Consider the following 69409-nt stretch of genomic DNA (forward strand, 5'->3'; position numbering starts at 1 on the left):
GAGCCACTAACACCTGGCTTAATTTTTTTTTTAATTGGTGGCGGTAACACGCCTGTAATCTCAGTACTCAGGTGTCTGGAACAGGAGGATCTTCAGTTCAAAGTTAGGCTGGGCTATATAGTAACTTCAAAGCTAGTTTTAGCTATCTAAAAGACTTGTCCTAATTTTGTAAGTTTATTCAAACATTTTTACTTTCAAATGCTTCAGCATGTATTATTCTTTGTTATTCACAACTGGAGTTTGAACTCAGTACCTCAAGTTTGCACTCTAGCCCTAAGATATCTGTGTGTGTGTGTATGTTGAGACTTGAACTTAGGGCCTGGGTGCTATCCTGAGCTTTTTTGCTCAAGGCTAACACTCTACCATTTGAGCCACACCTCCACTTTGGGCTGGTTTTGGTGGCTAACTGGGGATAAGAACCTAATGATCCTTCTTGCCAGAGCTGACTTTGAGCTGCAGTTCTTAGAACTCAGCCTCTTGAGTATCTAGGATTACAGGTTTCAGATAGCATGTGGAGAAATTGATACACCCATATCTTGTGAGAATATAAACCCATAAGACTTTTTGGGAGGGCAATATGGAGAAAGTACCAAAGTATTTAATATTCTTACCCTATAATTCAACTTACTTCACTCTTAGGAATCTATGTGATATGATAGAAAAACTTGCAGTAATACAAAAGATAAAGTTACTTACACAGAGAATCATTATTTATTGTATAAAAACAATTAGTAACAACTGTCCACAGCAAGGGGTATGGTTTGAATTACCTATGTTATTTTCCCATGATGGAATTCCATGTCATTTTTTTAATGTAAGGAGGTAGCTTCATATTTACTGGCATTTAAAGTTCTCTAGGATATGTTGCTAAGTATAAATGCAAGTTGCAGGGGTCGGGGTGTGGCTCAAGTGGTAGGGCCTGTATGAAAGAGGCCCTGGGTTCCATCCCCAACACACACACACACACACACACACACACACAAACACACACACACACACACACACAGCAAGCTGCAGAAGCTAGCTGAGCATGATCTTCTGTTTCTAAAACCTATATATGTATAAAAACATCTGAGAGCCGGGCGCTGGTGGCTCACGCCTGTAATCCTAGCTACTCAGGAGGCTGAGATCTGAGGATCGCGGTTCAAAGCCAGCCCGGGCAGGAGAGACCGTGAGACTCCTATCTCCAATAAACCACCAGAAAACCGGAAGTGGCGCTGTAGCTCAAGTGGTAGAGCGCTCGCCTTGAGCTGAAGAGCTGAGGGACAGCGCCCAGGCCCAGAGTTCAAGCCCCACGACCAACAAAAAAAAAAAAAAAAAAAAAAAAAAAAAAACATCTGAGAAAAATATCTGATTATATCTGTAATCCTAGCTACTCAAGAGGCTGAGACCTGGTTTGAAGCTAGCAAGGCAGGAAAGTCTGTGAGACTCTGCAATTAACCAGCAAAAAGTCAGAAATGGAGGTGTAGCTCAACTGGTAGAGTGTCAGCATTGAGCAAAAATGTTAAGGGAACCGGGCACTGGTGGCTCACGCCTGTCATCCTAGCTACTGAAGAGGCTGAGATCTGAGAATCTTTGATCTGAGGATCAAAGTCAGCCTGGGAAGAAAGCCTGTGAAACTCTTTCTTTCCTTCTTTCTTTCTTTCTTTCTTTTTTTCTTTCTTTCTTTCTCTTTTTGTTGGTCTTGGGGCCTGAACTCTGGGCCTGGGCACTGTCCCTCAGCTCTTCAGCTCAAGGCTAGCACTCTATTATTTGAACCACAGTGCCACTTCCAGCTTTTTCTACATACATGGTACTGAGGAATCAAACCTGGAGCCTCGTGCATGCAAGGCCAAGCACTCTACCAGTGAGCAACCTTCCCAGCCCGTGAGACTCTTATCTCCAAGAAAGCACCAGAAAATAGGAAGTGGGGCTGTGGCTCAAGTGGTAAAGCACTATCCTTGAGCTGAAGAGCTGAGGGACAGCACCCAGGCCCAGAGTTCAAGTCCTACAACTGCAACAACAACAACAAAAAAAAATTAAGGGAAATTTAAAAAAAAAAAAAAAAGCTGAGCTGGGCACTGGTAGCTCATGCCTATAATCCTAGCTACTTAGGAGACAGAGAGCTGAGGATTGTGGATTGAAGCCAGCTCAGAAAAGTCTATGAGACATTTATCTCCAATTAACCACCAGAAAACTAAAAGTGGCACTGTGGCTCAAAGTGGTAGAGTAGGCTAGTCTTGAGTGGAAAAAAAAAAAAGTGAAAAAAAAAACCACCCTCAGGGACAGTGCCCAGGTCCTGAGTTCAAACCCTACATATAACAACAACAATAAAAATTAAGAAAATCACTGCCTCAGTTGTTAGTGAGATTCTCTGAGCATTAGGATAAAAGGTAAAAGGCCCTCTCCCCTTCTTTTCTGATTGTGTGAGTCAAGAACCCAAACAAATCAAAGGCACTCAGAAAAGTAAATCACACCTCTCCTGCCCCCATGCTGGAGAAAAAGCTCAGTTTACTTTGTAGATGTTTATAATGTTAACATTTTTTTATTTTATTGGTTTATTTTTTTTTTACCAGTCCTGAAGCTTGAACTCAGGCCCTAGGTACTGTCCCTGAGCTTCTTTTGCTCAAAGCTAGTGCTCTACCACTTGAGCCATAGCACCACTTCTGGCTTTTTCTGTGTATGTAGTACTGAGGAATCGAACCTAGGGCTTCATGCATGCTAGGCAAGCACTCTACCACTAAGCCACATTCCCAGCCCTAGTTTTAATTGTATCATTATCTTGTGTGCTGAGGATTGATCTCAGGGCCTCTCACTCTCACTTGGCTTTTTCAATCAAAGCTGATGCTCTACCAGTTGAACCAGACCTCTACTACCAAATTTCATTTCTGAGATGGTTCTTACTATGCTGCCTAGCCTTCCAGCACAAAGAACAAAAACAGAGCTGGCTATCAGTGGCTCACACCTGAAATCCTAGCTGCACAGGAAGCAAAAATCTGAGGATCTCAGTTCAAAGCCAGCCCAGGCAAATAAATACAAGCGATTATTATCTCCAATAAACTAGCAAAAAGCCAGAAGTGGAACTGTGGTTCAAGTGATAGAGTGCCAACCTTGTGTGGAAAAGCTAATCAAGAGCACAAGGTTGAGTTCAAGCCCCAGTATGAACACATCCACAAAAAGGTAGAATGGGCTGGGTGTTGGTGGCTCATGCCTATAATCCTAGCTACCCAGGAGGCTAAGTTCAGAGGATCGAAGTTTGGAGCCAGCCCGGGCAATAAAGTTTGTGAGACTCTTAGCTCCAATTAACCACCAGAAAACTGGAAGTGGCACTATGGTCCGAAGTGGTAGAGAGCTAGCCTTGAGCAAAAGAGCTTGGGAAAGCACCCAGTCCCTGAGTTCAAGCCCCATGGCCTACCAAAAAAAAAAAATAGTAGAACAAAAGAATGAGGGGGAAAAAAAGGAGGGGGAAAAGAAGTAAAGGGAAAGAGAGAAGATGGAAGAGAAAGGAAAGGAATGATAAAGAAAAGAATAAAACTGGGAAAGTGGCTCAGTGGTAGAGCGCTTGCATTCCATGCCTGAGGCCCTAGGTTTGATTCCTCAGTACCACATAAGCAAAAAGAAAACAGCCAGAAGTGGCGCTGTGGCTCAAGTGGTAGAGTGCTAGCCTTGAGCTGAAGAGCTGAGGGACAGCGCCCAGGCCCAGAGTTCAGGCCCCACAACTGGACTTCTTCCCCCCCCAAAAAAAAACTGTACTATATTCCCTATTTTATAATTTACTTTTTACATACACAGCATAGCATAAACATTCTCCCATATTTTAAAATTTTTTTGCACAACATGATTTTTTTGTCAGTCACGAGGCTTGAATTTAGGGCCAGAGCCCTGTCTTTGAACTTTTGTGTTTAAGGCTAGCACTCTGTCACTTTGAGCCATAGCTCCACTTCCAGTTTTTGGGTAGTGAACTGGAGATAAGTCTCTCACAGACTTTCCTGCCAGGGCTGGCTTTGAAGCATGATCCTCATATCTTAGCCTCCTGAGTAGTTAGGATTATGGGCATAAGTCACTAGCGCCTGGTATATGATATCTTCCCCCCCCCCCCCACTGGTTATATAGTAACTTAGTCTAAGAAATATTTGCTTAAAAATTAGGTTGTTTCCCATTTCAGAAAAATGTTTTGCAAATGAAGAAGGGTAGTATCCTTTGGGGCAGGATCCAGGAAAATAGAGGAAAAGTCCCTAGAGCCATCTGTCTTCCATGCCTGACCCCATCCTGCAGGGTCTCTACCCAGGCCTTCCAGGCAGATTTACTCCCAAAGCACTGCCAAGGCCCAGAGCCAGTTGGATTCCAACCCTGACCTCTTTCAGAGCAGAGGCTCTGATATGTCTGCCCTGGCCACAGGACCATTTTCTAGCACAAAGCACAATCAGTTCTGGTGTTCCCCTGCCCACCCTACCCATCCTCTTCCCACTCCCCAAATTCAAGGCCCTCAGGCCTGTGGTGGCCCAGACATGTGTACAACATTCTCATACACAGGCTCTTCCTGCCTTTTCTCTTCAGCTTGCTTCTGGGGATCTTGTATTGGGGGAAAGCTTCCTGAGGCTACCTCCTGGACTCTCCCTGCACTCTTAGTGCCGTCCCTCAGCTCCCTGGACACTTCCTCAGGCCTAGTCCCCAAGCTGATATTGGGGGCTGAGCCAGGGTTCTGACTGGTAGAGCCAGAGGCCAGCCCTGGGCCACCCTTGTTTTGACCCAGGGCTCGGCGTATGGGTTTAGGGATGGCACTCTTGACCTTGGATTCTGCTTGGCCTTTCTGGAAGTTACCAAGACGATGAAAGACAGACCGGCTAGGACCCTCAGATTTCTGTGGTGTCCCTGCTAGCATGTAGATGGTGGCTACAGAGCTAGAATTGTCCTGAGCACTGCCATTGACGATTTCCACACACTCAGCTGCATCTCCTGGACTGGCAGCTTCCGGAGGCTCCTCCTCCGTTTTTGCTTGCTCTGGGCTTGTGGACTCCTCAGCTTCCTGGCCCTCAGGACGTGGCTGGGAGCCCCTGGAAAGCCTCTTGGGCTTTCTGATTGGGCTGGAGAGCTCCCCTGAACTTCGGCGACTCTGTGGTGCAAACTTGGTGCCTTCAGCGAAGGAAACGGATGGCCGCTTGGCCCTGGCCAGGCTGGAGGTACGTGGGATCGGAAATGGTGTGGAGGCATCCTCGGGGGGCGGGAAGGGGCCTCCAGCCAGGCTGGCCTCTGGAGACTCTGCTTCAGCCACAGGGATCATCCCTGGCAGAGGAAACAGAAGAGCTAGGCTGCAGCTGTGCTGGCCACCCCAGTTCATCCTACCTGCAGCATCTTCCTCTTGCAAAGAGTGAAGTGCAGAACAACAGGGGAAAGGCCAGATCTGTAGCCCTGGCTCCTTGACTCTTTTCTCCCTACCCCTCCCTGCTTTGAACCACTGTCAAGCTAAAAGTTTCGAAGCCATGGAGTCATGTGAACCATGTGAATGCTGATGCCTCTACCTGAAATGCCAGCTACCTCCCCCATGGAAATATATATCAAGCCAGCTATTGGTGGCTCACATCTGTAATCCTAGCTACTCAGGAGGTTGAGATCTGAGGATGGTAGTTCGAAGCCAGCCCAGGCAGCTGACTCTGTGAAACTCTTATCTCCAATGAAGTACTGGAAGTGGAGTTGTGACTCACATGGTAGAGTGCTAGTTAGCCTTGAGCAAAGAAGCTCAGGGACAGTGCTAAAGCCATGAGTTCAAGCTCCAGACACACACACATACACACACACACACACACAAACATGTATCACACTGTCCTGTTTTCCTAATGATGTATCTGATTGATATCTATCAGACTACAAGTTTAATGAGGACAGGACTCTCTCTTATTTTTCACTGGGTCCACATTAGCTGAAGGAATATAGAAGAGATTGAGGTGGGCAGGCTGCTCGGGGACTGAATGAGCTGTTGGGGGAGGCCTACCTTCTCGGGGTGGCACGGAGTAGGTATGACCCTCATCCTCTGCTCCAGACTCAGGATCAGAAGAGAAGGAGTCATCAGAGGCCCAGCCAGCAGAAGGTGGCTCGATGAAGCTGTGGTTGAACGGGACCTCCGGGTCATGGTGAGAGACTGTAGGGACTTCAAGTCAGGTGCACAGCCTTCTGGGAAGACTTGCTCCATCTCAGCTGCTGGCCCCTGGTGCCCACTTACCTGTCACCCAGGGAAGCTTGTAGTTGCTGAGGGAGCCACAGGACAGCGCAGAGCCCAGCCTGGTCAGTGCCCCCCAGACCTGCTGCTTCATCCTGGATAAGGCAGCTCCGTCTCTTGCTGGCCTGAAAAAGGGGGGTGGTTAAATGTGACCCACAATGACCTCTGCATAGTGTGACAAAATGATCACATGTACTTCAATGGCTGTTTTGCTTTGGTTCGTTAGATACAGGGTCTCACATAGCACAAATCTGTGACCTTCCTTCTTTAGCTTCCCAAGTGCTGGGACTACAGGCTAAATGGTTTCATATTGATGGTAGAATAAAACCTAAACTATTGAGCCCAAGATCTGAGTAACAGAATGCAAGGTGGCCCTAGTGTCAAACAGACCTAGGTAAGAGTTTTGTCACCTCTCTGGGCTCTAGTTTCCTAATCTGTAAAATGAGGACAGAGTCCAGAAAGCTGGGCAGGAGCTCTGTGGAAGCTTTGACTAGCTGGGTCAGCTTCAGCCTTGCTGTCTTCTGTGAACTGAGGACAAAAACTTCTTCCCACCCCCACATTTCCTGTCTCAAAGGAGCGAAGAGGTATCAAGAGGTTTTATAAAGAACAAAACATGAGCCACATCTGTCTGGCAGCCTCACCAGCCCAGTGGTCTATCCCTCAGAAAACCACCTTCTCTGCCAAACTCTGCACGGAGTTTCAAGTCACTCTCATTTCTTAGAGGAGTGAGTTCTGGTCTCTTCCTCTCTTGGCCCACAGCTGGGCCTCTGCTTCTGTGTTTCCTGCCTTCTTCAAGGCCCTGGTCAATTGAGTCCAGCTTCCTGCCATAGGTTGTATTTGGACAGCTTGGTGCCTAGTGCCCCTCACTCATGCCTACATGACCTGGGACTTTCCCTATTAAAGGTTTCCAAGAAAGGCAGGTGACTGACCTGGAGTCTCACCACTGCCAACTACCTCTATTACATACAACCTAAATGTGTATAAAGGCCAGCCCCTCCCCAGCCCTGAAAGGAAACCAAACGGTACCAGCCAGTGTTCACCTGTCTTTGGGATCCAACCGGGTAGCCCAGCGGCAGTAGACACAGCAGGCCATGCTCAGGAGAAGCAACAGCAGAGGCACAAGAATGCCAGCAATGAGGGCGTTCTTCCCATGACGGCCTAGGGGAGATGGTTCAATATTCAGGACATTATGTTTCCTCTTTAGTTCTAAGTTGCCCTTTGCACAGTCTTTTACCTGTGGCTCCCCCACCCTCTGCAGCCAGGGGCAGGGAGGGAGGGGGAGGGCAGTGCACAGGGCTAAAACTCTGTCACATCTTCAGGGGGATCCAGAGTACTCAAACAGATTTCAGACATGCCGAGGATCACTCACGTGGCCCAGGCTCCCCAGCAAATAGGGCCCAGCCCATGAAAGAGCCAGACTTACCCTGGTTACCATGCTCTAGGCCTCCCCCTCCACCTTACCCAGCTGGCAGGCCCCAGAGACAGGGTGGCAGAGTCCCTCTGAGCATTGGCAGGAGAGAGAGCAGTTGCTTCCATGGAAGCCAGATGGGCAGGAACTGTTGCAGCTAGGTGTAACAAGAAAAGGCAGATTGAGCCGGGAGCTGGTGGCTCATGCTTATAATCCCAGCTATTCAGAAGGGTGAGATTTGAGGATGGTGGTTCAGAGCCAGCCCAGGCAAGAAAGTCAATGAAACACTTATCTCCAATTAAACACACACACACACACACACACACACACACACACACACACACACACACACACACACACACACACACACACACACACACACACACACACACACACACACACACACACACACACACACACACACACACACACACACACACACACACACAGAGCCAGAAGTGGAACTGTGACTCAAGTGGTAGAGCAACAGTCTTGAGTGAAAAAGGTCAAGGACAGCACTCAGGCCCTGAGTTCAGGACTGACGAGAGATGGGGGAGGGGGGGAGGAACTAACATTATCCAAAAAGAAATACACTCATTATTGGACTTATGTAGCTGTAACCTCTTTTCCTGTACATCATCTTTATAATATCATAAAAAAAACTTTAAAAAGGAAGGAAAGAAAGAAAGGAAAGGAAGGAAGGGCAGGCTGCAGGCTGGATAAGAGGGGAAGGGAGTGGGCAGGGAGAGGCCAACATAGATTCCTGGGCACCATTCCCACTACCCTGCCAGGTAGATTTTTCTGGATGATGCCCAAACAGACCCCTCTGCATGGCCCTGGTGGCATGTGGAAGAATGCTTCCTCCCAGAAGATGCCTAGCCATTCCCAGGACAGTGTGTAGACCTCTGTATGTAGATCTTTTTTTGGGGGGGGGGTCCGGTTGTGGGGCCTGAACTCTGGGCTTGGGTGCTATCCTTCAGCTCTTCAGCTCAAGGCTAGCGCTCTACCACTTGAGCCATAGCATCACTTCCGGCTTTTTTCTTTTTTTCTTTTTTTTTTTTTTTGGTCCGGTCGTGGGGCCTGAACTCTGGGCCTGGGCGCTGTCCCTCAGCTCTTCAGCTCAAGGCTAGCGCTCTACCACTTGAGCCACAGCACCACTTCCGGCTTTTTTCTTTTTGCTTATGTGGTGCTGAGGAATCGAACCCAGGGCCTCAGGCATGCAAGGCAAGCGCTCTACCACTGAGCCAACTTCCCAGCCCTGTATATAGATCTTTGTACTCACTCACTCTGCTGGCCACCCAGCACTTGTATGAGATCAGCCACATAAAGTGCATCCAGGGAGATACCTCTCAGGTCTGGAGGTCTGAGCTGACCCAACTGCCTGAGCCTCAGCCCTCTTCTCTGTAAAATGAAATCTTTTCCATCTGACAGTATACACACTCACCTGAAGACTTCGGGAATGTCTGGAGCCAACTCCCATCTAGTTAGGGAGCCAGCCCTTATTTCTTCTTCTTCTTTTGTATTATTTAATTAATTAATTTTTACCACAACCAGGATTTAAACTCAGGGCATTGTCCTTGCTCAGCTTGCTTGCTTGCTTGATGAGTGCTCTATAGCATTAGCCATGCTTTTGTACTGGTTATTTTGGAGCTGGACTTTTCTGCCTAGATTGGCCCCAAACTTGATACTTACTTACTTATTTATTTATTGTCCTTCTAGATTAGGCATCAGCAGACTTTCCTTTGAAAATACATCAGGACTACCTTCTTAGGGGAAGATGGGTGGTGTCTGGGAGGTGGAGAGACCCAGGAAGGGAGGCCTCATCACCAGCCTTTCTCTCCCATCCCCAGGGTCCAGTCCTCACCTGGTTCCCCAGTAGCCAGCGTTACAGACACATTCCCCTGTCACCACATCGCAGACCCCCTGGACACAGGGGGGGCAGGTAGAACTACAGCCCTCCCCAAAAGTGCCAGTTGGGCAGGGGTCTTCACACCTGGGGGAAATAGAAGATTCAGTCAGGGACTGGGAGGCTAGTGGTTAGCCTACAGTCTCCCCACACACTCCTGGACTTGGGGACCCAAAGGACCACTCCTTAGCAGTGAGGTTCAGGTGCACACGAGACTTTGAAGCTGGAACCAAACCCAGTAGGTAACAGACTATGGATCCTCAGGGGAAGAAGAGGGAAGGCAGTCTGAGTGGTGGGGAAAGTAGAAGAGCACTGTGCACGGGGCCCCTCTCTCCCTCAGTGTTTCTAGGAGGTAGCACAAGAGCTCTCTGTGTGTGTGTGTGTGTGTGTGTGTGTGTGTGTGTGTGTGTGTGTGTGTGTGTGTGTGTGTGTGTGTGTGTGTGTGTGTGTGTGTGTGTGTGTGTGTGTGTGTGTGTGTGTGTGTGTGTGTGTGTGTGTGTGTGTGTGTGTGTGTGTGTGTGTGTGTGTGTGTGTGTGTACTAGAAGATTGGCTTTCACAGAGAGAGCAAGGGAGATGATCCTAGGGGAAAAGGGCACCTGTCCTGAGCAGGATGGCTGACTCACCTGGGCCCCAGCCAGCCAGGCTCACAGCGCTGACAGTGCCCAGTGTCTGCCTGACAGGGCTCCCCAAGCTTGCAGTGGGGGCACTGCTGGCTGCAGCTGTTGCCAAAGGTACCAGGTGGGCATCGTTGCTTGCACTGGGTTCCATTCCAGCCGGGCTTGCAGGAGTCACAGCTGCCCGTGATGGGCGAGCATGTGGCATTGGGCTTGCAGTGGCCACATCTGGGAAGAGAAGAGGTACACGGGAGCACTGAGGGTAGATAGCGTGCCGCCCCCTCCAACCCCTCCCTGCCCGCTCAGGCAGCCCTCCAGGGACACTGGAGCGTGTTCAGGCCCCAGCTGGGTCAACTCGGACAGGTTTGAGCCTCAGCTTCTCCACGCTATGCAATGAAGAGGCTAGATAGATGGCCTCTGAGCATGCTCATAGGATTCTGTCTCCCATCTCTCTACTTGTGTGTGTGTGTGTGTGTGTGTGTGTGTGTGTGTGTGTGTGTGTATACACTCACACTACTGGATATTGAACTCCGGGCCTCAGTTTGTGAGGCAGTGTGTAACCACTTGCCATCTCTTGTCACCTGATCCCTCACTCTGTGACTCACCCTTCTCTAGGTCCCAGGGCCTCTCTGACCCAGCCCAAGTAGGGCATCGAAGTTCACACCCTGTCTTCTACTTCTCTCCTCTCAACTCTGCCTTCCTCCTCTTTTCCCTATTTCCTTTCCCATAGCACACCATCCCTGAAAACAGGACTCAGTGGTTTATCTTTTTCTCTATAACTTGAAAATACATAAAAATAGAATACAACTGGATACACTTGTGGCTCACACCTGTAATTCTAGCTACTCAGGAAGCTGAGATCTGGAAAATCCCAGTTCAAAGCCAGCCCAGGCAGACAAATCTGAGAGATTCTTGTCTGCAATTAACCACAAAAAAGCCAGAAGTGGTACTGTGGTAGACCCTTACCTTTGAGCACAAAAGCTCAGGGACAGTGCCCAGGCCTGAATTCAAGCCCCAAGAATAGCAAATAAAATAAATAAATAAATAAATAACCCTAAACTAAGAGCTGGGAACAAGTGGCTCATGCCTATAATCCTAGCTACTGAAGATGCTGAGATCTGAGGATTGCAGTTCAAAACCAGCTCAGGCAGGAAAAAGTCTGTGAGACTTTTTCTCCAATTAACGACTAAAAAAAAAAAAAATTGGAAATAGAGCTGTGGCTTAAGTGGTAGAGCACTAGCCTTGAGCAAAAAAAAACTCAGGGACAATACTTAGGACCTGAACTCAAACCCAAAGACAAAAACAAACAAAACAAAAAAAAGTAAAACTGGACTGGGAATGTGGCTTAGTGGTAGAATGCTTGGTTAGCATGAATGAAGCCCTGGGTTTGATTCCTTAGTACCACATACACAGAAAAAGCCAGAAGTGGTGCTATGGCTCAAGTGGTAGAGTGCTAGCCTTGAGCAAAAGAAACTCAGGGACAGTGCCCAGGCCCTGAGTTCAAGTCCCAGGACTGCAAAAAAAAAAAAGCAAAAATAACAACAACAAAAAAACTAAATAAACTATCAATTCCTGTTTTCTTCACCACTATCCTTTCAAGTTTGTCTTAATTTCCCATTGATGCTAACTGTATCTCAAGTTTTTTTCTCCAGATGCTTGGTTATCGGGATCAAAGGCTTGGGTCAGATCCATTCCAGGGCTAAGGTAAAGGAGGAGTTTATAAAATTGATTTAGGCCAGGCGCTGGTAGCTCACATCTGTAATCCTAGCTACTTGAGAGGCTGAGATCTGAGAGTCGAGGTTCAAAGCCAGCCAGGGCAGGAAAGGCCATGAGACTCTTATCTCCAATTTACCACCAGAAAACTGGAAGAGGCTCAAGTGGTAGAGGGCTAGCCTTGTGCTGAAGAGCTCAGGGATAGCGCCCAGGCTCAGAGATCAAGCCCCCACCACCAACAATAACAATAACAAAGATTTAGGTGATTATGGTTAGGATTGAGAAAAAAAGAAGAAATTATTGCTGTGGTTTTTTTGTATATGTATGTGTGTGTTCGTCGTGGGGTTTGAACTCAGGACTTGGGGGTTATCCCTGAGCTCTTTTGCTCAAGGCTAGCATTCTACCACTTTGATAATTGGAGATAAGAGTCTCACAGCTTTTCCTGCCTAGGCTGGATTCAAACCATTATCCTTAGATCTCAGCCTTCTGAGTAGCTAGGATTACAGGTGTAAGCTACCAACACGCAGATATTTTTTTTCCTCTACTACTTTAGTCATAGCGCTATTTCCAGCTTTTTCAGTAGTTAACTGGAGAGAAGAGTCTCATGAGCTTTCCTGCCCCAGCTGGCTTTGAACCAAGATAGGCAGATCTCAGTCTACTGAACAGTTAGGATTACAGGTGTGAACCACTAGTGCTCAGCTTCATATATTCTTAGGTAAGTATAATGAAAGTTAAGTATGTGTTAAACTTTTACTTTAGTTATATCAAATATGTGTTACATATATTGGGCGGGACAGGGAGGAGTAATTTTCTCTTGCTTAGCTTTTTTTTTCTGCTCAATGATAGCACTCTGCCACTTTAGCCACACCTTCACTTCTACCTTTTTGCTGTTTAATTGGAAATAAGAGTGTCTCAGATTTGTCTGCCCAGGCTGATTTTGAGCCACAATCTCAGATCTGTCTTTTGAGTAGCTAAGATTACAGAGGTGAGCCTCTGACTATAATTTCTTACTGTTTGGGAAATTGGTCAATGTCTGAAAACCACTGAATCCTAAAGGGACCTTATCATTATTTTGTAGCAGGAGTCTTTCTAATACTAGGCCTTTTTCTTTTCTTTCTTTCTTTCTTTTTTTTTTTGGTCCGTCATGGGGCCTGAACTCTAGGTCTGGGCGCTGTCCCTCAGCTCTTCAGCTCTAGTGCTCTACCACTTGAACCATAGCTTCACTTCCAGCTTTTTCTGTTTATGTGGTGCTGAGAAATCAAACCCAGGGCCTCATGCATGCAAGGCAAGCACTCTATCACTGAGCCACCTCCCCAGCCCCCTTAGGCCTTTTTTCTTTAGAGTTATAAAATATTTATTTGGGGGGACTTCATATATGACAAATTCAGAACATGTTTAAAGGCATTTCATAAAAGCAACAAAGATATCATGGCACTTGTTTGTTTGTTTTGCCAGTCATGGGGCCTGAACTCTGGGCCTGGGCACTGTCACTCAGCTCTTTAGCTCAAGGCTAGCACTCTACCACTTGAGCCACAGCGCCACTTCCAGCTATTTCTGCTTATGTTGGTGCTCAGGAATCAAACCCAGGGCCTCATGCATGCAAGGCAAGCACTCTACCAGAGCCACCTTCCCAGCCCCAAGAGACAAAGTCTTTTATATAGCCTAATCTGGCCTCAAACTCAAGATCTACCTGTCTCAGTCTCCTGAGTGCTGGGATTGCAGGTTGTACCATCACTTGAGCTGGGCTCCCCACTTGCTAGACAGGTTCTCTACTGTTTAGCCATGCCTTGGTCTTGTACTTTTTTTTTGCCAGTCCTGAGGCTTGAACTCAGTGCCTGAGCACTGTCCTTGAACTGCTTTTGCTCAAGATTAGCACTCTACCACTTGAGCCACAGTACCACTTCTGGCCTTTTCTGTTTATGTAGTACTGAGGAATCGAACCCAGGGTTTCATGCATGCTAGGCAAGCACTCTACCATTAAGCCGCATTCTCTGCCCAAGGTCCTATACTTTTTAATAATCATTGGATGAAAAGAGTAGGTATAAGCAGCACCAGTGGCTCATGCCTACAATCTTAGCTACAATCTCAGGTGGCTGAGATCTAAGGATCACAGTTTGAAGCCAGCCCAGGCAGAAAAGTCTGTGAGACTCTTATCTCCAATACACTACTTTAAAAAAAGCTAGAAGTGGCACTGTGGCTCAAGTGGTAGTGTGTTAGCCTTGAGCACAAAGAGGCTCAGGGATGGTGCCCAGGACCGGAGTTCAAGCCCCAGGAGTGGATATAGGTGGAACTAGAGAAATCAAGGCTATGTCATCCTTGCTTTGTGTATATTTTGGGGATAGCACTGGAACATCTTACCCTTTCTCCCACCCTTCTCCATACATGTCCACCTATTCCCATGCTCCCCTAACCCTTCTTTACCTCCCCTTACCCTGGCCCTCCTTTGTCTTCCCCCATGGCTCACCTTTCACTGCACTGATCTCCATAGCGGCCAGGGTCACAGGGCAGTTCACAGTGCTTGCCATGGAAGCCGGGTGGGCAGGTGCACTGGCCAGAGACCACGTTGCACTGGCCACGGACACACTCACACCGCCTTCGACACTCGGGGCCCCACCAGCCCGGCAGGCAGGTGCAGCGGCCGTTATCCTGCAGGCATGGTGAGGTGTGGCAGGTGCAATGGAAGTTGCAGCGGCGACCCCAAAAGCCAAGCGGGCACAGGCAGGCACCAGTGACTGGGTCACAGTGCGCCCTTGGGTTGCACTGGCATGTGCGTTGGCATGTGGGCGACCACCAACCTGGGTCACAATGACATGTGCCCGTAGCGGGGTCGCAACGTGCATGGGAGCTGCAGGAGCATGAAAACTCACAGAGGCTGCCCCAGCGGCCGGCTTGGCACTGGCACACACCTGTGGCCGGCTCGCAATGGCCATGAGGGTGGCAGGGACAGGTCTCACGGCAGTCAGGGCCCCAGTATTGGCCTGGGCAGCCTGCAGGATTCAGAGATAGAATAGGGGGATGAGAGCTCAGAGTCAGGGACAAATCACCACCCTGGCCTTTCCCCAAGGCCGAAGGGGACCAGACCAATCCCCCAAGAGCCAGAGGCAGTCCCCCCAGTACATCTAGCAGCTTATCATTCTAGGTTACAGCTCATTTCCTGCCCCAGACTGAATCAGAAAAACCTTAGCCTAAGCTCCGCCTCCCACTACACATTCCAGAACACATTTAGAGATGCTGAGAGGGAGAGGGTGTGTCCAGAGACACCCACTCAGAGGTGGGTGAGGTGTCACCCACCTCTTCCTGATACATTCCCCCCTACCTCTGATGTGAGCTGGGAGCTTAACACTCACCCTGATCTCAGGTGGATGCTGCCCACCAGGACGGCAGGAAAAGCTGCATTTCTCCGTCTCCTCCCAGACCAGACTCCTAGCGTCTTTCCACTGGCTATGTGCCATCCCCCCACTTTTCCCATCCCCCTCTTCCTGGCAGAGAGGGCAAACAGCTCAGCCCCTGGCCTCCTTCCACTGATGTATAAGGTAGATGTGGGGGGAGACTGAGAATGTGTTCATTTTGCAGTTAATAGGTTTCCTATCTATGGAAAGTTGGAAAGAAAAATGAAGGTGCCAGGTCTACAGGACTTCGTGGGTCTTGGTAAAAACCAGATCATTTAGGGCATTTCCCAGGAAGATACCACTTCCAGTTTCTAGGCCTCAGTTTCCTCCGTGTGGCTTCTAGGGCTCTGGCCCTGCTGTTCTAAGTTTACATTTCTTTTCTTTTTCTTTTTTTTTTTGTGCCAGTATTGGGGCTTGAGCTCAGAGTCTAGAGTTCTTCTATGCTTTTTTCACTGAAGGCTACCACTTTGAGCCACAGCATCACTTCCAGTTTTGTGGTGGTTAGTTGGAGATAAGAGTCTTACAGACTTTCCTGCCTGGGTTAGCTTCGAACTGTAGTCCTCAGATCTCAGCCTCTTGAGTAGCTAGGAGTAAAGGTGTGAGCCACCAACACCTGGCCTAAGGCTACATTTCTACCTTCTGTGCCACCCCTGCCCCATACCCAATTTTTCCCAAACTCACGTGAACTACACTGCGCCCCGAAGAATCCAGGTTTGCATCGACAGAGGCCTGGCTTCACACATATCTCGTCTTTCCTGCAGGCATCCTGCCCTTCGCAGATGGCTGAAAAACACCCCACCCAGGTGAGAAGGCAAGAAGGCATGACTAGCAGATACCCCTGCCCTTTCACCCTTTCTTGGGGGCTCTGCTTCTTCAAAGACATTCTCTTAGTCGCACGGGGCGGGGGGGGGGGTTTCTAGGGCTCAGGAGGGGAAAGAGATAGGAAGGACAGCCAATGGGCTGCGTGTGTCCCCCTTTTTAGGTGGGGGTCCGTCCTGGCTACTCACGGATGGTGCATTCTTGATCTTTCTGCCTCCAGCCTGGGCAGCACTGGAGGTCCGCAGAGGGGCTGTGGGGGCATAAAGGGGTCATCTGGGACAGCCGGTTAACAGGGTTGATCGCAGACTCTGGCTGAGGTGTGGGAGCCAGCCTCAGCCCTACCAGGGAGATCTGCTCTGTAATCACAGTCCCTGAGAATCACAGCCCCCATGTCCGCAAGCTCTCTCTTCCTCTTCCCTTGCCTTCCCAGCCAGGCTGTCCCTCAAGTTTCCCCTCCCTTCGCTCCCACATGCCCCAACATGATTTGGTAGTTCAGCCACCATCTCATCAGACTCCCACAAACCCACCTGCTGCCGGGGCAGACGTGCTGCCCCTTTGGGTTTAGCGTGGACTCCTGGGTCCCCCTTGTCCAGAGCAGCAGCAGTGGGAGCAGCAGCCCCAGTCTCATGGCGCCCAGAGCAGTGGGAGGGTCAGGGTTAATAGGCCCCCACAAGCTCCCAACCCCCTCCCTGCTTCCTCCCAAGGCTTTTCCTGAGGAAACCAGGCCCGAGGGGCGGGTTGTCCTGAAGCACCTCCCTGAGAGGGCGGAGGATGCTAGGAAGGCCAGAGACCCAGAAATAAAAAACGAAAGGAAGGTTAACAGTAAGGCCAGCGTGGGCCACGTATGGAGCTCAGAAGCCATAGGTCCTGGGTACTGGGGATAGGCAAAGGGATGGAGTGATAGTGGGAGCTGTGGCTTTTCATTAAGCCACACTCTCAACAAGAGGCTAAAGCTGGGAGAAGCTGCCACCCAGTGACTGGCCAAGAGGAACCTGGGAGGGAGAAGAGCTAGGCACTGACAGACATAAAACAGTTTTAGGAGCTGGGCGCTGGTGGCTCATGCCTGTAAATCTAGCTACTCAGGAGGCTGAGATCTGAGGATTGAGGTTCAAAGCCAGCCCAGGCAGGAAAGTCCATGAAACTCTTACCTCCAATAAACCACTAGAAAACCGGAAATGGCGCTGTGGCTCAAGCAGTAGAGCACTTGCCTTGAGCTGAAGAGCACAGAAACTGCACCTAAGCCCATAGTTCAAGCCCCATGACCAACAAAACAAAAAACAAACAAACAAACAAAAAACAACACAGTTTTAGGGTCTTATGGACAGATCCTTTATTATATTAGCTGAGGCTTGTACAAAACTCCTGGGAGGGAGGTAGTCAGTTCTTTCTCCTAGATGGGGAAACTGGACCTGATACAAGCCACCTTTACATCTGACCCCCAGGTGGGGTACACAAATATACTGGGGAGTGAGGCAGCCTAAAATCCCCAATGCAACAGCCATAACTGACTACAGATGAGCCCTGGGGACAGGTGTGAAGGGGGTCCCCTCTCTTCATTTGAAGTCACACATCCACTTCCAGCCAAACCCTGAAGTCAGGCATCTTGGGCAGCTGGGCCCTCAGACCAACATGTTCATCATGAGCTGCGAAGGACAGTCAGGAGGTGGGGGCTGGAGGAGCGCCCACAGGCTCCAGGAGAGGTTGCTGGGGGGCTTCCTCTTCCTCTCTTAGCTTGCTGCTGGTCTCAGCGTCAGGGGCCTCTGCTTGACCCCGATACCACAAGCTAAAGCTGGAGGGAGAGGCAAGAGGTACTTGGAGCCAGGAAGCCAAGAAAATGGGCTAAGGGCAGGGAAACAGAGGAAAGAAAGTGTGTCAGGAGATCAAAGGGAACTAAAGGGGCCTAGGACAGAGAAGCAGGAGGAAAGTTAGTGCTTAGGACAGCTGGGTGAGAGGAAGTAGAACAGGAAAAGGGCACAGAAAAATAGGTGGGCTGCTCCTTCACTCCCTCCTCTGCCTTTTCCCTTCCCCCAACATACAAACTCTGTATTCTGGACTCGGTGGGTGGAGGGTGATCTTCCTTATCCATGGAGAGCAGGAGCCATGAGCCATCTTCATCGTCACTAAGACAGAGGGAGGAGGCAAATGGCTCCAGGAACAACAGGAGCCCAGCTCTTGTTGAGCCTTCTTCACTGCTCCCAGGAGCATCAGGGGAGGACCGCATGACTGTAGGGAGCTCGGGGCTGGAGAGAAGATGACACTGGGGACATGTAGGACATCTTCATGTTTTCACTTTATAGCCTGGCAGTCAGCAGGTCCCCTATGGCTGCAGCCACAGCTTCACACCTCTAATCCAGCCAAGGCAGGAAAATGAAGGCTGAGTGTGAAGATGTTTTTAGCAAATTTCCTTTCCCTCCTTCTTCATTCTTTTTCTTTCTTTCTTTGTTTTTTCTGTCACTTTCTTTATGGTCTTTCCTCTGTGTGTGTGTGTGTGTGAGAGAGAGAGAGAGAGAGAGAGAGAGAGAGAGAGAGAGAGAGGAGAAGGAGAAGAGGAGGCGGAGGAAGAGAGAGAGAGAGAAAGGATGAATGTGCTGGTACTAAGGCTTCAATTCAGAGCCAGAGTGTTCTCCCTTAGCTTTTTTGCTCAAGGCTGGCACTCTACTACTTGAGTCATACTTCTATTTCCAGATTTTTTTTGGGGGGGGTCCAGTCATGGGGCCTGAACTCTGGGCCTGGACACTGTCCCTCAGCTCTTCAGCTCAAGGCTAGCACTCTACCACTTGAGCCATAGCGACACTTTCGGCTTTTTTCTTTTTTGCTTATGTGGTGCTGAGGAATCGAACCCAGGGACTAGTGCATGCAAGGCAAGCGCTCTACCACTGAGCCACCTGCCCAGCCCCAGATTTTTTTTTTTTTTTTTTTTTGGTGGTTAATTGGAGATAAGAAGCTCACAGAGCCAGGCACTGGTGGCTCACACCTGTAATCCTATTTACTAAGGAGGCTGAGGATTGTGATTCAAAGCCAGCCTGGGCAAGAAAGTCCATGAGACGCTTATCTCCAATTAACCACTAGAAAACTGGAAATGGCACTGTGGCTCAAATGGTAGAGCGTTTGCCTTGAGCTGAAGAGCTGAGGGACAGCACGTGGGCAGAGTTTAAGCCCCATGACCAACAAAAAAAAGTCTCACAGATTTTTCTGTTCCACCTGAGTTTTGAATAGCTAGGATTACAGGTGTAAGCCATTGGCGCCCAGCTCTTAGTAGATTTTTGTTGGTTGGTTGGTTGTGGGGCCTGAAGTCTGGGCCTGGGTACTGTCCCTGAGCTCTTCAGCTAAAGGCTAGCGCTCTACCACTTGAGCCACAGCACCAGTTCCAGCTTTTTCTGCTTATGTGGTGCTGAGGAATCGAACCCAGGGCCTCATGCATTCAAGACAAGCACTCTACCACTGAGCCACCTTCCCAGACCTTAGTAGATTTCTTTAACAGGATATGCAGTGGGCAGGGCAGGTGGGAGCAGCCAGATTCAGAGAAAAAGATAGCAAGCTAAACAGTAGGCAAAAGGAAAACCAGGCCAGGTTGAGAGGGCCAAGAAATAACTATACTAGGTCAGCTCAAGGGGGTGATGAAGGTGGGTCCACAGATGTAGGAGGTAGCTAAGGCTGGGTTATCAGGCTCAGCAGAACTGGGGGAGAGAGGAAGGAAGACTGGTTCACTGGGAATAGAGTCAGGATCTTACCTGCTCTCTGGTTCCTCTGGTGTCCCTAACATCTTGGCCTTGATCTTCTTCCGCTGTTTCCTGACAGCCACTTTCATGGCTTCAAGCAGAAGTCCAGGGACCCTGTGGTCTGTGAGCAGTTCCCTACAGAGAAAAGTAGGAGCAGAGGGAAAGCAATGGGGATGCCAAAAGTAGGTCTCAGACAAGTACCTGTGTTCCTCATTCCTCTGACCTTTTCTTAGTAAGTGGCTCTTAAGAATACTTCACTGCCTACTACTGTTGTGACCCTTTGTGCCTGCTCATTCCTCTGTTCGCACCAAGTTCTAGAAAGGCAGGAACTGATAGTCATGTCCTTCCAGTGCCCAGATAGGATGTGGTAAATATTACTGCTGATATATGAATGAACCAAAGGATGAGGTGAGGTGGCCGGAGGTCCAAGAACAGGTGGGAGTGGAGGACCTTTGGCTTCCCAGCCCCTCACCGCTGGAAGTAGGCCAACTCCTCCTTGAGCAGGAACACATTGGCCTTAAGCTCATTCCGCTCCTGAAGAATCTGTTCAACCTCCTCCCGGCTGAAGCCGCACTGGCCTCCCTGCAAGGGACTCCCTGGCTGCTCTGGTGCATCCACCTGTAGAGAGTCAGGTGTGGTTAGATGGTGATCTCTGTTTAATCCTAGTGCCATCACAGGAACACTAAGGGACATGGGGACAGGGAGGCGGAGAGCAAGGGTGCTACAGTAGATGGACAAAGCACTGCTGTGCCCGAGTGCAAGCCAGACACCAACTAGGAACCAAATCCATATGCCGCCATTTAGTGGATCTGTTACGCAGCATGGTATCCCTGCCCAATGCATACCGATTGCCCTCTTCTCATACTTACCGGGTGTCCAGGGGCTGCCTGTTCAGGCTCCTGCTTCTGGTCTCCAGCCAGCTCACGGGCGCCTTCCCGAGAAAGCTCGCGCTCCCTCTCGCGGTCCTGAGCCACCCGCAGCTGGGCCTGCACGGCTGCCAGCTTGTGCCGAAGCTCCGTGTTCACCAGCAGAAGGCGCTGCAGCTGCTCCTGCAACTGGGGGCGGGGCGAGATGACGAGGTGGGCGGAGCTTCGCGGCGCCACAGCCCCGCCCCGCGCCCGCGGCCCGGCCCTCGCTGCACTCACGGCCTCGGTCTCCTGGCTGCGCTGCAGTAGGTCGCGGCTGTGCGCACGGAGTTCGTCGCGCTGTCGGTCAGTCACCTCCTTGAGCTGCCGCAGCAGCGCGCGCTCCTCTGAGGAAGGGGCGTTCTTAACGGTAGCCGTCGCAGGGGTCCCGCCCCGGACCCTGGAGGGGCTGGCACTCACCCTGCGGCCCCGAGCGCAGCTCCTGGCGGAGGTGCTCGTTCTCCTCCCGCAGCCGCCGCAGCTCCACTTCGGCCTGCTGCGCCGACACCTGTAGCTGGCAAGGCCCGGGACTCTCGGTTAGGGATCCGCGGCTCCCGCCGGGCGCGAGCGGAAAGAGAACAGAGACTCACCGAGTCCGGGGCGGGCCCTACGGCGGCCTTCTCCAGGAGCTCCAGGGCCCGGACCACGAGCGGCACCAGCCCGGCCGCCGCCTCTGGACCGCAACGACGCGCCAGCTCCTGCAGCTCATTACCCAGGGCCCCCGCGAGATGGTACACGAGCTCCGCCGCTGTCCCCGACCCCGCGGCCCCTCGAGACCCGCAGCCAGCTGGCCCAGGCGCTGACCAGCTAGGCTCCATTTTACTTGCTTCCCCTACTCCTCAGGCCAAATTCACTCCTACTCTGAATTGGGCCAGGGACAAGCCACAAGTTCCGGTCCAGGAAGTTTAGTAAGGGGTGGAGTAGAAGTGACAAGGGAGGAGCGCCCAGGGGAAAAGGGCTCTGGAGTGGGGAGACTGTCCTAGGCCCCCTGGGCCCTGTCCTGTTCAGCCGCAAGGTCACTGGAAAGAGGACAGCCAACTCCAGGCAGGCATCCAAGAGCTGAGGCCCAGGGCTGTCAGTGGTCACTTTAGGCAAGCCCTCCCCATTGCACCCCGGTCAGGCTCCACCCGTTTCTGGAGCCAGGGGCTGGACTTTTGAGTGTCTGGAAAGGTTGAAGGTTGACCTTCTTGGGAAGAGATGGCTTGTTCCAGTGCTTATTTTCCCAGACCAGGAAGGGCACAGCTGAAAAAGGGCTGGCAGGTAATAGTGAACACCTATAATCCTAGCACTCAGGAGACTGAGGTAGGAGGAATTAATAAAAGGCCAACCTGAGCTAGACAAGTTTTTTTAAAAAAGCAAACAACAAGCCTGGCACCAATGGCTCAGGACTGTAATCCTAGCTACTCAGGAGGCTGAGATCTGAATATCACGGCTCAAAGCCAGCCTGGGCAGGAAATCCCATAAGTATCTACAACTATCTACCCAAAAAAGCCTGGATTAGAACTGTGGCTCAAGTAGGTAAGAGTGCTAGCCTGATGCAAAACAGCTTCCAAGCCCTGAGTTCAAGTCCCAGGACTGGCAAAAAAAAAAAAAAAAAAAAGCCAACAAAGGCCAATCTGGATGGATGGGTGGCTCATGCCTGAAATTCCAGCTACTTAACAGGCAGAGGACAGGAAGACTGATGTTGAAACTGGCCTAGAGAATAATGTGAGACCCTGACTTGAAAAAGAAAGCAGTACAGGGACTGGGGTGTGGTTTGTGGTAGATGCCTGCCTAGCAAGAGAGTAAAGCTGAGTTCAAAACCCCAGTACTTGCCCATGTAATTGTAACCCCTCTGTACAGTATTTTCAGGGAAAAAAAAAACAAAACTCAGTACTCCTAAAGGAGGGAGGGAAAAGCAGTAGGTTGGACAATACAGGCACAACTAGACCCAGAAAATGGCAGCTGCTTTAAGTAATGTTGACAACGCAGCAGAGGGTGTAGGCCAACCCCACGTCAGTACCCTGAGTCTTAAGCAATATTGAGCCCCCAAGTCCTGAATAGAGGAGGCATTATATCTCACATCAAAGCCAAACCTAGCACACTGGTGTCAACAACTGCCTCAGGACAACCCCCTGACCTACTAACACCTGGAATCTGAGTTTAGGAAAAAAGAGAAAACAATCACAAACTACCCTATGTATACAAAATTTATTATTATTTTGTTCAGGATCACAAGCTATCAACAACACAAGCACAAAACAGGGAAGGCGGGCCAAGCTGCTGAATGTCACCAGCTTGTCTGTGGGTTGGGAAAGGAAGCTCCAGCATTTGGGGAATCTGAAGCAGGAGGAGTTGAGAAAAACACTAGGCATAGAGATCTTCACGGTCTGCAGAATAGACTTCACCCTCCTGCAAGAGTGCAAAGTTGAGGAAATGGGAGGGTCTATGCACCTCATGGTAGAACTCTTTAGGGTTTGCCAACTGCAGTTCATACTTCATGTTGGGATCATGCCGTACACCTTAGGGGAGAGGGAAACATCAAATGTTAATAAAGGTCACCTGCCTCACCAAGCAATTCTAAGGCAGAATCAGGCCCCAAGTGCTAAAGGTGCCAATCTCACCAGATCTCTGATTCCCCCCCAACTGTGTAGTACACTCGAACATACTGCTCCCTTACCCATAAAGTTATAATTCCATGAGGACTGGGCAGGAACCATGAAGAAGCCGAGGAAGCGATCAGACAGCAGCATCTGGACTCTCTCATAATGTGAGGGCAGGTAACCTTTGGGGTTGTTGCCTTTGTCGGTGTTCTGGCGTCCCCATTCATAGCCACTAGGGGTCAGCTTATAGGCTGTCAGTGTGCAGGAGCCTGGTGTGAAGCTGGGGAGTGATAAAGACCAGAGTGAGAGAAGCTAACATTCCATTCTGACATGCAATGCCTCCTCCATTATACTTCTTCAAAAGGAGAAGCCACACCCACCTGCAAGTGATAATAATGGTCTTTTCACCATCCCAAGATGGGTTGTCAGCCATGATCTTGGCATGGGTAGTGACATCCTGGGGCGAGAGCTGGGGGGATTCATTGGGCTGTGTGTGGATCCAACCTAAGGGTTCCATCTCCTATAGGCAAAGAGAAATAAAATAACTTTCAATAATAGGTAAATAACAAAGTAAAATAACTGCCTTTCCACCACCTCACCCATGGCAGGAAGCCAAATTCCCAAGCTCTTTTACACCATTACTTACCTTGAGGTACTCATGCTGGGGCAGCTGGCTAGGCAAATGCACAGTCTGGTGAGTGCCCCATTGTGGTACCATTACAATACAGCGGATCTCCTTTACCTGGGGATTATCTGGTGGGCTCACCCCATACAGGTATCCAGCAATCTGAAGATAAGGGGAGGGGGAGGGTCAAGAAACATCCTTAGTATTAGACGATAAGGGTTTGGGTTTTATTACACTAACAAGAATGAATCTTCTCAAATTCAGGCAGACAACCCTCATGAGAATCACCTTTTCAAACCGTTACATAGGACTTCATATCACTGTCCCCACCAGAATCTTCAGTTGGTAAACATTTGAGTATCTACAAGCATACAGCTCAATCTCCACAAGCTAAATACTACAGCTGAAAAAACAGTACATGATGTTTCAATTTTCTTGGGGGGGTGAGAGGGACTGAATCCAGGGCCTCATGAAAACTGGGCAAGCATTCTACAACCAAGCCATATATTCCAGATTGGTATGTTAAATCTGATACTGTTACTAACAGGAAATGCTTACTATCAAGTCACTCACAGGGTATTATTAGCAAACTTTTCAAACTTGTCAGTTCTGAAAGCCACAAAATGGTGTTTCAGAAAATATAAAAATCTCTGTTTAGGGCTGGGAAGGTGGCTCAGTGGCAGAGTGCTTGCCTTGCATGCATGAGGCCCTGGGTTCCATTCCTCAGCAGGACATAAGCAGAAAAAGCCGGAAGTGGCGCTGTGGCTCAAGTGGTAGAGTGCTAGCCTTGAGCTGAAGAGCTGAGGGACAGCGCCCAGGCCCAGAGTTCAGGCCCACGACTGACCAAAAAAAAAAAAAAAATCATTTATTAACAAAGCGGATCATCTTTTCATACTATGTTTGGTATTTTCAGTTCCTTTACTAAACTACCTTTTATCTCTTCAACTGGGCCCATTGTTCAAGTTCCAGTACTGGTACAAAAAAAAAAAAAAGGCAAACAAAAAATACCCTTCTTAGCCAGGCGCAGGTGGCTCATGCCTGTAATCCTAGCTACTCAGGAGGCTGAGATCTGAGGATCTCGGTTCAAAGCCAGCCCGGGCAGGAAAGTCCGGGAAATTCTTATCTCCAATAAGCCACTAGAAAACCGGAAGTGTCGCTGTAGCTCAAGTGGTAGAGTGTCAGCCTTGAGCTGAACAGCTGAGGGACAGCGCTCAGGCCCAGAGTTCAAGCCCCATGACCGACCAAAAAAAAAAAATACGCTTCTTGCTATTTTGGCTATCCTTTATTTTTTTGCCAGTCCTGGGCCTTGAACTCAGGGCCTGGGGACTGAGTTTCATTTGCTCAAGGCTAGCACTCTACCACTTGAACCATAGAGCAATTTCCAGCTTTTTCTGTGTAAGCCACATTCCCAGCCCTGGCTATCCTTTTTTATAGTTAGTCATCCATGAATCTTCAGTATCTCATGTTCCTGGAATTACCAGGTGAATTCTAGGCACATGACATATGAGTGCAATTATGGCCCAATTGAACAGACTCACTCACTTGGGCACGAAGGTCAGATATGCAGATGAACTTCTTAAGCACATTCTTTGGAAGGATATAAGTATAGCCAGTCTCCTTGATGTCATCAGAGGAAACATAAATGTGATTGGTCCGTAGGTGCAGGTTGGCAGCAGAGATGGCCCTAAAAAACAAGTAGGGAATATCAGGATCTTTCAACATTGTCAGCAAACACACCATCATCCCTGCCCTCTTGCTCTTCATAATACCTGACCCTCCATTCAGTCTTAGATGAGAAGGTCTGAGTCTCATAGTTGCTGGTGGTAGAGGTGATGATCTCGTCACCATGCTTGTTGACAGTGCGAGTTTGGGTTGCAGTCAGCTGTGACTGTTCTTTGGTCTGCTTCTCAATCTCTGCTATCTGCTGCCGCTGCTGTGATGGAGCTGAGATCTCCATACCCAAGATGATATCTCGAATTTCTGACTGTGTCAGTGATGCCACATTCACACTGTGGGAACAGTCTGAGTTACATGAGATCCTTTCCCCTTTGTCACTTTTGCCTTGATGTCAAAGCTGTAACTTGTGAACAGGACAGACCATAACTTCACCCAGATAGTCCTCAAGTGACACAAAAAGTGCTCTGACACAAAACAATTCTCAAAAATGGAAATGTTAGGCTATAGATATAGCTCAAGTGGTAGGGCATGCCTAGTAGGCTCTGAGTTCAAACCCTAGTAACCAAGGGTAAAAAGATACACATATACATATACACACATACATACACAAACATGTATGTATTCCAATCGAGGCATGATAGCATATGACTGTAATTCCAGTAGTCAGGAGATTGAGGCAGGAGGATTATGAATTCAGGGCAGCCCAGACTACACAGTGAAAACTGTCGCAAAATACTGTCACTGGTGGCTCATGCCTATAAACCTAGCTACTCAGGAGGCTGTGATCTGAAGATCACAGTTGAAAGCCAGTTGGGCTGGAAAGTTCGTGAGACTCTTATCTTCAATTTGCCACCAGAAACCAAAAGTGGATTTGTAGCTCAAAATGGAAGAGTAGTATCCTTGATTAGAAAAGCTATGGGACAGTGTCCAGGCCCTGAGTTTAAGCCCTACGACCAACAAAACAACAACAACAGAAAAAAAAACCACAGATGAGCTAGGCTCACACCTGTAATCCTAGCTACTCATTAGGCAGAGATCTGAGAATTGCCCAGCCTGGGCAGGAATGTCCGTAAGACCCTTATCTCCAATCAGTTACCAAAAATGCCAGAAGTTGATAATGTGGCACAAGTGGTAGCCTTGAGCAAAGGAGCTCAGGAACAGCACCCAGATCCTGAGTTCAAGCCCCAGACCAGCACCAATAACAAAACAGAACAAAACAAAAACCAGAGAAACAACAACAAAAAAACAAAATCTCAGAAACCCTAAAACTTATTCTGTCAGAGGCTTATTAGTCACTTTAATGAATATTTGGGAGTTTATGAATACTTTTGGTTGCTGCAATGACACGGAAGAGAGTAGACAGAACATACATGCTGACAGCAGAAGTACTTAGGGACTTGGACATTTATAAAAAGAAATACCCTGCTGGGCAATGGTGGCTCACATGCCTGTAATCCTAACTATTCAGGAGGCTGAGATCTGAGAATCATGGTTTGAAGCTAGCCCAGGCAGGAAAGTCTGAGAGACTCTTATATCCAATTAACTATTCAAAAAGGCCCTAAGTAGAACTGTGGTTCAAGTGGTAAAGCACTCGCCTTGAAGGAAAGAAGTACAGAGACAACAGCCAAGCCCCAGAGTTCAAGCCCCAGACCAGCAAAATGAAAAAACTTAAATTGAAAAATAAATAAACAAATAAATATATCCTGCTCAAAATGACAAAAATACCTCCATGAAAAGCATGGGCGCTGCCTATGTTACCTGAAAATACTGTCTACTTTTTTTGACATCTCAGACTATTTCCTGAGAAATTTCTAAGCCTAAATGCTATGCTTAGATGCACTTTGCCCTTTAGGGATCTCCTACATGTTTCCCCACCATCACTGCTCACTTGTTTTTCTTGCCGTAGTCAGCCAAAATAAGATCCTTGAGCTGCACCTCCACCTTGATCCACTCCTCATCAGTCAGGGTAGGCCAGATGTGGTGGGGTTCTGTAATAGTAGTTTTATCTGGCTTTAGGATCACCTTTGCACGGTCATTATTCACATGCAGGGCCCGCAGAATCAGGATGAGACGGGAGAAAGCCTGAAAAAGATTCAGGAGTGTCAGGAAGTCAGCCACTTGAGGGTTTCCCACCTTTCTGTATTGTTTCAGAAAACCCAGGAACTGACTTCAAACTCTAGGATCCTAACCCCTATCAAGCCAACAGTTTCTTCCCATCTACATGCCAAAAATTTGAAAATGACCTCAATAAATAGCTTGTGAGGAAACCTAAGACACAGGATCTTCTCCTGACTCTAAACACACTCATAGAGGGACACTCTCTTCAAGTGACTTATTACCGTATAAGATGAAATAGTCTTGAGCCAGTCATCATAGAGGTTGAACAGAACCATCTGGGGCTCAGTGGCTTTAAGGATGAGATCCCCAAACTTTTCCACTTTGAGACAAGCCTGGAAGGGGAGCTGAAGCTCCGATCCTTTGATCACAATGTTGGGGAAGTCCAGTAAGTGTACCTAAGACGACACAAGTCATGATTAGATTTACTTCCAGCCCAGGAAAGAAAGTCCATGAGACTTAGAAATGGAACCTGGACACTTCAGGCTTCCTCCCTCATAGCTCAACTGTCCTTTTACCTCCAATGGATCTAACATGCCCTTCCTGGTGACAATGATCTGCTTGGGCTGCTCCTCCACAGGCAGAGATCGGATCAGGGCAGCCACTTCCTCAGCTGTCTTCCACTTGGCCAACTAAAAACCAAGAGAGAAGGAAATTGAGTCTACCCTCCTAGAAGAAATGAAACAAAAGATTCCTAGTCTCCAAATAAACTATGCTCCTAATGAACACTGGTATTGAATGAGACACTTCGAAAAAGTGTCAAACAGACTTATACAAAGGGGTTTCTCACTATGTAAGCTGGGGGTGCTGGTGGCTCATGCCTATAATCCTAGCTACTCAGGAAAGTGAGATCTGAGGATCACAGTTCCAAGCCAGCCCAGGCAGGAACATCCATGAAACTCTTATCTCCAATTAACCACCAGAAAACCAGAAGTGGTGCTGTGGCTCAATTGGTATGGCACTTGCCTTGAGCTGGAGAGCTCAGGGATAGCATATCCAGGCCCCAGAGTTCAAGCCCCACCCCCTCAAAAAAAGATCAGCACCAAGATTGGGTACCAGTGACTCATCCTAGATACTTAGGAGGTTGAGATCTGAGGGTCACAGTTCAAAGCTAGCTAGGGCAAACAAGTCCTAGTCTTGGAGTCTTTAGTCAGTAAAGTTACAACTGGCCAGATGTCAATGGCTCATGTCTGTAAACCTAGCTACAGGAAGTGAGATCTGATGATCAAGGTATCAAGGGTTTGAAGCCAGGCTCGGTAGAAAAGTCTATGAAACTCTCATCTCCAATTAACCACCAAAAGGCTGGAAGTGTAACCATGTTTCAAGTGGTAGAACAGTGCAAGTTGATTGTTCAACACAGGGCATCTTCTGGGTCACAGGTGACTTTTGTGTTTCAAACTCATAACACTTATAATGTATCTGCTTAACCAGCCAGAAACACAGGTCTGCTTGATTGCTAGATGGAATCACAGGCATAGCCACATAAGTCTCAGGTTACCTGAATATATTTTGCTCTGGCTTTTTAAGAATTCTAGTTAAGCTGGGTGACGGTGGCTTATGCCTGTAATCCTAACTACTCAGGAGGCTGAGATCTGAGGATCACAGCTCAAAGCCAGCCCCAGCAGGAAAGTCATGAGACTCTTATCTCCAATAAAACACTCAGAAAATTGGAAATGGTACTGTAGCTCACAAGGTAGAGTGCTAGTCTTGAGCTGAAGAGCTGAGGAGCAGTGCCTAGGCCCAGAGTTCAATACCCAGGACAAAAAAAAAAAATCTAGTTAAATGCACATGAAATTAGAAGAGTTTACAGGAAATGAGTTTAAGAAAAGCAGGTTCAGACCCCACAGGATATGCTACTACAATCAGTCTTCAGCAGTGAATTAGAAGTACAGAGAAAAGCCAGGGGATGAGGCTAGGGGATAAAGCTGATTTGAACAAACTATTTCTAGGAAGTCTTTTTTTTTTTTTTTGCCAGTCCTGGTGCTTGAACTCAAGGCTTGGGCACTGTGTCCCTGAACTTCTTTTGCTCAAAGCTAGCATTCTGTAACTTGAGCCACAGCGCCACTTCTGGCTTTTTCTGTATATGTGGTACTGAGTAATCGAACCCAGAGCTTCATGGATGTTAGGCAAGCACTCTACTACAAAGCCACCTTCCCAGCTCTAGGAAGTCATTTTTGAGGTAACAGTAGAAATGCGAACTTTTTTTTTTTTTTTGGTTCGTCATGGGGCTTGAACTCTGGGCTCTTCAGCTCAAGTAGAGCACTCTACCACTTGAGCCACATGCTACTCCTGGTTTTTTGGTGGTTTATTGGAGATAAGGGTCTCACAGCCTTTCTTGACCTGGCTGGCTTTGATACGCAATCCTCAGATGTCAGCCTCCTGAGTAGTTAGGATTATAGGCTTGAGCCACCAGTTGCCTGGCGCAGGAAGCTTTTGTAGTGACATGGATTTTAAATATATAGAATGGAGTCCTCCTTGAGATGGATTTGGATGGATTTATGGGCAAACTGACATGGTATCTGAATTTGCCTTAAAATTCTATTGAAATGGAAAAACAAAAGACTGTATGAAAAAATATGATGAAGCCAGGCAAGATGGTACATGCCCGTAAATCCCAACACAGGGAAGTCTGAGACAGGAGGATTGTTAGTTCCAGGCCAGCCTGGGCTTCATCATGAGGCCCTGTCTTAACGCTCACATATACACACAGTGATAAACAGAAAAAGAAGATTTTGTTCTTAAATGAAAAATATGAAAAAAAAACCTACAGAGTAAATACGAAGATCAGGATTTTAGGATAGTAGGCTTCTGGATTTATTGTTAGAGGAAACAAGCTGTAAATATAAAGAAACTGACCCAACAAGAACAGCACAGGTATTAAATGTCTAAGTAGCCAAGGAGTATCTGTTCCCTTTAGAAAACAGTAGCCTTGGGGCTGGGAAGTTGGCTCAGTGGTAGAGCGCTTGCCTTGCATGCCTGAGGCCCTGGGTTCGATTCCTCAGCACCACATAAGCAAAAAGAAAAAAGCCGGAAGTGGCGCTGTGGCTCAAGTGGTAGAGCACTGGACTTGAGCTGAAGAGCTGAGGGACAGTGCTCAGGCCCAGAGTTCAGGCCCCACAACCGGACCAAAAAAAAAAAAAAAAAAAAAAAGAAAACAGTAGCCTGAGCTGGGTGCCAGTGACCTGTAATCCTATCTATTCAGGAGGCTGAGATCTGAGGATTACAGTTTGGAGCTTGCCTAGGCAAGAAAGTCCCAGAGATTCTTCTCTCCAATTAACCACCAAAAAGACAAAAGTGGAACTATGGCTCAAGTGGTAGAGCACTAGCCTTGAGCAAAAAAGCTCAGGGACAACACCTAGGCCCCGAGTTCAAGCTGCAGGACCAGCCAAAAAAAAACAAACAAAAAAACGTAACCAGTAGCCCAGTTAGCAATCAAAGATTCAGAAAGATCAGCTAGAAGGAATAAAGGGTCTCACACAATCTTCAACCTCCTGCAGAAGAATATTTCTCAAGGTAAGTAATTTAAGGGCTATAATCAAATGAGACACTATCTTTCAATAAATAAACAGTAATTTTTTTTACTCTATCATTGACCCCCTTACACAAGATTTAGTCAGCAGGATTCAATGGCCTCACTATAATTTAAGTTGCTCACCTGCCCTAAACGCTTCTGTCCAGCCCACACAGATGTGTGGATTATCTTGAGGAACAGTTGTCCTGTGCGTGGATTGAAGATAAAGATGGCTCCGTTGATAGGCTTGGTTGTCAAGTTCCCTTCAAAGGTCTAAACCACGAACATATTAGTTAGCACTGCCTAGACACAAACATCTTGCTTTCATCCCAATCTGTACACACATTTGTTTTCATACGCTCCCAATGGCCTATGGAGCCCCACCTGCCTTCTAATACTTCTAACACTCACCTTGTGGATAGTCACTCTGTAGACATTAGTGTCATCCACAAACCAGATAATCTGGTTGGAAAAGAGTTCACCATAGTTCTGAGAGGACAGATAAGGCTCAGTGGGCTCAGATGAATAGAGTTGGAGCCCCTTACGAATCCGTTCACGTAACACATACAAGGCAGGATTTGCCTTCATGATCTTGGCCATGGCCTGCTGTATGAGAGGCTTGCTACCTGGGAACCAGTTTCCATAGGCACTGTGAAGATGGAGGGGGCAAGAAAAGTTAAGCCCCATAGGAAAAACAGACTAGGTTGACACAATAACTGATTAATGTACATATGCTCTGGGAAATGAGAGACCCAGAAAAGGAAATCTCATCTCACCTGGGAAAATTACAAAAGACCTCTGGAAGCTGGGCCCTGTTATCCTAACTGCTCAGGAGGCTGAGATCCGAGGATCAAAGTTCAAAGCCAGCCCAGGCAGGAAAGTCCGTGAGACTCTTATTTCCAATTAACCACTAGTAAAATCAGATGTGGTGCTGTAGCTCAAGTGGTAGAAAGCTGGCTGTGAGCAAAAGAGCTCAGGAACAGCACCTAGGCCCTGAGTTCAAGCCCCACAACCACCACCAACAACTTTTTTGTATAAGTGTACGTGTACGTGTGTGTGTGGGTGAAACTATATATACATAGTTAATGGACATTATACACTTCTGAACCCTAACTCACCTGTGCAGATTATAAGCCAGGTCAATAGCAATGAGCACACCTGTGGGTGAAGGGTAAATACTCATGTTGTCTGTGGTATAATCCAGGAACTTGGCCCTGGCATAGCGTTCGATATCATGGGAATCATAGTCCCCCCAGCGCAACTGGATGTCAATCCAATACTTCTGAGTAGTGGTGCTGTCCATCACATCCCTAAAAGTAGAAAGAGGTTTCTTGAAAGCCACAACTGTAACAAATGTCTCCAGAGCCATGAGAATATCTACTTATTACACCTAAATCCTTAAACTTCTGCCTATTCCACCTCAGATAGAGAATCAGCATGGCCTGGTGCCAGTGGCTCACACTTGGAATCCTAGCTACTCAGGAGGCTGAGATTTGAAGATCACAGTTTAAAGCCAGCCCAGGCAGGAAAGTCTGTGAGACTTATCTCCAATTAACCACCAGAAAACCAGAAGTAGCGCTGTGGCTCAAGTGATAAGAGTATTGACCTTGAGCTGAAGAGCTCAGGGACAGACCCAGAGTTCAAACCCCATGACTGACGCCGCCCCCCTCCCAAAAAAAAATAAATAAATAAAAGAGAAAGAGAATCAGCACATCTCACTGAGAGTATCATAGGCTACAGTGGTAGCACTGGCTCCAAGCCTGAAAGAAAGCCAGGCAGGGAGCTAGGTGTGATGACATATACTTATAATCCTAGAACTTGTGAGGAAGATCCTAAGTTTAAGGGCAGGCTGAGCTACATAGTGAGCCTCTCTCTATAAAAATAAAAAAACAAAAGATAAAGAAAGAGGAGGTTAATGTCTTCCTTAATTCTACTAGGAAAATAATAACACTAAGTTACCTGGATGCTGAGAAGTAGGTTATAAAACACTTACTTGGAATCAGCCAGCAATGAAGGCCGGGAGACATTCCATTTATAGGAGGCAAACAGTAATATGTCTGCACAGGAAGAGTTCATCTTATAGGACTTTCGAGGATGGATTGTCTCCTTTTGCACAGTCTCAATTTCCAGTGCATCCAGTTCCTGGTCAAACACCTGAAGATGAAGATGGAAAGGTGGTAACTTATTACAGAAATCCATTTAGTATGAGAGTGTAGAATTTAAGAGAAGAAAGCAGTATGAATCTCATCTTCATAGCATCCAGGGTAGATTTTTCATACTCAAAAGAGCAAGCTGTTTGGACTCAGATACCCTCTTATCCTTCAATTGTTGCCTACCTGACACAAATCCATAACAATGCTCTCATGGATCTTCTGCCACAAGTGAGCTCGGAATATCTGGATGAGGGAGATCTTCAGTGTAGGGATTTTGCCATGCATGAAGATACCTGTCAGGTCCAGCTGCACCTGAAAGCCTACATATACCTGTCAGGAAAGAGGGAATGTGATATTAGTGATCAAGAGACTTTAGTTCTCAGGATATAATTAAGGCAGCAGAATCTTTTTGTTTTCAACTCTCACGTGTAAGACTTACATTGGCTCGATTTATAGTTGGGGACCACCAAAGGGTGAATCTACGATTGGGAATCTGATTCAATCCTGATCGCTGAGCATTAGTTAGTTTCTTCCACTTCATAGATTCCTCAAAGCCACTGGCCTTCTCCCTGGGAGAAGAATCATATGAAGTGAGATCTTATTATTTCCCAGAGTACTGCTGACTTCCAGGTGGTAGCTATCTGGGAAACACCACAGAAGACTGTGAAATCTCACAGAACTGTAATAGGTTCCCATCGTAAAAGGAGGGGAAAATCCTTACCAGAAGAGACCTTCCCATGTAGGGAAGTAGGTGCCCTTGAAGAGTGTGTGCTCCAGAATGCCTTCTACACCACCCAGGGCCTGGATCATGTCTGTACGGTAGTTGTTTAGGTTCCAGAGCTTTCCATCATGCCGTTGGTGTGTCCACCAGAAAGGGTTCTGTTTCAAAACCTAATGGGAAAGCAAGTATTGTCAAGCTTCTGTTAAAGTCCTTCAGTGGCCATAAGTATTCCTCATTAGAGAAAATTTCTTTACCACCTCTTTCACATACCTGGTACTGCTTAAAGTCTGTTCTGACACGCCAGCCCTTATCATAAGCCAATGTATGCCGGTCCTTCTGGAAAAGGGTGTTGATTCGAGGAATGCCACGATCCCATGAATCTTCTAGATCTTCTAAAGTCAGTCGTCTGACCAAGAAAATAAAATTAAAGTAATAATATGTTCTCATGCAGAGATCACCATTCCATCCTGGCTAAGGATAAGCAGGATTAAAAAAACCTAACTTTTGGGGCTGGGAAGGTGGTTCAGTGGTAGAGTGCTTGCCTTGCATGCATGAGGACCTGAGTTTGATTCCTCAGCACCACATAAGCAAAAAGAAAAAAGCCGGAAGTGGCGCTGTGGCTCAAGTGGTAGAGCGCGAGCCTTGAGCTGAAGAGCTAAGGAACAGTGCCCAGGCCCAGAGTTCAGGCCCCACGACCTGACCCCAAAAAAAAAAAAAAAAAACTAACTTTTTCATTAAAAAATGTCAGGTTCTAGCTAGGTGTTGATGGCTCATACTCAGGAGGCTGCGATGTGAGGACTGAAGTTCAAAGCCAGCCTGGGCAGGAAAGTCCATGAGATCCTCATCTCCAATTAAGCACCAAAAAGCTAGAAATGGAGCTGTGACTCAAGTGTTAGAGAGCTAACCTTGACCAAAAAAGCTCTGGGACAGCACCCAGGCCCTGAGGAATTCGAGCCCCAGGACAAGACACCTCCCCCCTCCCAAAAGTAATGTTCTGTCCATCACCTCCTTACAAGACTCCCCACAGACTGCTGTGACTTCCCAGATGCCCACCTGTTCTGAGCAATGGCCTCTTGTCTCTTGAGTGCATATTCAGCCCAGACCCGCTGAGAGTCAATGAATTCACTCTCCCATGGCTGTATGTAGCGGTATAAGTTGGGAATCAGCTGGTCTTCTTCATGACTCATTCCTGAACGAAAGTGTGTAATACCTACATCTGTCTGCTTGGACCACCTATTTGGGGCAACAAAGATAACAGAGAAAAGTAAAGACCAAAAGTAAAAAAATACCCATTTTCCTGAAGGATCTAAACAACGGTGTCTCATAGTAGAGATTCTCAATGAAGCCTTACCTGAGGTCAGACTGGGGGATTAGCACATGCCCCATGGAAAGCATGCCAAGTCCACCCAATTCCTTAGGAGTGTAGAACACAACAGGAGGAAATCGACTTGGCATCTTGGAGTTGAGTCCAATCTTGATACGTGTCTGGATCTTATTCTCACACTTTACCAGCAAGTCTAGGAGTTCCTGGGTGTTCACTACAGCCTCTCGAAAGTATGTCATAAGGCCAATGAGAGCTGTATTCCACTTATTCACAATCTAAAGTTGGTAGGAAAGAATTCTAGATGAGCCATGGAAGGCGGGGGCGGGGGGCGGGGGGATTCATAAAAGACTTCAGACCTACAAGATGGTGGTGTGAGAAAAATTAGCAAGGATATAGAGAAAATGGAACCTTCATGGTACTACTGCAAGCCATGTAAAATGGTACAATTACTGAATACTGGAAGTTCCTAGAAAATGTTACTACATTACTGAGAAATTCTACTCCCACATATGTACCCAAGAAAAATAAAAATATGTCCAAATAAAAACCTGTGGGGCTGGGAAGGTGGCTCAGTGGTAGAGCACTTGCCTTGCATGCCTGAGGCCCTGGGTTTGATTCCTCAGCACCACATAAGAAAAAAAGCCGGAAGTGGCGCTGTGGCTCAAGTGGTAGAGTGCTAGCCTTGAACTGAAGAGCTGAGGGACAGCGCCCAGGCCCAGAGTTCAGGCCCCACGACTGGACCAAAATAAATAAATAAATAAATAAAAACCTGTACAAGCCAGGTACCAATGGCTCACACCTATGATCCCAGTTATGCAGGAGGCTGAGATCTGAGAATCATGCTTCAAAGCCAGCTAAGGAAAGTCCATGAAGACTCTTACCTCCAATTAACAACCAAAAAAGCTGGAAGGAGAGCTGTGGTTCAAGAAGTAGAGAGCTTTTTGAGGAAAAGCTTAGGGTCATCACCTGGGCCCTGAGTTCAAGTCTCAAGACTGATACCAAAGAGGAAAAACAAACAAACAAACAAACAAAAAAGTAGTAGTATCAGCACTCAGAAGGCAGAGACAGGAGAATATCAATTCTGAAGCCAACCTGGGCACCATAGTGAGATCCTGTTTCAAAAGGATTTGTCACAAAACAAAACCATAAAAATCTATACAAATGTTCATAGTAATAGCAACATTATCCATAATAGACAAGAAGTAGAGGGAAAAAAATCCCAATGCTCATCAACTTGCAAACAGATAAAACAAAATGTAGTCTATCCATATGATGGAATGTTATTAATCTACAAAAAGAGCTCAAGTACTGATATATAGTATAATAGGGAAACATTACACTAACTGTAAGACAAAAAAAGGTTAGAAAATTAAATAGTGATACTGGTTGCAATATAGGAATATACAAAAAATGACTACTTAAAATGGTAAGAAAGCCAGGTGGTGGCGGCTCAAGCCTAGCTACTCAGGAGGCTGAGATCTGAGGTTGAAAGGCAAAGCCAGCCTGGGCAGGAACTCTTATCTCCAATAAAATACTCAGAAAACTGGAACTGGCTCTGTGGCTCAAGTGGTAGAGCGCCAGCATTGAGCTGAAGAGCTGAGGGACAGTGCCCAGGCCCAGAGTTCAAGACCCACTACCGACAAAAAAAAAAAAAAAAAGAATTTTATGGTATATGTATATGAATTAATTTCAATAGAAATTGGAGGTAATATAAACCTTTGACACTATTATAACCCTATTAGAATGAATAATCTCAGAGAATGAATGCTGGGCACTGGTGACTAATACCAGTAATCCTAGAACTCATCCTAGGATGAGATCTGAGGATCCTGGTTCAAAGTCAGTCCCATGCAGACAAATCCAAGATTTTTTTTTATTTTTATTTTTTGTCGGTCATGGGGCTTGAACTCTGGGCCTGAGCGCTGTCCCTCAGCTCTTCAGCTCAAGGCAAGCACTCTATCACTTGAGCCACAATGCCACTGCCAGTTTTCTGTTGGTTTATTGGAGATAATAGTCTCACAAACTTTCCTGCCCGGGCTGGCTTTGAACCTCGATCCTCAGATCTCAGCCTCCTGAACAGCTAGGATTACAGGCGTGAGCCATGGGCACCCAGCTCAAGATTTTTATCTTTAACCAGCAAAAAGGTGAAAGTGGTAAAGAGCCAGCCTTAAAAGAAAAAGCCAAGTGAGTGCTCAAGGCCCTGAGATCAAGTCTCATTCATTACTGGCACCAAAGAAAAACAAAGAAAAAAAGAGGCAGGTGCACAAAGAAAATCAAATGAGAGCTGGGGATGTAGCTGAAGTTGTATAATACCTGCCTAGCAAGCACAGTCCTGACCCCTCCCTCAAAAAAATGACATGAAATACAATGATTGCATTGTCAGCACATATATTAAATTGGTATTATACAGAAGTTTGCATGGCTCCTACATGAGAATTATACCCCTATTCCATATTCAGAAAGAAAGAAAGAAAGAAAGAGAGAGAGAGAGAAGAAGGAAGGAAGGAAGGAAGGAAGGAAGGAAGGAAGGAAGGAAGGAAGGAAGGAAGGAAGGAAGGAAAGCCCATTAATGGGGAGAAGATGGATTGAGTCTCAAGTTCAAGGCCAGCTTTGTTATATATTAAGACTCTGTCTCAAAAAGCTAAAACAATTAATGAGGGGAAATAAAAGCTAAGATGTACACTGGTGGCTCTTTTACCTGTAATCTTGGCTGTTAAGATTGAGATTTGTAGGATTGCAATGAGAAGGTAGCCTGGGCAGAAAAGTTCCCTAGACTCAATCTTCAAAATAACCAGAAAAGTGGGGCTAAATGTGCAGCTCTGATGCTAACAGTACCAGCTACCTGAGCAAGCCAGTCCAGTGAATACAGGCCCCAAGTTCAAACTCAAAAGAAAAAAAAAAAAAAAAAAATCAAACAGAAGTTGTCCTCTCAGTACAAAGCAAAGAAAGAAGGGAAAACAAAAAAACCCTACATGCATTTAAATCAATCTTTTCTTGCAGTCTGGGATTGAACCCAGGCTTCACAGGCAGGTACTCTACTGCTGGGCCTCTCATCATAACTAGGATAATAGGCATGAACTACCATGCCTAACTCTTGGTTGAAAAGGGGGTTCTCATTAACTTTTCTGCCCAGGATGGCCTTGAACCATAATCCTCCCAATCTCAGCTTCCCAAGTAGATAAGATCAAAGGTATAAGCCACTGTGCCTAGCTCTAAAACAATCTTTTAGGGCTTGAATGCATAACCTCATGCCATCACCAGCCATGGCCAATTCTATTTCTTGAGCTATGCTTCCAGCCTTAAAACAATCTATTTCAAGAGAGCCTATCCCAAAACAAAATAAAACAAAACAGAGTTGGGAAAACATGCCTCAAGCAGGAGAGTTAAAGCCTGGGTTCAAACCCAGTACTGCCAAAAACTGAAAAAAAGCCAGGGGGTTGAAGGTCTGATTCAGTTGGTAGAGCACCAGCCAATGAGCAAAGGTCAGGTTCTGAGTCTTGGAACAAAAAGAAAAGCCTAGAGACTACAGTTCTGTAGACTAAGGCCACTAGAATTTGTGAGGATTATGCACAGAAATTCATGAAGGGATTCTTTCACGTTTGTGACTGAGTATCCACTTGCATCTAATGAAATTCCCTAATGCTATCAGAACAGAAAGTAGTAGGCTGAATAAATCACATAATTCATACAAGGTCAGGAAAGTTGTATTTCCTTTAGCCAGAGTACACAATGAGAACTGGGTAAAGCCTGCAGTAAAGTAATAAAGTAGCCCAATGGCAAAGGCTATTTTGGAGCTTCCACAACCAAGCTTAAAAACTAGTCTCAAACTATTCACAAATTTGTATCTTCTAGGGATAAAAGTTACAATATCTTGGGCTGGGAAGGTGGCTCAGTGGTAGAGCACTTGCCTTGCATACATGAGACCCTGGGTTCAATTCCTCAGCACCACATCAGCAGGAAAAAAAAAAAAAGCCAGAAGTAGTGCTGTGGCTCAAGTGGTAGAGTGCTAGAGCTGAGGGACAGCGCCCAGGCCCAGAGTTCAGGCCCACAACTGGACTCCCCCAAAAAAGTTACAATATCTAAAATTTAAAGACACCACATTGGTGAAATAACATTAAAAACTCAATATATTAATGCTTAATGCTCAATCTACAGTATTAATGTACAAATTATTAAAAAAAATAAAGTCTAAATTTTGTTCTTAGGTTGATAATAAGCCATTAAACTTCTGTTTAATCACTTTAAGTGAAATATTTCTTTAAAAATAGGTAACCAAGCCGGGCGCTGGTGGCTCACGCCTGTAATCCTAGCTACTCAGGAGGTTGAGATCTGAGGATCGCGGTTCAAAGCCAGCCCGGACAGGAAAGACCGTGAGACTCCTATCTCCAATAAAACCACCAGAAAACCGGAAGTGGCGCTGTAGCTCAAGTGGTAGAGCGCTTGCCTTGAGCTGAAGTGCTGAGGGACAGCGCCCAGGCCCAGAGTTCAAGCCCCACGACCAACCAAAAAAAAAAAAAAAAAAGGTAACCATGGGCTGGGAAGGTGGTTCAGTGGTAGAGTGCTTGCCCTGCATGCATGAGGCTCTGGGTTAGATTCCTCAGCAGGACATAAGCAGAAAAAGCCGGAAGTGGCCCTGTGGCTCTAGTGGTAGAGTGCTAGTCTTGAGCTGAAGAGCTGAGGGACAGTGCCCAGGCCCAGAGTTCAAGCCCCACGACCAACAACAACAAAAAAAGGTATCCTGCCAGATGTGGTGGCTCACATCTGTAATTCCAGCTATTTGGGAGGCAGAAACAGGAAGGACAGATTCAAGGCAAGCCAAGACAAAAAGTTCAAAAGACTACCATCTCAACCAAGTGGGATGGGGGGAAGGGGTGGTGGTATATACCTATCATGCCAGCTATATAGAAAGCATAAATAGGAGTATAGTCCAAGTATGACCAGACATAAACATGAGACCCTATCTCAAAAATAACTAAGGCATAGAATAGCTGAGGTTATGGCTTAAGTAGTATAGCACCTACTTAACAAGCACATGGCCTTGTGTTCAAAGTGCCTCTCCAAAGTAATAAAATTATAGCAGGCTCTGACTTCTCATCTGGTCCCTTCATGCCTACATTTTTTCCAAGGACAGTGGCCTTTTCTGGTCTGTTCCTTCTCTCCCCGCCTCTCCCATTATCCAAGATCCCAATGGGTCCTGGCACCCTTGGTTACTCTGACCTTTGCACTTCGTGACCATCACTATAATACTTTCTCCATCCTGTCATTAAGTAGTGAAGTGCTTCTAGAAAGAATAAGTAGGGGTTGGGAAGGTGGCTCAGTGGTAGTGCTTGCCTTGCATGCATGAGACCCTGGGTTCGATTCCTCAACACTACATAAGCAGAAAAAGCTGGAAGTGGCACTATGGCTCAAGTGGTAAGAGTGCTAGCCTTAAGCTGAAGAACTCAAGGATAGCACCCAGGCCCACAACCGACCAAAACAAAACAAAAGGCCAAAAGAAAGAAAGAATGAATTACCCATATAGTTTGTCTTTACTTTCTCAAAACCCATTTGGGACCGCAACACATCTGTCTATCCCTCTCAGTTTCTTCAACAAGTGCTACCATACCACACCACTGTCATCAAGCTCACTATGCACACTCCTAATCCTTTAATCAAGCAAAGCTAAAATTTCATGATCTGTTTTAACTTCCTGCCAACCTCATTTGTATCCATAGCTAGTCAGACCATGTTTCTTATTAGGTTCAAAGGGTTCAAAGGATGTTTCTGTTTTCTTTTGCTTTTGCTTCATTCTATCAGTACTGATCTCTTCTGATACTCTGCTTCTCTGTTGTACTTTGAGCTGCAAATGGCTCATTTAATTTAAATACATTTAAGTTTCTCTTATTCAAAAATACCTGTCATGACTTACAGCTTCCTCTAGGTGGCATCTAATGCTCTCACTCCAGCTCTGGCAAATACACAGTTCTTGCTGTATCACTCACCTCCCATAAAGCCTCCCATCTGGCTTCTGTCCCCACTATTTCTGAAACAGCTCTAAGGTCACCAATGACGTCCTAAGTGGCAACTCCAATGGATACTTTTCAGTAGTTATCTAACTGAAATGCTCTTAGGCAACTGACACTGTTAAGTACCTACTCCAATTCTGGATACATGTTCCTAACAGACTTGGCTCCTACATCCCAGAATACTCCAGTTCTGGTTACACTGCTTTTTTGTTTGCTCATAGGTCCAAATCTGCTCTGTTCTCACTCGACATTTTCTCTGGTGGTATCGGTCAAGCTTTCAACCTTTTTGTCAAGAGATTACTAAATCTGTTTCCTCTACCTTGGTATATGACAATGTCTGAAGACATTTTTGATGTTATAACTGGGATGATGTCACTGGCAAATGATGGCTAGGAAACTGCAAAACATACTACAATGTACAGAGAAGCCCCCACAATAAACAATTGTCTGGCTCAAAATGTCAATAGTGTTAATTTTTTTTTTTTTTTTTGGGTCCGGTCGTGGGGCCTGAACTCTGGGCCTGGGCACTATCCCTCAGCTCTTCAACTCAAGGCTAGCGCTCTACCACTTGAGCCACAGAGCCACTTCTGGCTTTTTTCTTATGTGGTGCTAAGGAATCGAACCCAGGGCCTTGAGCATACAAGGCAAGTGCTCTACCACTGAGCCACCTTCCCAGCCCAATAGTGTCAATGTTAGTAATCATTACATTCCCTCATAAGATATCCACTTATTGTTATGAAATAACTTTCCTTATCCCTAGAATACTCTGTTCTGAAATCTACTTAGTTCCAACAAACATGTCCTACCAATTCAATAAAGGAATTCTCAGCTAGGCACTAGTGGCTTGCACCAAAAGCTAGCCACTCAAAAGCGTACTGTGGATCACTGTGGATCCTAGCTACTCAGAAGGCTGAGATCACAGTTCAAAGCCAACCCAGGCCAGAAAGTAGGCCACGAGACTCTTATCTACTTAACCACTAGAAAACCAGAAGTGAGGCTATGGATCAAGTGGTAGAGCAATAGCACAAGTGGTAGAGTTCAAGCCCCATGACCAACAAAAAAAAGAAATGTTCATATTTTTTTTTTCTCAATTCTAGCTGCCTTCAGCTAGGCCTCTAGACATAATGGAAAATAGAATAAAAACTGCCAGGCACCACTGGCTCATACCCATAATCCCAGCTACTCAGGAGTCGGACATCTGGTTCGAAGCCAGCCCAGGCAGAAAAGCCTGTGAGATTCTTATCTCCAATATACTACTCACAAAAAGCCAGAAGTGGCACTGTACCTCCTGTGGTAGAATGCTAGCCTTAAGCACAAAGAAACTCAGGGATAGAGTCCAAGCCCAGGACTAGCAAAAAAGAAAAAGAAAAACTGAGAACCACATTCCATGCTAATGGTTAAAGTAAGAGCTTTCTGACAAAAAGGAAGCCTCTGGAAACTGGTATTTGGGGTTCCAATTGAAGATTCCAACTTCAACTTTTGCCTTCAGAATCACCATAATTTCAAAGATGTAGGCTTGAATCCCTACAGCGCGTTCTCAAGAAATAAAATAGGAGGGCTGGGAAGGTGGCTCAGTGGTAGAGTGCTTGCCTTGCATTCCTGAAGCCTTGGGTTCGATTCCTCAGCACCACAAAAGCAAAAAGAAAAAAACCGGAAGTGGCGCTGTTGCTCAAGTGGTAGAGTGCTAGCCTTGAGCTGAAGAGCTGAGGGACAGCACCCAGGCCCAGAGTTCAGGCCCCACGACTGGACCCAAAAAAAAAAAAAAAAAAGAAATAAAAGAGCTCTGAATGGACCATGGACTTGTCTGCCATAAAGTATGAAGACAGGTATACCAAAAGCAAAGCTGGGAAGAAAGGAGCTCAAATCAGGGGGAGCTAAAAGGGCTGAGAGATGATCAGGGAAATGTGAAAGAAGTGAGGGCTTAGAGCTTTCTGTACCTTTGTGAAGGTGGTAGATCCAGAGGCCATCAAAATTTGACGCACACGATTATGGAAGCGCTGCATTGACTCATCATCCACACGCAGGAAACACTGGGCTGTTCGCTCCTTGGTTACCTAAACCACAAGGTCAAAGTTTAATCATCTCTGGGATTGCAACAGAAACAAGAAACAACTGTGACCACCACTAAGTCTCCATGTACTGTTAGTACCATATAAGGCTCAGTGGACTGATAATGAAATGGAATGTCTGTGTTTCTCACCCCATTTACCCCAAAAATGGAAGGGAGAGGTAATGTTACTCATAATGCCCTTTCCAGACTGTACCTCATTCTGTAGATTCCAGACTCCATCTTTGTGAGTGAACTCCTCATAGCTGGTACGGCATTTAGGCAGGATGCGGCACTCAAAGCCACACATGTTGAACAGCAGGTTGGGGTTATCTTTACTATACACAGACACAAAGCTGTTCTCCCATTGAACTGTGGTCACCGATCGTGGCAGACGGTTCTTGATGTCCCAGAAGACTGCTCGACCCCTGAGCACAGAAAACAGAGTTACATCAGTCTTTAGATATTGGGCTATACTCCTCACACCCAGAATACAACTTCCTAACTCTTCTCATGTCCCTCAGGCTGATGTCCTTCCCAGTCCTATAGCCCCAATGTAACTCACAAGTTGACATCGTGTTTCATGAGACGCATGCGAGCATCTCGGGGCCAGCATTTCTTGTTATTATATCCAACAATGTTCTCATTGTTGGGGTCAGGATGCTCTGTCAAGTAACGTTGGATCAGGTCCCGAGCTTCATCTGCTGTGAACCTACACAAGGAAGCTTTATTGTTGATGAGTAAATACACTGATACCTTATTAAAATTCTAGCTCCAAATATGAAAATTCCATTCCAACCCAAATTTCATTTTACTTTTTTTTTTTTTTTTTTTTTTGTCGGTCGTGGGGCTTGAACTCTGGGCCTGGGCGTTGTCCCTTAGCTCTTCAGCTCAAGGCGAGCGCTCTACCACTTGAGCTACAGCGCCACTTCCGGTTTTCTGGTGGTTTTATTGGAGATAGGAGTCTCACGGTCTCTCCTGCCCGGGCTGGCTTTGAACCGCGATCCTCAGATCTCAGCCTCCTGAGTAGCTAGGATTACAGGCGTGAGCCACCAGCGCCCGGCTTCATTTTACTTTTAAATCTGCCCATAAGTGAGTCAAGACTAGCAGCTTTGATAGGCAGGTCATGTCTCAATGCAGGGAAATGAGTCTGAGCAAGTCCCTTACCTGAAGAAAATATGGATGCGATCGATGTATCGACAGAAGAGTCGGATGGGGTGGGCAGCCTCAGTGGCTATGTCTTGGAAACTGAGGAAATCATTTGGCATCTGAGGGGGTCCAGCCATCTCACTGGCCCGGTGCAATCCCAACACAAGCAAATCCATCACTAAGCCATAGTACTGCACTATGAATGAGGCAAACTGCAAACCTCTGATGATGCCATATGAATTTGTATGGTTCATGTCCTACAAAAAAAGAACCACAAGCCTTCAAACCCATGGCTATGAATCAGGCTTCTTATGGATCCAACCCTTTTTTGTTCTACCTTCAGCAAACTGTTAACTCTGTGGTCCAGGCAACCCCTTCCCCAACACAACTATATGCTGCCTTGCCCTGGGACACACCTTATAGTTGATGACAACATTGTTCTTCGCTGTCATGTAGTCAGCTATGTTGTGGTCCACAATAAGTCGCAGTAGCCTATTAAGTAGGGTCAAGTCAATCTTTTCATACATCTTCTCAAAGCGTGATTCCAGCATAACATTACACTCGCCCTCACTGGTCTCCCATACATCCTGAAGATTATTGATACCTAAGGAATAGGCAAGACAGAGCTCCAGCAGATTAAAAATTCCCTTTCTAGTGCCATTCCATAATTCAATTCCACTACCACACACTCACTATTTCAGTCTGCTACAAGTGTTAGTGATGCTCAATTTAACAATCAACACTATGGCCTTGTTATAAAGTTGGCTCAGTGGTAGAGTGCTTGCCTTGCATGCATGAGGCCCTGAGTTCGATTCCTCAGCACCACATAAGCAAAAAAAAAAGAAAAAAGAAAAAAGCCGAAAGTGGCGCTGTGTCTCAAGTGGTAGAGCATTAGCCTTGAGCTGAAGAGCTGAGGGACAGCGCCCCGGCCCAGAGTTCAACCCCCACAACTGGCAAAAAAAATAGATTGATGATTCAGCTGAGGGAAGAATTTTGATGCACAACTCAATTCACAGACTTCTTTTCCCCCATATCTTCAAAGATGATTCCAGTTTTACCTTGGCACCACTTGTAAACAAGCAGTGGAGGTGGTTCTGTGTCAGCAGGCTTGATCCAAGGTGGGAAAAGGCGTCGCTTGTCTGCTTCATACCACAGATATTGGTCCAGGTAAGCATCAGTTATCTTCTCCAGTGGCTCTACATCATACACTGGTACTAGGTGGCTATAGAGGTCCATAAACTCAATCCCCACCTGTGAGATAAGGAAACTGTCTCACATCAGTCCACTCATCACTTGCAGTTAACTGCTACCTTGGAGCCAAGAATAAATAATACAGGCCAAAAGACAACTTAGGGTGCATCTCACTCACTTCCTTAAAGGCTCTCTGTGTAAGGAGGTGACGCTTGATGCGGGACAATGCCTCATGGGGGTTGTCATAAGCTTGCTCAATCAGACCTAGCTCCTCCCTCTGGGACTGGTTCAACCGAGACTTGACACTGACAAAGCAACAGAAAGGTGAATGAGAAAACCAAGAGGACACCAAAGCCAGAAAGAATTATGGGTAAACTTTTCTTTGGACTTTGACAATAAAACTAACTCCTCTATTACCCATCTAGCCCACTTCTTACCTATAAGCTTCCTTGAGTCGCTCCAGAGCCAAGATGAGCAACTTGGTATCATGCTTGTAGGAAAGTGGAGGAAAGGGGATGGGAGAGAACCTACGACTTTCCAACCAATGTACAGTGGTGGTATACACTGCTACTGCTTCCTCTGCTGTGATGTAAGGCCCATCCTGCAAGGAGAACATGTAATTAATCTCTTGCTATAGTCCAAACCCAGGACAAGGCACGGTCCCAACTCTGTGGTCCACCTCCTCAACAACCCCCAACATCCAGCCTAGGCTACTCCATCCAACCTTCAGGTAATTGTGCTGCCGCTCCTGTTCTGCCTTCAGGTAGAGTCGGGTGAGGCGGCCCAAGTTCTTTTTGCAAACAGTCTTGTCTACAGTGGCCCCACGACGAATCCGTTCTCTGTTGTAATGGGCAGTGTTAGTCCACCAGTCGGCCTTGGCCTTCACATATCGAAGGATCATATTCTCTATGGGTGTTGGCAGCCCTGGGACCTGAAATACAAGTGCAATGAGAAAACGAAAGAAGTGCTAGAAGCCAGACAGCCCTTAAGGGTGTGGGAGTTGTAGCCCTAATCCCTGGAAGATGGCCATGACTCCTTTGAGATGAGGATAAGCTTACCTTCCAGGGAATGTTTGCCTTCCAGCAGCGCCAGGCTTCACTGAGGTGCTGCAGAATTGTCCGGGCCTTGTTCTGTTTGATGCCTTCAGGCATCATGTCCAGAATATCATGCATCACAGCTGCCCGAAGTTCAAGGTCAAAATGGGATTCCACTCGCTGCTTTGTCACTGTCTTTGCTACCCCCTTTGAATGTCGGCCTAGAAGAGATGGCCCAAGGTGATTAAAAAAATCAGTAAATATTAACAAAGCATCTCTACACCTAGCACATGCAAAAAGATAAGCTATCTCAGATATTCACAACTATACTTGTGAGGAATTTCCAGTCCTGTAAATTCATGGTAGCCTCAAAATTCCAGAGAAAAAGAAACAGAATACTACAGGTCATTCATTGATAAATGGGATTCAGAAGCACTCCACAACGATTCATGCAAAGGTAGGAGTCAGATAATATATACCCATCAGCCAGGTGCCAGGTGCCAGTGGCTCATGCCTGTAATCCTAGCTACTAAGGAGGCTGAGATCTGAGGATCATGGTTAAAGGCCAATCCGGGCAGGAAAGCCTATGACTCTTATCTCCAATAAACCACCAGAAAACTAGAAGTGGCACTGCGGCTCAAGTGGTAGAGGCTCAAGTGGTAGAGTACTCGCCTAGAGCTAAAGAGCTGAGTGACAGCGCCTAGGCCCAGAGTTCAAGCCCCATGACTGTCCAAAAACACAAAAAAAGAAACACACATAAGCCGGGCACTGATAGCTCACACCTATAATCCTAGCTACTCAGGAGCTGAGATCTGAGGATCACGTTCAAAGCCAGCTCTGGCAAGGAAAGTCTACAAGACTCTTATCTCCAATTAACCACCGGAAAACTGAAAGTGATGCTATGGATCAATTGGTAGAGCGCTCACCTTGAGCTTAAGAGCTGGGGTACAGAACCCAGGCGGAGTTCAAGCCCATGATGGACAAAAACAAAAACAAAAAAAAAAACCACCCACACAAACTATCTGCCCTTCAAGGAGCACTGAGAAGTTGTACAGGAATCTTTAATTCCCATAATCCATTTTACAAGTGGAACATGAAATGTTTCTCTATTTCCATTTGTCTCTACTTTTTCCTATTATAGTAAAATAAAGCCTTGCTAAAACTTTAACAAATAAACAAAAGTCAGACAAAGAGGATTACTCACCTTCAAATTGCCGGGCCAGGAGGTTGCCCAGCCATCTTTCCAGCAAAGGGGTAATACCACGCATGAAAAACAGCCAGACTCGCCAGCCAGCAGCCCAGAAGCCACAGCCAGGGCCCTTCCCTACAGGGCCCTACAATCCCAAGCAGAAATCAAGAATATGAATTAGCTATTTATTAAGAGATCACAAGTAAAGTGAGCGGAGGGCTGGGGATGTTTTCAATGGCAGCTTGCCTAGCATTCTCAAAGCCCTGGGTTCAATCCTCAGCACTAGAAAAAACTGTCTTAGTTTAAAAAAAAAAAAAAAAAGGGCTGGGAAGGTGGCTCAGTGGTAGAGCGCTTGCCTTGCATTGCCTGAGGCCCTGGGTTCAATTCCTCAGCACCACATAAGCAAAAAGAAAAAAGCCGGAAGTGGTGCTGTGGCTCAAGTGGTAGAGCGCTAGCCTTGAGCTGAAGAGCTGAGGGACAGCGCCCAGGCCCAGAGTTCAGACCCCACGACCGGACCCAAAAAAAAAAAAAACGAAGGGGTAAAAAGTAAACACTTTGGAACTTCAATACCTAAAATAGAAAACAAAACCAGAAATAAGATTCTCTACTTAGATTTATGTTACATTTTGGGGGAATGTGATGAAATTTACAAAGTGAGAGCAGTAATAGCATACGCATAGCCTTTCTTCAAATAAGTTCCTGGAGAGAACCCTGATCAGTTTTTAGAAAAGAAAATGGATTGTTGGAGGTGTAGCTCACATGATAGAGTACCAGCCTAGCAAGGTGGAAGTACAAATTTCAGGACCCTAGTATGATTCCCCTAAATAAGTATTTCCTAGCTAGGCACTAGTGTCTCCTATATGTAATCCTAGCTACTAGAAGGCTGAAATCTAAGAATCAAGGTTCAAAGCCAGCCTAGGCTGGAAAGTTTGTGAGACTCATTTCAATTAACCACCAGAAAACTGAAAACTGGAAATGGAGCTATGGCTCAAAGTGGTATAGTGCTAGCCTGTAGCAAAAGAGCTAGGGATAGCACCTAGGCCCTGAATTCAAGCCCCACAACTGACAAAAAGAAAAAAAAAAAATTTCCTCCAGAAGGACTTCAGAAATAAAAAGAGAATAAAGTAAATTTAAAAACTAAAAGAAGAGTCTCACCGTGTTGAAGCGGTAATAGATGAGATGCTTCAGGTCCTTGCACATGCGGATTTGTCGCATCAACTTGTATTTATATCGATACATGCCTGTCAGCTGCCCCACGTGGGCAAATATATACTGCAGTCCATCTGCCAGCTGCAACATAATTTAATTTCCCATCAGACTTTGAGCCTGAGCCAGCTCCACAGTCATTACAGATTCCACCTAACCTCCCCCAAACTGGGTCAGGGATATACCTGGAAAGCATCCACATTGCCCAAGCGATACTGCACGTGACTGTCAACAACCAGCTTAGTTAATCGCAGTACTTCCCGACAAAGATGAAAAGCATTCCCAAAACGAGATTTCTTTCTTTCCTAAAGATACCAAAACAGAAAGAATATAAAATAAGCAGTGGTTCCAGTGACAATAATAATCATCCCTAAGCCGAGGAGAACCGTAAGGTCCAATGCAGACACCTTGGTGGTGAGTGTCTTAACGGGCTTGAGGTTGAAGTTATAGTCCAGGTGAAGGTAGTTCAGATTTTTTCGATGAATGAGAAGGTTAAGCATGTTGTATCCCTGGCGGCAAACTTGCAGGCCCACCTCCACCCAGTCCAGCTTTGTGGACTGAAAGAATTTGGTAGCCTTAAAGGAGCGGAACAGATACCTGGGTGAGAATAAAAAGTAAAAATTAGCGTACTGATTATTTTTTTCATGTACAAAGGGGTTACAATGATATAAGTCAGGTAGAGTACTGTTTCCTTTTGAGCAATGTCACTCTCTCTCCCAGTTGTTCTCTCCTATTCTCACTCACAAGTTGTATAGTTCATTCTCACGTGTCTAGTGAGTATCACTGCAACATTTGCTCATCCTTTGTCCCTGCATTTCTGTGTGCCCCGCTTACCCTCCCAAAGATAGATAAATGAACAAATAAGACAAAATGGAAAGAAAACAAAAAGAACAGCAGAGAAAAAAAATCTTGCTTCTATTCCTGGAGTTCATTTCAAAAAATATTATATGATCAAAGGTACATACATACTAATTATCTTTGGAACACAAGTTAAAGCAGGGCTCTCTGGTGTCTTACCTCTTCTTTTGGGCCTTAGGAGGCCGATGCTTCAAGGCATTCAGCACATAGTACTTAAGCAATTTCTGATAGGAGACTCGCACTTTCACAGGCTGTCCAGCTGGACAATGCTCCCGATACCTAGGAGAAACATACCAATTAGAGCTTTCTCCATCTTTCCTACACATGCTAGAAAAAGCTGCACACCCAACTAGATGTATTCTTATATTCTACACATATGCTGCCATTCCCCTAGGTAGAAAGCTTACCAGTTCTTGACAAGAGGTATGTCCAGGGCCCGGCGGGTGCGACCAGAACGTAGGTTGAAGGGTCGTGGGGCCCAAAGCAGGGCAATGCCATTGGCTGTATTGTCTGTGTAGAGGGGTGTGTCCTTCAGAAAGGGCTCCACAAATTCTGGGAGCTCGAACTCCTCATCATCGTCTGGCAATGGTTCCTGGCTCTGAAAAAGGAACCCAACCAAGAGTTCAACTCCCACTGGACTGTACAAAGACTTGAAATGATAGGGAAATTCTCTAGAGTAAAGCACAGTGGCTACATGAGCCATGGAAATGAATGCCTAACAAGCCCTACAGGGTCAGAGAAAAGAACAAGGAGCAGAGAACAAACCAGAGACAACCAGGAAAGCAAGAAGCTCTCCATATATCTCAACTAGCTCACCACCGAAAGTCTCCCAAAGGAGTCCTGATACAAAAGTTCCTGCACAAGCCCCAAAGACTACACTTGGGAGATCTACTCATGTTATGAAGACAATGGGATGTGGGTGCCAGTGGCTCACACCTGTAATATTAGTTACTTAGGAGGCTAAGATCTGAGAACTGTGATTCAAAGCTAGCAAGGGCAGGAAAGTCCGTGAGGCTGTTATCTCCAATTAACTACCAAAAAGCTGGAAGTGGAACTGTAGCTCAAATAGTCAAATGCTATCCTTGAGCAAAAAAAACTCAAAGACAATGCCTAGACTCTGAGTTCAAGCTCCAGGACTGGTCAAAAAAAAAAAAAGAGGGAGGCTTCAAGTGGTGGTGACTGCCTAATAAGCATGAGGGCTCGAGTTCAAGCCTCAGTATCATCAAAAGTAAAACAAACAAAACACCACAATAAATACATAGTATAGTAGTACACACTTGTATCCCAGCTCCTATTACCCCTAAGACTGAAGCAGGAAGATTGACAGCCCAAGATTAACCTGGGTTACATAGTGAGTTCAAGGTAAGCCTGAAATATATAGAGAAATGCTGTCTCAACAAATTAAATAAATAAAGCACACAATAGGGACTAGGGATATAGCTTAGTAAAAAAAGTCCTTGTCTAGCATTTATTCATAAGGCTGAGTTCAAGCTCCAGCGTAACAATTAACCAACAAATGTAAATAAACACTGGAAACATTATGTTTGGTGTAAGCAGGTAGTCACAAAATACCCTATTATAGTACATAATACATTTATGTGAAATACCCAGAATAAGTAAATCCAAAGAGACAAAAAATAGATTAATAGTTGTCTATAGTAAGGAAGTTGGAGAAAAATACAGAGCCAACTGTGTGACAGTTTCTTTTAGCATGATAAAAATCTTAAAACTGCCTCATAACAGTTGTACAACTTCAAGACTATCTTAGAAACCACTAGCCAGGAACCTGTGGCTCATGCCTGTAATCCTAGCTATTCAGGAGGCTGAGATCTGAGGATCACAGTATGAAGCAATAAAGTCTGTGAGAGTCTTATCTCCAATAAACTACTCAGAAAAAGCCAGAAATGGTGTTGTGGCTCAAGTGGTAAAGCACTATCCTTGAGTACAAAGAGGCTCAGGGACAGCACCCAGACCCAAAGTTTAAGCCCCAGGACAGGCAAAAAAAAGAAACCACTAAAACCACTTTAAGTGAGCCATCTATAAGCCCTATTATTTACATCTCAGTAAAGATTCAAAATAGTGAAGTGGGCCAGGTGTTACAGTATACCTATATTCCTGCTGCTCTATTCAAGGCTATATTGGCCAAATAGAAGATTCTATCTGAAAACAACTTATAAGCAAGGTGATTCTGGTATGAGTTAAATGGCAGTTTGCTTGCTAAGCACAAATCCCTGACTTCAAACCCCAATACTGACAACTGGGAGGAAAAAAAAAAAAAGCCACAGATTACAATATACTATAAAGAGAACCCAATAGTAAGGATTAAGTCCAAATAGCTAATCACAGAAACCAAGATTGAATCAATAACCTGTAGTAAGCTAAATACTAAATACTTAAATAAGTCTATAGTTCAAAAAGAACACTTAGCAGAATAGAAACATGTATCTCTAGCCAAACTGTCACCTAGTAACATTTCAAGCTCCAGAAATTTCTCTGGTAACAGCTGAAGTCAAGCTATCTTTCCTCTTTGGAGACATTTGTAGTCCAGTGTTAAGACTGCATAAGCAGGGGCTGGGAAGGTGGCTCAGTGGTACAGTGCTTGCCCCACATGCATTAAGCCCTGGGTTGGATTCCTCAGCACTACATAAGCAGAAAAAACCGGAAATGGCGCTGTGGATCAAGTGGTAGGGTGCTAGCCTTGAGCTGAAGAGCTGAGGGACAGTGCCAGGCCCAGAGTTCAGCCCCCATGACCGACCAGAAAAAAAAAAAAAAAAAGACTGCTTAAGCATACACAAGGGGGGCTGGGAAGGTGGCTCAGTGGTAGAGCGCATGCCTTGCATGCCAGAGGCCCTGGGTTCGATTCCTCAGCACCACATAAGCAAAAAGAAAAAAAAAAGCCAGAAGTGGCGCTGTGGCTCAAGTGGTAGAGCGCTAGCCTTGAGCTGAAGAGCTGAGAGACAGCACCCAGGCCCAGAGTCAGGCCCCATGACTGGACCCCCCAAAAAAAAAAGCATACACAAGGCTCTGGATTTGATCCTTAAGCTCACACACTGAAAAAGTGTCATTTCCCCTTACCTTGACCGAGTGCCTGTGGGAGATTGGATTGATCAAAGGATCAAAGTAGAAAGCTGGCAAATCAGGATCCTCAGTCTTGATGAACACAACATTAGGAGTGTGATACCTAAAAATGAAAGAGTTAGTCAAAATTCTTCTGCCTTGGCCTCAATCTAAATACCAGCGTTTTCCTTTCTAACTGCGGTGTTCCCATTATCTCACCAGGTAAGATGGACATGGTGTGGAAGGTTGTTGTATAGGTAAGGAAAAGCAATCTTGTATTCAGTTCGAATAGGCTGCCGAATTATTATCTTATTAATATCATTGAATTCATTCCAGTCTTCATCCCTAGAATAAAAAATCAAGGATGAGTAGACTAGTTTGGAAAAATCTTAAAGATCAAGATTAGACTTTACTCCACTCAAAGAGTCTCAATCTCTCCAACTTACTGTAAATTGATGTCTCGAACAAGAGGTTCAAATTTTGGTCCTCCAGGAATGGCCATATTGAGTGCCTTAGAAGTAAAGAAGGCCTTCAGATCAAACAGATAGAAGTAGTTGTCATCCACCAAGTCTGTTAGAAGCTGATTAGCCAGGCGGTAGAGAGTAGACATCATAGGCAGTGTGAACTGCCAACGCTGGTAAGTGGAGCCATTAACATACCTAGAGAAAAAAAGAGGCCTCATATCAAGTAGCTAGCTAGCCAAACCATATAACCCTACTGCTCTTCCAGGTCCCCTTTCTTATTTCCAGAACTCTCACAGGAGTGACAAGTCCACCCATTACTCACTTCCTGCTGTCTCTCAAGGGCTGGTGGTCATAGAACCAGTCCAATACAGGGGCATCCTCCTCAGGGTCCAGCTCAAGCTGAATGGCTTCCAGTGGCTCAACATCTAGGATGTTGTCAGCATAATCCAGGGGTGGTTCCTCATCATCAAAAGGAGGGAAACGCATCCTTTTGAAATGCCTCCTGTCTCTTTTTTCTCGACGCATCATAATCCACATTGACCTAGATGGCAAGAATATCATATAAGTTTCTACCAACTGACCCTCGACTACCACTACCACCATCACATGCCATATTCTAGCCCTTCTCACCCCCACTGGGAGATGTAGACTGGTTCAATGACCCAAGGAATCTCATTGACGAAGGAAATGGCTCCAGTGATGTGGTACAGCACAGGCACATCCCGAATCTGCTCCCAAGGCATAGGCATGTTTTCCAGGAGTTTGAGGACAGCATGAGGCATGTACTTTAGGGCACTATAACATTAAGAAGAGAGAAGGTTATTAGAAATGTCAAGGGCTTCTGCTATTATTCCCATGCTAACGCCATGTGTTTATCACAATACCATGTTCCATAGAAAGTCCTAACTCATAGTCCAAAACCCCCAACTCAGCATGAAGTGAGGTCCTCTATGACTAGAAACCTTGCCTTATCAATACCTCCATCTTGTGTCACTCTTCTACTAAAACTTCACCCTCCCACAATATTAGATTAACATGACAGCTCTTCCTCTGAAGACATCTAGATAATCTCACAATCTACTCCCTCTACACCTTCCTGTAAATAATGGTAAAATATTTACCACACTTTTTTGTATCCATTTGTCTCATATCTATCATGCCACTGTATTCTATACTACTGAAAAGTGGAGATCATTACTACTGCCTGCTTAGTAGTTAGCATAAGCTTGATTTTTTGTTTTGACATAGGTCTAACTTATGAAGCCCAGGATGGTCTCAAATTCAATCCTCCTGCTTCAGATTCCCAAGTCTTGGGGACCATGGGATTGTAGGCATGCATCACTATATCACGAGTATACTGTTTATTTCAAAACTACTTATGAAATAAACTCCCATGGCTGTCCTAATCCTGGTCATTAATGGGCTAACATTTTTGTATTCACAAGAACAGAGATTTGTGAAGAAATCTTGTGTACTCACACAGCTTAGGGTCACACAAAAAAAATAATAAGTACCCAGACCTTAGGAGTTAAATATCCTATATCTCAGAATTCTCATCACTGAGAAGTTAAAGATTTCCAGACTGTATACACTGTCTACTTTGGGCTTCACATAGTTCAATTATTGATTGATTGTTGATCATGGGGCTTGAGCTCTGAGCTTGGGTGCTGTCCCTCAGCTCTTCAGCTCAAGGCTAGTGCTCTACCATTTGAGCCACAGCGCCACTTCCGGCTTTTTCTGTTTGTATGGTGCTGAGGAATCGAACCCAGGGCCTCATGCATGCAAGGCAAGCACTCTACCACTGAGCCACCTTCCCATCCCACACAGTCCAATTATATAGGTGTTTATAGCAGCACCCACAGAACAAAACAAAGCAATAAATTGTTTAACTGAAAGTTCCAAAAATTATCACTAAGTCTCAATAGTTCCCTTCTTACTCTTATCATCGCCAAGATGGAACCAGTGCCAATGGCTCACATCTGTAATCCTAGCTACACAGAATGCTGAGATCTAAGTTAAGTATCATAGTTTGAAGCCAGCCCCAACAAGGAAATCTATAAGACTTGTATCTCCAATTAACCACCAAAAAAACTGGAAGCAGAGGTGGGGCTCAAGTGGAAGAGTGCTAGTCTTAAATCAAAAAGCTAAGGAACAAACTATATGCCTCACTATCAGCGCGCGCGCGCGCGCGCGCACACACACACACACACACACACACACACACACACACACACACACACACACACACACACACACACACACACACACACACACACACACACACACACACACACACACACACCCCTGCTAGATGGCAGAAGGCAGAAGATCTATCCAAGACTGAAAATGGTAGGACAGACAAAGGTACATGTAAAACTCCAGATTAAATTATTCCAGGATAATGCTTACCCTAAATAGACTCTTTTGTCGTGACGAAACTTCCGGTTGGTCATGTCTCCGTGATCTCGAATAATCTTCCTTACATGTTCTGGGGGCATGTCTTCCTTCTGAGCATCCACAAATCCAAACTTGCGCTTTTCTGCATATCGTTTGGCCTGCAACTGCTGCCATTTTCGGGCTACAAAGGTACCTCAGTTCAAAGGACTGCACACATTTAGGCTAATTATACGCATTTCCCGCCCTTGGGTAAGCTCCTGTCGGGACATATCTTGCCATCTTACTCTTCTACTTTTACTCTCATTGCCTTTATCACTAACTGATGTTGAGGGGTTTCGTATACCTCCTCATTGCAATTTAAACCCTATGACTGCAGGAATTGTCTCTATTGCTATACAACCCCACCACCACCACCACTGGATCATTGGCTGCAAACAAAAACTTTAAATGACTTGACTAATAAAATGAGCTAAATTGTGAGCTGACACCTAATAATCAGTCAAAACAGAACTTTGGGCCGAAACCTGCTGGCGCGCATGCGCACGCCCGTCGCGTAGCTGGGCCCGCGCGCGCCGCTCCCACTCCCCCCTCCTCACCTTTTTCCTGCAGCTTCTCCTCCGACATGTAGTCCGGCAGCGGGGCTAGAGGGCCGGGCACCGGGTTACCCGGCCCTCGGTAGGGAAATACTCCGGCCATGCCCGGAGAATCTAGAGAGCGGCGGGAGAAAAAAATTAACCAGCAAGGCCCAGGCCCACAAAAGGCTCAAAGATGATACACGTCCAGAAACCCCTGGCTTGAATCCCACCTCGCTAAGAGTGTATGCAGCCCGACCTGACACAGACCCTCTGACCGCTCAAGCGGGCCCCATTAAGCCTCCTGAAGCCCAACCTTGAAAGCCAACCACAATGCAGCCCCTACCACAGACAGCCGCTATCCCGGTAGCGCAATGGCGGCAGCCTACGTCCGCCCCGCGTTCCCAACACCAGGAAGTGCGCAATCAGAGTTTAGATGGATGAATGAGAAGACCAATTAGGACTGGGTACCTCTCCGGAAGGGGCGGGTCCATAAGCGGAAAGGATTTGAACGCAAGTGGGTGTGGTCGGAATCAAGCTCCTCCTCCCGCGTTTCCTAGGTTCCTTCTGAGGCCTCCTGTAGACCCAATTGGCTTTCAACGTTGCTCCTAGACAGGGGAGCTATCAGAATTTTAATAAATTTGTCAAAATTATACACTGTTCCGTCTCTTCTCATAAATGCAGACTTGACATGCCGTACTAGCTCCAGCTCAATCAACCCTTTGTTCATGCATTCACTCATTCCGTTGCCATTTTCCGTTCCCGTTATATTCCCGTTATATACCAACGACTGATAGTACAGTTGGAAAAAAGACAACCTGATGGAACTCACAAGGCAGTAGGATAATAGACCAAAATGCAGGCTTCTGACACGGAGTGGTGACAGTTCACAAACAAGGCATTTAACCTTGCCTGAGGGGGATGAAGCTCAGTAGTAGGGTTCTTGCCTAGTATATACAAGGACCTAGATTTTGTTTTCCAGAGCTGCCAAAAAATAAATTTGATAAAAACAAATTCTGCCTTAGAAACCAGAGAGAAGTTTCTCAGAGAGCCTGGGAAAAAAAAGGTACTTTGAAGAACTTCATTGGTGGTGTCTTTCTCTTCCCTCTATTTAGCAATGATATCTCCCACTGTACACAAAATTTGACTCAATTTTTGGGAATTGCTCAATTCCCTTGGATCAGGTACTCAGGAAGCTGAGATCTTGATCACAGTTGGAAGTCAGCCCAGACAGAAAAGTCTGGCATCTCCAAAATAACCAGTGGATTAGAGGCATGGATCAATTGCTAAGAGCCCCAGCCAAAGAAGCGCAAGGCCCTAAGTACAAACCCCAGTACCACCGAAAACAAAATGATTTTTTAAAGAGCCCCAGCTAAAGAAGCACAAGGCCCTAAGAACAAACCCCAGTACTACCAAAAACAAAATGATTTTTTAAATTAGATTTGAAATAGACCTACAAGTAAGAGCTTAGGGAAAAAATATAGAGAAAAGCAGTACTCGAATGTAGTTCAATAATAGAGTACTTGGTTGTGCAGCATGCAGAAGGCTCTGATCCCATCCCCAGCACTGCAAAATGAGTAAGGAAGGGTGGATATGGAGATTTAGAAAAAGGAATAAACACCAGTGCCAGTGGCTCATGCCTGTAATCCTAATTACTCAGGAGACTGAGATCTGAGGAATGAGGTTCAAAGCCAGCCTGAGCAAGGCAAGTCCATGAGACTCTTATCTACAATTGACCACCAGAAAACCTGAAGTGGGGCTGTGGCTCAAGTGGTAGAGTGCTCGCCCTGAGCCCAGGCCGAGTTCAAGCCCCAAGACCAACAACAACAACAAAAAAGGAACAGGGGCTGGGAAGGTGGCTCAGTGGTAGAATACTTGCCTTGCATGCATGAGGCCATGGGTTTGATTCCTCAGCACCACATTAGCAGAAAAGGCCAGAAGTGGTGCTATGGCTCAAGTGGTAGAGTGCTAGCCTTGAGCTGGATAGCACCCAGGCCCAGAGTTCAGGCCCATGACCAACAACAACAACAAAAGATATAAACAGGGGCTGGAAAGTTGGCTCAGTGGTAGAATGCTTGCCTTGCATGCATGAGGCCCTGGGTTCAATTCCTCAGCACCACATAAGCAGAAAAAGCCAGAGAAGTGGCACTGTGGCTCAAGTGGTAGAGCGCTAGCCTTGAGCTGAAGAGCTCAGGGACAGTGCCCAGGCCCAGAGTTCAGGCCCCATGACCAGACCCCCCCCCACCAAAAAAAAAAAAAAAAAGAATCTCATAGACTTTCCTACCTGGCTGGCTTCGAATCATGATCCTCAGATCTCAGCTAGAATTATAGATGTGAGCCTCTAGCACCTGGCTATTTGTAAGATTTCTGAACAATTTGTTCACATGTTTGAAGTGTACAACTTAACTAGGTTTAGCATATTTGTCCAGGTATGTTACAACTATTTAGTTTCAGACCATTCTCTTCATACATAAAAGACACCTTGTACGGGAGGGGGAAAATTAGGGAGAAATAATGAAGACATTGAGCAATATACATTGTACTAATAACCTGATTTGGAATTGTAGCCTACTTGAAAGAAAGAAGGAGGGGCTGGGAAGGTGGCTCAGTGGTAGAGCGCTTGCCTTGCATGCAAGAGGCCCCGGGTTTGATTCCTCAGCACCACTTAAGCAAAAAGAAAAAAGCTGGAATTGGCGCTGCTGCTCAAGTGGTAGATCGCTAGCTTTGAGCTGAAGAGCTAAGGGACAGAGCCCAGGCCCAGAGTTCAGGCCCCACGACCGGACCCAAAAAAAAAAAAAAAAAAAAGGAAAGAAAGAAAAAGGAAAGAAGGAAAGAAGGAAGGAATAAAAAGAAAGAAGTTTTGGGGCTGGGAAGGTAGCTCAGTGGTAGAGTGCATGCCTTGCAAGCATGAGGCTCTGGGTTCGATTCCTCAGCACCACATAAACAGAAAAAAAAAAAAAAGCCGGAAGTGGTGCTGTGGCTCCAGTGGTAGAGCACTAGCCTTGAGCTGAAGAGCTGAGGGACAGCGCCCAGGCCCAGAGTTCAGGCCCCATGACCGGCAAAAAAAAAAAAAAAAGAAAGAAGTTTTATATCCATTAGTACTCATCACTCTAATAGGACCTAGGGCCCTATTAGTCTAGATTCTGTCTAAAGTTTCTAGTGTTCAGGGCTTCACACTCTCACTTTGGCTTTTTATATTTAAAGCTGGAACTCTACCGCTTAAACCATAGGGTCTCATGGACTTTTCTGCCCAGGATGGTTTTGAACCATAAGCCTCAAGAACTCAATTTCCTGAGTAGCTAGGTTTACAGGCATGAACCACCATCCAGCTTTACGTATTTCTTTTTTTTTTTTTTGCCAGTCATGGTGCCTGAACTCTGGGCTTAGGCACTGTCCCTCAGCTCTTCAGCTCAAGGCTAGTGCTCTACCACTTGAGCTACAGCACCACTACCAGCATTTTCTGCTTATGTGGTGCTGAGGAATTGAACCCAGGGCCTCATGAATGCAAGGCAAGCACTCTACCACTGAACCACCTTCCCAGCCCCTTTACGTATTTCTTATTAAGGGCTTTTCTCGTATATTTGTAATTGCTTATCCCATCAAAATAAAAAAAAAGTTTCAATAAAAAACAAAGAGCGCTGGTGGCTCACACCTATAATCCTAGCTATTCAGGAGGCTGAGACCTGAGGATCGCAGTTCAAAGCCAGCCCAGGCAGGAAAGTCCGTGAGACTCTTTTTTTTTTTTTTGCCAGTCATAGGTCCTGAACTTTTGTCCTGGGCACTGTCCCTCAGCTCTTCAGCTCAAGGCTAGTGCTCTACCACTTGAGCCATAGCACCACTTCCAGCTTTTTTGCTTATGTGGTCCTGAGGAATCGAACCCAGGGCCTCATGAATGCAAGGCAAACATTCTATCACTGAGCCACCTTCCCAGCCCTGGTGAGACTCTTATCTCCAATAAACCACTCAGCAAACCAGAAGTGCTGCTATGGCTCAAGTGGTAGAGCCTTGAGCTGAATTGCTGAGGGACAGTGCCCAGGCCCAGAGTTCAAGACCTGCAACTTAAAAAAAAAGGGGGGGTGCTGGGAAGGTGGCTCAGTGGTAGAGCACTTGCCTTGCATGCTCGAGGCCCTGGGTTGGATTCCTCAGCACCACATAAGAAAAAAGCCGGAAATGGCGCTGTGGCTTAAGAGGTAGAGCGCTAGCCTTGAGCTGAAGAGCTGAGGGACAGCGCCCAAGCCCAGAGTTCAGGCCCCACTACCGGACCCAAAATAAAGCAAGCTGGGTGCCAATGGCTCTTACCTGTAATCCTAGCTATTCAGGAGACTGAGATCTGAGGATCGCAATTCAAAGCCAGCCTGGACAAGAAAGTTCGTGAAATTCTTATCTCTAACAAACAATGAGAAAACCAGAAATGACACTGTAGCTCAAGTGGTAGAGGGCTAGCCTTGAGCTGAAGAGCTGAGGGACAGTGCTCAGACCTAGAGTTCAAGCTCCATGACTGACCAAAAAAAAAAAAAAAAAAAGCACAGAGTGATTTGGCCCAATTGTGCAAGTAGAATCATGGAAGTTATTTTGGAGAAAGAGATGTAGGCAATATACACTTTAGAATGAAAATGTACTGGGAGCCGGTTACTTAGACCTATAATCCTAGCTATTCAGGAGGCTGAGATCTGAGGATTGCAGTTTGAAGCCAGCCCAGGCAGGAAAGTCTGTGAGACTCTTATCTCCAATTAATCAACAGAAAACCAAGAGCGGCACTGTGGTTCAAAGTGATAGGGCACTAGCCTTTAGCAAAAAAGCTCAGGGACAGTGCCCAGGCCCTGAGTTCAGGTCCCATAACTGGCCAAGAAAAGAAAAAAGAAAAGAAACAACAGAGTGAGATAGGAGAAGAAAAGAAAAAAAGTGGGAGTGGAGAATTAAGAAGGAAGTTCTACAAAGGTTCAAGTACAAAGTCTGAAGAGTAAATAAGAAGAGAGCATCTGAAACCATACAAGCTATATAGTGAATTATACCTTTTGTCTAAAGAAAAAGGAGGAACTATTCCAGATTTGCAAACTAGCTGTCATATAAGAATAGTTATGAAGCCAGATACCAATGGCTCACGCCTATAATCCTAGCTACTCAGCAAACTGAGATCTGAGGGTTGTGGTTCAAAGCTAGCAACAGGCTATGAAACTCTTATCTCCAAATTACTACCAAAAAAGCCAGAAGTGGAGGTGTAACTCAAGTGGTAGAGCACTAGCTTTGAGTACAAAAGCTCAGGGACAGTGGCCAGGACCTGAGTTAAAGACCCAGGAGTGACAGAAAACAAAGCAAAACAAATAGTATGAGCATGATTATGTTACTCAAGCTAGAGCTAAGAATGACTCATACCTGGATGGGACTAAAGAAACACAAAGGAACAATGGGAAAGCCATTCTGAATTTGATGATTAATTAATTGCATGTATATGCATAGGGTGGAAAGTGGTAGCTTGAGGTTGATTCTTCTATTACTGACATAAAATATAGCAGAGCTATGACTATCCTATGAGAATACTGGAAAGTACAAATTTGGGGAAAAAGAAGGAGCAGGAGGAGGAGGAAAAGGAGGAGGAGGAGATGGAGCAGGAGAAGATTCTGAGTCAGGTTCTAGACAGCTATTATATTTCACAGTTGGACAACCAGTCCATTTGAGGCCAGGGCTCTGGCTCATTAATTTAGTTATTTATTCTCATTCTAGGTTCTTTGTAAATATTTGTTGGAAAGAGAAAAAACAAGGAAAAATGAAGTATTCCAGTAGCGCTTAGACCCACAGAATAAAATGACAGGTGTTACTTAGATCATAATGCTGAGTTTCACTTGACATTTTGTAAGATTTTTTTCTTTTAAATCAAAGATTGAAACTTTTAAGTTGTTTCAAATGTTATACTAAAACGGACAGGAAGATTTTGAAGCAGAATGCCAAGTTCATATGACTTTTTTTTTTTTTTTTTTCAGTCATGTAGCTTGAACTCTGGGCCTGGGCGCTGTCCCTCAGCTCTTCAGCTCAAGGCAAGTGCTCTACCACTTGAGCTACAGTGCCACTTCTGGTTTTCTGGTGATTTATTGGAGATAAGAGTTTCACGGAGTTTCCTGCCCGGGCTGGCTCTGAACCTCGATCCTCAGATCTCAGCCTCCTAAGTAGCAAGGATTACAGGCATGAGCCACTGGCGCCGGCTTGTATGTGAATTTTTTTTTTGGGGGGGGGGTCCAGCTGTGGTGCCTGAACTCTGGTCCTGGGCGCTGTCCCTCAGCTCTTCAGCTCACGGCTAGCGCTCTACCACTTAAGCCACAGCGCCACTTCCAGCTTTTTTCTTTTTGCTTATGTGGTGCTAAGGAATGGAACCCAGGGCCTCAGGCATGCAAGGCAAGTGCTCTACCACTGAGCCACCTTCCCAGCCCTTGTATGTGAATTTTTAAGAATCAACTTATTTCAAGGAAATGCCGCTACAGCTGCCTTGGATTGTGTCTTTGTTTCTCTCAACCATCTCCCCAGCACTCCTTCCTGATGGCTATGGTATTGTTATGGGGCACTTGGATCCTACCAGGAGGATCCAGGTTGGTGTTGGGGAAGAAATGGTAGGAACTGAGGGAAATGATAGTTGGAAAACTGCTAACAGGAGCAGGTGACTAGTTGGGTGGCAGTGTATTTGTGACACTCAAGCTCTGCAGGCATCTCTATTCTCTTTCAATGAGCTGGCTCAGGATCTGAGACAGAGAGCCACCATGAAAATCTCTTGGTACCCAGGATTAGCAATGTTAACCAGTGAAGGTCAAGGAGATGAAGGAAGTCTCTCAAAGGCATGGGAAAGCATGGAAGAGCAAAGCTTCACCCTGAGAAATGACTTAATATCCCTGGAATGTCAGAGGCTATCCAAGTGTCTGTGTTTTGATGGTGGTAAGCAGAGAGCCCTTTCCAGGGAACCATACACATTGTACCACACAAATGAACTACTTCTGTCTGTCTGTATGTGCACACGTGTGCCCAAACATGCGCTACTACTGGGGCTTGAATTCAGGACTTATGTACTATCCCTTAGCTTTTTTGCTCAAGATTCAAAGGCTAGCACTGTACCACTTGAGCCACAGCTTCACTTCTGCCTTATTTGTTGGTTAATTGGAGATAAGAGTCTTACATACTTTCCTTCCTGGGCTGGCTGTGAACCATCATCCTCAGATCTCAGCCTCCTGAGTAGCTAGGATTATAGATGTGAGCCGCTAGGGCCTGTGACCTCCGACTCCTAAATCCACATGACTTGCATCCATATCTCTGTAGAAATATCTCCCAGGACCTGCAGGCATGCTGAGTAAAATCCTGGCTTCTGATAGAGGCAGGTGCTGCTCCAAAGCATTGCATCGGCTTCAGTGGTTTCACGTCTACAAGATGAAATGCAGTTCTGCCCTGTATGGTTACTGCATTTTTCACAAGTGAAGAAATCAATACCTTGTGAATAGAAGTCTGGCTTTCAAACAGAAGGAAGCATCCTGACTTATAAGTATCACTTCAGAGTCAATTTATCTGATGTGATTGATCATTAGTTGTTAGCAGGCTCTTTCCTCTTTGAAGTTTCTCTACTCTGCAACCTTTCGGTAAAGAAAGAGGCTCTAAGCAGGGCGCCGGTGGCTCACGCCTGTAATCCTAGCTACTCAGGAGGCTGAGATCTGAGGATCTCAGTTCAAAGCCAGCCCGGGCAGGAAACTCTGTGAGACTATTATCTCCAGTAAACCACTAGAAAACCGGAAGTGGCGCTGTGGCTCAAGTGGTAGAGCGCTCACCTTGAGCTGAAGAGCACAGGGACAGCGCCCAAGCCCAGAGTGCAAGCCCCACAACTGACCAAAAAATAAAAAAGAAAGAGGTTCTATAGGGGGGGATGGGAGGGCAGGGATAGTAAGGGGAAACAAAGGAGGAGGCAACAATGCTTGATAAGAAATGTACTCATGGGCTGAGAAGGTGGCTCAGTGGTAGAGCGCTTGCCTTGCATGCCTGAGGCCCTGAGGCCCTGGGTTCGATTCCTCAGCACCACATAAGAAAAAAGCCGGAAGTGGCGCTGTGGCTCAAGTGGTAGAGCGCTAGCCTTGAGCTGAAGAGCTGAGGGACAGTGCCCAGGCCCAGAGTTCAGGCCCAACGACCGGACCAAAAAAAAAAAAAAAGAAATGTACTCATTACCTTGCTCATGTAATTGTAACCCCTCTGTACGGTATTTTCACAATAAAAAAAAAAAACTTATTAATGAAAAAAAAGAAAGTCTTACAGCAAATAAAAAGACATGTGCTGCACCTGGATGTGCAGGATTAAGTCATTTACCTTCTCTGGGCTTCAATTCTACGCAAAATGAAATTATGAAACTGGACAAACTTGAAGGAGATGTGTCAGTTAGGACTCAGTATGGCGGAGGGAAACTCCATTCATACCCACTTAAGAATGTTTTTTCATGAATTGAACTTTCATTTTGCAGAGTTCCTCTACTCTCTTCTCCTTCTATTCCTTCTCCCTCTTCTTCTTTCTCCTCTTCTCCCTCCTCCCCCTCCTCCTTTTTGAAACAGAGTTTCATTTTGTCACTCAGGCTGAACTAAAATAAATGATCTTCCTGTCTGCCTCCCAAATGCTAGGATTACAGGCATATAGCACCATGCCTAGCATTCTTTTTTTATTCATATAATTGTTTTCTAGACCACACTCCAGTCGATTCTAGTTCCACTTACTCAATTAAAATCACAATTTGGTTTGATCTAGATATTCAGACAATGCTAGAAATCTCTCTCCACAGCTTCTGAATTCTCTTTTTCTGGGTTGTTTTTATGCTCTTTTACATCCTGACAGCAAGGTCAGCACACGTTGAGCAAACATTCTCCAAAAGTCTTAGCAGAAGTCAAAGTGTATAGTCCTTTCCTATGTCCTGATCTCAATTCAAAAGAGATATGGCCTTCTATGACTAAGTCTAGGTCACATTCCCATTGTAACAGTGGGAGAAGGGCTCTGTTCCAAGGAAAAATCCCCATATTGACAAAAATGGAGCTGTTGGGGCTGGAAGTATGCTCAATGATAAGAGCATATTCTTAGCATGTAGGAGGTCCTGTGTTTAATATCCAGCACTACAAAGAGAGAAGAGAATAAAGGAAGATAGGGGAATGTAAGCCACCTCTGTTTGACTGTTTTTTGTTTTGTTTTGTTTTGTTTTGCCAGTCCTGGGGCTTGAACTCAGGGCCTAGGCACTGTCCCTGAGCTTCTTTTGCTCAAGGCTAGCACTCTACTACTTGAGCCACAGCACCATTTCCAGCTGAGGGACAGTGCCTAGGCCCAGAATTCAGGCCCCACAACCAACCAAAAATAAAATAAAATAAAATAAAGTAATCACAGAAGAGATTGATGTGAGGGCTGGAAGGTGGCTCAGTGGTAGAGTACTTGCCTTGCATGCATGAGGCCCTGGGTTTGATTCCTCAGTATCACATAAACAGAAAAAGCCAGAAGTGGTTCTATGACTCAAGTGGTAGAGTGCTAGCTTGGAGCAAAAGAAGCTCAGGGACAGTGCCTAGGCCCTGAGTTCAAGCCCCAGGACTGGCAAAAGAGAGAGAAAGAGAGAGAGAGAGAGATGGGGGGAGAAAAAGAGAGGAGAGAGATGATTATTTGCAAATCAATTTATATATATAATAAGGATAATGTTCTCAGAGCATAAAATGTTTTTTTCTTCTTCTTTTTTTTGTTGGTTGTGGGACCTGAGCTCTGGGTCCCTCAGCTCTTCAGCTCAAGGCTAGTATTCTACCACTTGAGCCACAGCGCCACTTCCAGCTTTTTCTGCTTATGTGGTACTGAGGAATCGAACCCAGGGCCTCATGCATGCAAGGCAAGCACTCTACAACTGAGCCACCTTCCCAGTCCCAAACGATAAAATCTTAATGTTCCCAATCCAGGAAAGTACTTTACTTGTGCTTGAAGACAGACCACAGCAAGAAGCTTGGCAGGCATGAGTTGTATTAAGGACCACTTCACTGGACCATGGTAAGATCTGCTTTGGTAACCAGTCTCCTACCCAAGAAGCAGCTGCTAACCTCTGCTTTTTTTTTCTTTTGTTGGTGCTGGGGACCAAACCCAGGGCCGTATACATGTTAATCACGTATTCTATGGGTGCCATTGTGGGTATACTCCAGCTCCACCTCTACATACCTGAGCATCTCTTTTCTGGGGTCCCAACTGACTCACATTATCTTTATCTGGACCACATACCAGTTGATTCTATTCCTATTTAATCATAATCATGATCTAGTCCTGCTTTCTAAAAGTTTCACTGGGTCACAATGATAGAAATTTGTGTGTGATCCCCAATTCTTCAGGTATCTATTTACATCCTGTGTCCATTAGTGGCTAATTTCATTCTTCCTGTATGTGTTTTACCTGCTTATCTACAAAACAGCCATATTTCCTTAATAGTCAAGTTCTTGGGCAACCCCCATAGATCAAGTACTACTAAGAGGGGTATGCACTTGAACTGTGAATTTATATCAATGGTAAAAGAAAAGGTGTATGACCTCAACATATTCACGAGGAATAGATTTCTTACATGGATTGTCACATTTCTTCTTTAGGGAGACATTTAACCAACACATTCATTTATGATGGTAAAATGATTTACTTTATTAGAAGATACTTCTAAGCTGAGCGCCAGTGGCTCACACCTGTAATCCTAGCTACTCAGGAGGCTGAGATCTGAGGATCACAGTTCAAAGCTAGAAAAAAAAAATTGGAAGTAGAGGTGTGGCTCAACTGGTAGAATATCAGCTTTGGGGAAGGGAAGCTAAGCAAAAGTGAGAGGCCCTGAGTTCAAGACCCAATCCAACAGAGAGAGATGGGGGCGGGAGGGAGAGGCATTTCTATTAAAGACAAACTGACCCGGACACTTCTTTGGCCAGCTACATTGGTGCACACTTTTTTTTTTTTTGGTCGGTCGTGGGGCTTGAACTCTGGGCCTGGGCGCTGTCCCTCAGCTCTTCAGCTCAAGGCAAGCACTCTACCACTTGAGCTACAGCGCCACTTCCGGTTTTCTGGTGGTTTATTGGAGATAGGAGTCTCACCGTCTCTCCTGCCCGGGCTGGCTTTGAACCGCAATCCTCAGATCTCAGCCTCCTGACTAGCTAGGATTACAGGCGTGAGCCACCAGCGCCCGGCAGTGCACACTTTTAGTCTCAACTATTCGAGAGACTGAACCAGGAAGAATGCTTGAGCCCAGGAATTTGAGGACAGCCTTGAGAACACAAAACCTTGTCTCAAAAAAAAAAAAAAAAAAAAAAAGAACACTTAACTTCAGTGTTTCCTATTTCAAGTCTTTTATCTGTGGTTTATCATTTTAGTTTTATTATGTTTAAACCTTCTGCTCTTATTTTCTGCCCATGTTTATCTAAGTTTCACCTCTCCTAGTTACTTTCTCCCTTTGTGCCTGTTGTGTTTTTGTTGTTGTTGATCTTGTTATTGTTATTGGTGGTGGTGGTGGTGGTGGTCATGGGGCTTGAATTCAGTCCTGGGTGCTGTCCTTGAGCTATTGCATTCAAGGCTAGCATCTACGTCTTTGAGTCACAGTGCAGCACCACTTCCTGTTTTCTGTTGGTTAATTGGAGATAAGAGTCTCATGACTTTTCTGCCTGGGCTGTCTTCAAACCTTCTGATCCTTACATCTCAGATTCCTGGGTAGCTCAGATTACAGGCATGAGCCACAGGCACCCAATTTACATGTTTATTTTTATGATATCTGGCCATCTTAGTTTTCATTCCTTTTATCCCCTCTTTTTCTGTTTCTGCAGTCCTCCTTCTTTGGGATATTTATTCTATTAGTCTGAGGGTGCCTTGCTTTTCCTTCCCATGATTCCTCATCATTGCTATTCTTCTATGCCAAAGCATATCTCCAATTCTGACTTGTCCTCATCTTCCTGCCCTCTCAGCCTATCAATTACTGTCAGCCTTGCCTTTGTGTTACACTGCAGCTGTTTGTCCTTTGTCTTTCTGCCCATCTCTAACTCAATATAATTCCTTCTCTTCTCCACCAGTGAATCATTTCATTGATGCTTCCTCCTCTGCTTCCAGCCCCTCTGCTCTCCTCCTCTTCATTCTCCACCTTTCTTCTCTCATCTGCTAATCTCTATCATCTTCCTCCCTCCTGAGTTGGCTTGTTCTTCCTTATCATTTGTTCTCACTATTCAGCTGTCTAAGCTAGCTGTGTCTTCCACCTTTGGGGTCCCTTTTCTGTCTGCGTTTATTTCTGTTTCTTTTGTCTTTATTGTTTATGATTACTTTTTAACCAATTCTATGATTTGGATTTCTCAGAAGCCCTGTAACAACCTTTTTCAGTATTTCTGCCAAGGTTTCTTTCTCCCCTGCCCTCAGTCTCTCTCTGCTTCTGGCTTCCCTATGTAATTAATTCTCTCTTTCCTTCTATCTATCCCTTTACATATATCGGTCTCTGTCATTCTTTTTGTCCATCGCTCCCTCAGCTTCTTAGCATTTTTTTTTAAAACTTATTGTCTCTTGTTTTTTTGCTCATGTGTCTTTTCTGGGGATGATTAAGGGTTATCTCTTTCTGTCCATTGTTTAGTAGAATAGGAACCTTAATCTGCTCTACACTTCCAGTAACCTCTTGGATGTTCAGAGGAGTCTTGTTCAATAGGAAAAATTCAGCAGACATAGCAGTGAGGAAGGGGAACTTTTGAGGAAGTCAACTATTCCTTCATCCTTCTTCAACCAAGTAGGATTCTCCTTTCACCTGTTCTATCTCTGCTCTCATTCCCCAGTGGAATCCTGGGCCCTGGAAAATCCTGTGCTGAGTGCAAACATTGGATGTATTAAGTGCTTTCTATAACTC

At 45.9% G+C, this 69409-nt stretch overlaps 3 protein-coding genes across 7 annotated transcripts; all 3 read right to left on the minus strand.

Moving 5' to 3' along the window:
- Positions 1-4057: 4057 nt before the first annotated feature.
- Positions 4058-16671, minus strand: Scarf1 (scavenger receptor class F member 1). Its single transcript, XM_070027459.1, has 11 exons — positions 16571-16671; positions 16232-16293; positions 15906-16007; positions 14300-14822; positions 10132-10350; positions 9466-9594; positions 7655-7758; positions 7234-7351; positions 6197-6318; positions 5969-6115; positions 4058-5262 (listed from the first exon to the last, which is right to left on the minus strand). Exons 1-11 carry the CDS (start codon positions 16669-16671, stop codon positions 4466-4468), a joined length of 2424 nt encoding a protein of 807 aa, XP_069883560.1. The 3' UTR covers positions 4058-4465.
- A 677-nt stretch (positions 16672-17348) lies between these two features.
- On the minus strand, positions 17349-21700 carry Rilp (Rab interacting lysosomal protein). Of its 5 annotated transcripts, none has more exons than XM_070027462.1 (8): positions 21258-21698; positions 21088-21175; positions 20908-21014; positions 20632-20817; positions 20235-20380; positions 19775-19897; positions 18080-18163; positions 17349-17832 (listed from the first exon to the last, which is right to left on the minus strand). In XM_070027462.1, the coding sequence occupies exons 1-8, from the start codon at positions 21483-21485 to the stop codon at positions 17700-17702; spliced, it is 1095 nt and encodes a 364-aa protein (XP_069883563.1). In that variant the 5' UTR covers positions 21486-21698; the 3' UTR covers positions 17349-17699. The 5 variants fall into 5 exon arrangements, with proteins under 5 accessions (XP_069883563.1, XP_069883564.1, XP_069883562.1 ...); XM_070027463.1 differs by having other exon boundaries at positions 17349-17882; positions 21088-21181; XM_070027461.1 differs by having other exon boundaries at positions 21088-21181; positions 21258-21697.
- Positions 21701-22842: 1142 nt separating this feature from the next.
- Positions 22843-56959, minus strand: Prpf8 (pre-mRNA processing factor 8). Its single transcript, XM_070027466.1, has 43 exons — positions 56891-56959; positions 56569-56679; positions 55985-56153; positions 54206-54370; positions 53898-54116; positions 53558-53770; positions 53331-53456; positions 53130-53235; positions 50462-50652; positions 50214-50333; positions 49604-49793; positions 49382-49501; positions 49146-49280; positions 48006-48135; positions 46826-47022; positions 46492-46698; positions 46205-46368; positions 45946-46072; positions 45635-45827; positions 44993-45180; positions 44595-44833; positions 43993-44139; positions 43645-43855; positions 43318-43434; positions 35403-35650; positions 35105-35284; positions 34322-34457; positions 34052-34221; positions 33770-33899; positions 33514-33660; positions 33171-33331; positions 32296-32487; positions 31589-31826; positions 31322-31450; positions 28185-28298; positions 27891-28064; positions 27440-27633; positions 25644-25883; positions 25417-25558; positions 23896-24036; positions 23630-23769; positions 23327-23529; positions 22843-23168 (listed from the first exon to the last, which is right to left on the minus strand). The coding sequence occupies exons 2-43, from the start codon at positions 56666-56668 to the stop codon at positions 23014-23016; spliced, it is 7008 nt and encodes a 2335-aa protein (XP_069883567.1). The 5' UTR covers positions 56669-56679; positions 56891-56959; the 3' UTR covers positions 22843-23013.
- Between the last annotated feature and the right edge of the window lie 12450 nt (positions 56960-69409).

The sequence above is a fragment of the Dipodomys merriami genome, unplaced genomic scaffold (assembly GCF_024711535.1).
Source record: "Dipodomys merriami isolate MVZ:Mamm:240054 unplaced genomic scaffold, mDipMer1.0.p SCAF_19, whole genome shotgun sequence".
Classification (NCBI taxonomy): Eukaryota; Metazoa; Chordata; class Mammalia; order Rodentia; family Heteromyidae; genus Dipodomys; species Dipodomys merriami.

Coding starts and splice junctions, on each gene's coding strand:
- Scarf1 (XM_070027459.1), bottom strand. CDS start 16,671: ATGAGACTGGGGCTGCTGCTCCCACTGCTGCTGCTCTGGACAAGGGGG. Junction 16,294..16,570: donor CACGTCTGCCCCGGCAGCAG/GTGGGTTTGTGG, acceptor ATGCCCCCACAG/CCCCTCTGCGGACCTCCAGT. Junction 7,352..7,654: donor CTCTGGGGCCTGCCAGCTGG/GTAAGGTGGAGG, acceptor CATCTCCCCTAG/GCCGTCATGGGAAGAACGCC.
- Rilp (XM_070027461.1), bottom strand. CDS start 21,485: ATGGAGCCTAGCTGGTCAGCGCCTGGGCCAGCTGGCTGCGGGTCTCGA. Junction 20,818..20,907: donor GCAGCCAGGAGACCGAGGCC/GTGAGTGCAGCG, acceptor CCCCGCCCCCAG/TTGCAGGAGCAGCTGCAGCG. Junction 20,381..20,631: donor AGGCAGCCCCTGGACACCCG/GTAAGTATGAGA, acceptor GACTCTCTACAG/GTGGATGCACCAGAGCAGCC.
- Prpf8 (XM_070027466.1), bottom strand. CDS start 56,668: ATGGCCGGAGTATTTCCCTACCGAGGGCCGGGTAACCCGGTGCCCGGC. Junction 50,653..53,129: donor CCCACAGGCACTCGGTCAAG/GTAAGGGGAAAT, acceptor TTCCTTTTTCAG/AGCCAGGAACCATTGCCAGA. Junction 46,699..46,825: donor AGGCAAACATTCCCTGGAAG/GTAAGCTTATCC, acceptor CTTGTATTTCAG/GTCCCAGGGCTGCCAACACC.